Source organism: Podarcis muralis, chromosome 13 (assembly GCF_964188315.1).
Source record: "Podarcis muralis chromosome 13, rPodMur119.hap1.1, whole genome shotgun sequence".
NCBI classification, from domain to species: domain Eukaryota; kingdom Metazoa; phylum Chordata; class Lepidosauria; order Squamata; family Lacertidae; genus Podarcis; species Podarcis muralis.
Genome location: NC_135667.1, coordinates 5207122 through 5278513, shown reverse-complemented (window position 1 = coordinate 5278513; position 71392 = coordinate 5207122). Strand labels below are relative to the sequence as shown.

General features: G+C 47.5%; 2 protein-coding genes across 2 annotated transcripts in view; both read right to left on the bottom strand.

Moving 5' to 3' along the window:
- LOC144325049 (hydroperoxide isomerase ALOXE3-like) overlaps positions 1-5723 on the bottom strand; it is an 18939-nt gene extending 13216 nt beyond the window's left edge. Inside the window, exons 1-4 of the mRNA XM_077916854.1 lie at positions 5470-5723; positions 4586-4790; positions 2726-2807; positions 1159-1281 (exon numbers count right to left, since the gene is read on the bottom strand). Of these exons, the coding sequence (XP_077772980.1) occupies positions 1159-1281; positions 2726-2807; positions 4586-4790; positions 5470-5601 (542 nt within the window). The 5' untranslated portion in view covers positions 5602-5723. The remainder of the gene's footprint in view (positions 1-1158; positions 1282-2725; positions 2808-4585; positions 4791-5469) is intronic.
- Positions 5724-21298: 15575 nt separating this feature from the next.
- GUCY2D (guanylate cyclase 2D, retinal) lies at positions 21299-56711 on the bottom strand. The gene is made up of 21 exons (XM_077916856.1): positions 55846-56711; positions 51032-51333; positions 49101-49455; positions 47413-47497; positions 47174-47270; positions 46339-46431; positions 43450-43533; positions 37375-37455; positions 37009-37185; positions 34494-34650; positions 33656-33805; positions 32223-32371; positions 31971-32134; positions 31094-31286; positions 30022-30196; positions 29730-29828; positions 28107-28201; positions 26132-26217; positions 25889-26015; positions 22243-24180; positions 21299-21754 (listed from the first exon to the last, which is right to left on the bottom strand). The coding sequence occupies exons 1-19, from the start codon at positions 56561-56563 to the stop codon at positions 25931-25933; spliced, it is 3345 nt and encodes a 1114-aa protein (XP_077772982.1). The 5' UTR covers positions 56564-56711; the 3' UTR covers positions 21299-21754; positions 22243-24180; positions 25889-25930.
- Positions 56712-71392: the final 14681 nt, after the last annotated feature.

The following is a 71392-nucleotide window of genomic DNA, read 5'->3' as shown; positions in this document are numbered from 1 at the left end:
GGATGAATGTCAAGGGCCGAGGATGAAATGTGCTCTTTCTTGTCCTTTAAAGTTGCCTCATGAACAGGAAACAGCCCCCCTCCCCCCGCCCGGCCAATCTATTACAGTGGTACCTTGGTTCTCAAACTCAATCCATTCCAGAAGTCCGTTCCAAAACCAAAGCGTTCCAAAACCAAGGCATGCTTTCCCATACAAAGTAATGCAAAACAGATTACAGTGGACGCTCGTGTTGCGAACGTGATCCGTGCGGGAGGCCTGAGGTGGCCTGCCTGGCACCAACCTTGTCTTCCTTTTGGCGCCACACAAAGACAGTTTTTTGCTGGATAGCTCTGTCGGTTAGAGTATGGTGCTGATAATACCAAGGTCGCAGGTTCGATACCCATACGGGGCAACTGCCTATTCCTCCATTGCAGGGGGTTCGAGTAGATGATCTTTGGGGTCCCTTCCAACTCTACAATTCTATTTTCCTTGGTATTTGGACAACACAAAGATATGATACTGAAATGTTCCATCTGCTATCAATATGTGTGCATAATTTCATTATTATATTATTACTGCTTTACTTTGGTTGTCAGTCACTTTGGGACTTTTTTTGATATGTCCTGCGTGGCGGATTTCTGAGGGGATGTACTGAGACCTTTCCTAGGCATTGTAGGAGGTGCAAATGGCCAGAGCAACGCTGACTAGCGTCATTCCTCCTTCCAGAATTCTCCTTCCCCTTGTCTGCTTGTTATGTATTCAGTGGTCTGTGTTTGCCTGAGCTTGAGTCTGGACTAAGGATTCTGAGGCCCTGTGTTCTGATTCGATACATGTTGTCCAATCGCAGAACATTTCAGGATTTGGGCCTCTGCCATTGGCCCTGAAACTCTGATTCATGATTCGCAGCTTGGAAGTTTAGACAGCCAATCACGTTGGGAGTGGGAGTGGCCCAGGCCTTCAGAAATGTATATAAGCAGTTGCTTTGCCCCTGTTGTCCAGTTCTGTTAGTTCAGTAAAGGTTCTTGCTGTTATCACTGTGTCTTGCCTCGTGGGAACCCACCTAGACTTCACTGCTTACACAGACCCTGGGCTTGAACTGCCTGTGCGTAGCCCAGAAAATGGTCTGCATTAAGGAACGTGATCTGCCACCAACATTGCAGCTTCTTTCCCCAAACTTACTTGGCTAAATGGCGAAAGGTAAAATCAGCCTGTTTGCCGAAAGAAAACCTGATGTTTGTGTCCAGTTCCTCATTGGAAGCAACGTCCAGATGGAAAGGGATGCCCTCAGCAAACTTCTTCCACCTGTGCAGAAGGAAATCAGTATCACAATGTCATGGACTGGTTGGATGCAAAGGAATGGTGGAAGGAACCAGCTGGGGAACCACCAAGAGAGGAAGGCTCAGAGCCCAAAGACTGGTGTTGGGACGATGCTGAGTGGTCAGAGGGAGAATCCTGGGAAGAAGAGATATCAGAAGCTGAAGAGGCAACAGGGCTTAGTGAGCAGGGAGAGTCTGTGTCAGAGTCTGTGTCAGTCCAGAATCAGAGGTAGAAGCTGAAGAAGGAGAGGTGGGAGGTCGAGAGGCAGAGGTGAATCAGACTAGCGAAGAAGGCAGGGGGCCTCTCCCTCCTGCTGTGACCAGCTCCCCTCCCCACTGGTCCCCCAGGACCAGGAAAGGTATGAAGTGGGAGGCCAAAGACGGGCACGCCGGCATAGTCTGTGATTGCTTGGGAAGGACCTGGAGGAGGAGGAGACGTAGGCAGCTGTGGGAAGGTGGGGACCTTCACAACTGCCTCATTGGGGCAAGACCTACTGAAAAGAGTTGCTGTGCTCATTAGGCCTGGCACTCCTGAGCAGACCTAGCTTCTCCCAACAAAGAGTTGACTTCACTTACTCCTTGTGATTTATTGCTGGCTGGCTCCTGACACATAAGTGGAACCAGCAACAAAATGTTACAGTGCGGGGTCGGGGGGGAGTGCCTGCTCATCCACACCTTACTGCAGGAAACTCCATTCCATTCATAATCATCATCATTTATTATTTATACCCCACCCATCTGGCTGGGTTTCCCCACCAGCCATTCTGGGGAGCTCACAACAGAATATTAAAAACACGATAAAACATCAAACATTCAAAACTTCCCTAAACAGGACTGCCTTCAGATGTCTTCTAAAAGTCAGAGAGTTGTTTTTCTCTTTGACATCTGCTGTGAGGGCGTTCCACAAGGCGGGTGCCACCACCGAGAAGGCCTTCTGCCTGGTTCCCTGTAACCTCGTTTCTCGCAGGAAGGGAACCACCAGAAGGCCCTTGGAGTGTCCTTGGACACCTCAGTGTCCGGGCAGAACGATGGGGGTGGAGGTGCTCCTTCAGGTATACTGGGCCAAATGGGTTTCCCATCTATGGTTTCCCATCCTGCTCCCCAACAGTCAGCGGCCTTCTGTGTCCACTGAGCACAGGGGTTTCCTGCGCGCTTAAGCTTCCTCCTCTGAATGATTCGTTGCATCCCTACAAACCTTGTGGTTCCCCCAAAGTGTGCCCGTCAGTAACCTGCGCAGGTGGTGCCATTTGGCTGCCTAAGCAACGACACTTGCACTCTGAACATTGGACATGGAAGGAATGAGGACCAGAAGCACAAACAGACACACACACACACCCCTGAGAGCTGGAGGCAGAACCCAGGAATCCATTGCACAGACACACAAACACACACAGGTTGCATGACTAGAAGTTTACAGCAGCCACACTCACTTGTAGCAAGATTGTCTTTGCTGAAGCTGCTCCTTCCGGTGGTTCTTGAGTCTTTGAAGAGTATCCATAGCTGGTGTCTTTGCTGGAGGGACACACAGAGAGAGAGAGAGATAGTGTTTATTATGTCAGCCTGCTTCACTTGGTTCAGATCTGGTACAGTGGTCCCTTGGTTCTCAAACGCCTTGGTACTCAAACAACTTGGAAACCAAACACTGCAAACCCGGAAGTAAGTGTTCTGGTTTGCGAACTTTTTTCGGAAGCCGAACGTGCTCCGTTTTGAGTGCCACACTTCTGTTTGGAGTGTTACGCCGAGGTCTGTCTGGTTTTGCTATTTATTTTGCATTTCTGTGGCTCTTTTTTGTTTTGTTTGTGTGACTGTGTGGAACCCAGTTCAGCTACTGATTGGTTGGTTGGTTTGTTGGTTGGTTGATTGTGTGACTGCAGTACATTGTTTATTGCTTTCATTTTATGGATCAATGGTCTCGTCAGATAGTAAAATTCATGTTTAAATTGCTGTTTTAGGGGTTGTTTTTCAAAGTCTGGAACGGATCAATCTGTTTTGCATTACTTTCTATGGGAAAGCGTGCCTTGGTTTTGGAACACTTTGGTTTTGGAACCGACTTCTGTTTTTTTTTAATAAAATTTTTATTAGGGTTTTTACATTACAAAATAGAAAAAGAAAAAAGAAAAAATACAAAATAAAATTAGTTAAAAACAATCAATCTTTTCATCACATTATTTTTCATTTACTTGTTTCCCGGACCTCCTCATACCTCCCTTTTTTGTATTCCAGTTCAATTTATTAGCTCAGCAGTTTCTTTCCCTCTTTATTCTACCCTGATCTTTAATCTTACGTTATTATAATATTACATTTTTACTTATAAAAAACCATTTTTTCATATTCTTTTATACCATTACAGCTAGAAACCACTTAATTTCAATCCAACATCATTCTAACATTCATTAATTTTACAATATCTCTGTAAATAGTCTTTAAATTTCTTCCAGTCTTCTTCCACCGACTCTTCTCCCTGGTCTCGGATTCTGCCAGTCATTTCCGCCAATTCCATGTAGTCCATCACCTTCATCTGCCATCCTTCCAGAGTGGGTATATCTTGTGTCTTCCAATACTTTGCAATAAGTATTCTTGCTGCTGTTGTAGCATACATAAAGAAAGTTCTATCCTTCTTTAACACCGATTGGCCAACTATGCCCAGGAGAAAGGCCTCTGGTTTCTTCAAGAAGGTATATTTAAATACCTTTTTCAATTCATTATATATCGTCTCCCAGAAAGCCTTAATCCTTGGCCACGTCCACCAAAGGTGAAAGAATGTACCTTCAGTTTCTTTACATTTCCAACATTTATTATCGGGCAAGTGATAGATTTTTGCAAGCTTGACTGGGGTCATGTACCACCTGTATATCATTTTCATAATATTCTCTCTTAGGGCATTACATGCCGTAAACTTCATACCTGTGGTCCATAACTGTTCCCAGTCAGCAAACATAATATTGTGTCCAACATCTTGTGCCCATTTAATCATAACAGATTTCACCGTTTCATCCTGAGTATTCCATTTCAACAGCAAGTTATACATCCTTGACAAAGTCTTAGTTTTGGGTTCTAACAGTTCTGTTTCTAATTTTGATTTTTCCACCTGGTTTTGGAACCGACTTCTGGAACGGATTAAGTTTGAGAACCAAGGTACCACTGTAGTTTATATTTTCTTATGAACAGTAAATACCATTGATCACCATGTTGGGGGGCATGCTGTCCAAACAATCAGCAGGCTAAAAGATGATTTTGCAGAGTAGGGACATTCCCCCCCTCTCTCTCTTTCTTCAAGCAAGTCTACTTACCCGTCCCCTCCCTCAGCTCCAGGGTTTTAGAGCCCACAATCCACTGGTGGCATGGAAATCTGTAGACTTCTCCTTTGGGGGACGTCACGGTGATAAAACTACAGTACCACCTACTGGGCAGCAGATTAGATACAGCTTCTTTCTGGAGACGGAGAAGCACGATTTCCCCCAACTCCTGCTCACAGGTGACTTCGTAGTCCTGCACCTGCAATGGAAAAGTCGGGAGATCCAGAGGCAGCCTTAGAAAGCAGGAAGGGATTTCAACTCCAGGTGAAAAACCTCACCTTTAACTTAGCCTGTAGGCTCTATGGGAATTATCAAAGTCCTCAGTTATCCTTGGCGCTGCAGCCCTCAGAAGAACCCCATCCTCACTCAGGCAGCTAGCTGCTTGTTGGACTAACCTACTGTTATTGATGGATGCACCAAATAGAATTTACTTGCCTCAGCACCCCCTGCCCCAAATAGAAGCAGAGACGGTGTTTGTCTCCCCACCCCACCCCTGTGATGGGAGAGAAATGTGAAATAAATAAATAATAATAATAATAATAATAATAATAATAATAATAATAATAATAATAATAATAATTTATTATTTGTACCCCGCCCATCTGGCCACTCTGGGCGGCTTCCAACAAAGATTAAAAATACATTAAAATGTCACACATTAAAAACTTCCCTGACGGCTGCCTTCAGATGTCTTCTAAAAGTGTGGTAGTTGTTTTTCTCTTTGATATCTGATGGGAGGGCGTTCCACAGGGCGGGTGCCACCACCGAGAAGGCCCTCTGCCTTGTTCCCTGTAGATATGCCCTTTTTAAAAAAAGAAATTCTCTACAGCCCCAGCCTCCCCCGCCCCCCGCATCCCATCCCGTTCAGAACCACTCACCTTTGGGCCCCAGTTGCTCAGCAAAGTTTTGGGGCTGTCGCCATGGGTGCCCACCAAGGTGGCAAAAACAGAGTCAATGGTGGTAATGAAGATGTGCTTCCAAGTCACCACCTGGACGTTGTATGTGGCCATGCTGGAGGCTCAGGTAATGTGGGCTAGCTGGCGTGTACGACCTCTTGGGAGCGGGATGTTCAGGACGTCCCAGGCACCCACCTCTCTACCTCCTCTCTCAGTACTGGGTCGTGCGAAGAAGCCAACCTTTTCAGCAAAAAGGAACAGCCCCACCCCTCCCTTCCTACAGCAGAGCTCCACCCCTGGTGCCCAAGTGCCAGAAGAGGATAGTGAACTTCAACCCACCCATGCCTGGAGTGGCCAACTTCTTTGCCCTGATCCAGGATGCCTGTGCAAGAGAGATAGAGAGCTTGCCTAACCATTACATAATCATAGAACTGTAGAATTGGAAGGGACCTGAGGGTCATCCAGTCCAACCCTCTGCAATGCAGGATTCTCAACGAAAGCACCCATGACAGATGGCCATCCATGAATATATCTTGTGCCCCAAATATTTAGTTTTGGTGAGTTGTGGAAGTACTGTAACTCTTTGGGATGCACTTTGAATTACTTTTTTGAGGAGATGTATACAAATGCCCCCATTTTCCTAGCAATTGGGATGTCTTGGGTTACTCATGTTTCAAATGTTGTGGCTTTAGCTCAGGCTTTGCTCAATGGGTGGTGGCCCCCAGATGTTTCGGACTACAATTCCCATCAGCCCATGCAACATATGATCATGTCACGGATGCTTAAGTTGAGATTCCTGCATAGCCGGGGGTTAGACTAAATGACTCTTCCAACTCTACAATTCTATGATTCTATGGCTCTCTGTTGGCTGGGGCCAATGTGAGTTATGTTCCAGAACATCTGGACTCCACCCTGTGCTTGCAGTAGGGAGTAGGATTATTGTGACCAAGGAACAAAGCCGCAAGCAGGAGAGTCAGAGCAATGTTGAGTGTCTGCTTGAATCCAAGGTTGTGGCTATGGAGCAAAGTAGAGTCTCTTAGGATCAGCTCAGGTTGTATATATAGTATGTGTAAATAAACCATATATCATAAAGACAGTCTTTGCTGTGCCTCATTCCCAAAAGGGAACACAAACCCTGGCAAGTATCTGGAACCCCTAAAACCTCACACCACTCAGAGATTGGGGCGGCATGCATTAGAGAAAATGCCTCATTAGAGAAAAAGCGCGACTCTGTGTGAGGTGAGAGCCCTGCTAGAAGACGGTGCTAACTGTATGTCATAGGATACTAGGACTGATGGGAGTTGTAGTCCAAAACATCTGACAGGCGATTGGTTGATGAAGTGTAACCTGCAACACCCACTGCAAAGTGACTCACTGCGCTGAGGCTGATATTCACTGCATCTTTGCAAATCACACTTATCAGAATGTGCACCCAAATATCTGCAAATGTAATACGGTAACAAATATTGGAAGAGCGGCGTGAAATGGATTCACCACCCGCAGAGCTTATATAGCGACGCTGTTCTCTATCTCAGGCGGGTACAGGTACTCATAGCCAGAAGGGATCAGTTTGGAGACAGACTCGTTCCTTTCCTCGATTTCCTGGGAGATCCTGTGCAGGTCCTGCTGAAAGGCCTCAATGAGACCCTTTGGGGCATCCTCCGTGAAATGCTCCTCAGGATATTTTCCCAAGCGTATCTGTCAAAAAGAAGGAAAGTATCTGGCTAAGCAAGAATAGCAAAATCTGCCCCAAGAGGCAGATACGATGGCGTTCCAGGATGGGGCTGCCAAGTCAGGATCATCCCAGACCCTGAGATTTGAAGGCCCCTGGTGATGTCAAGGGCAGGCCCTGGAGATGGAGGTTAATTGGGAGAGGGGAGAAGAAGAGAGCAGAAACCGCTGCCCCCCTTTATGGTTGTAAACCAAGGTATCGCTGTACAGAATGCTCAGTGCAGACAACCTCTCTTGAGACATCGTGGCCTTTAATTCATTTTTAATTCTTTTGAGTCTTGAAAAACTCCTCTCTCCCGAGCAGTTAGTGACCATAAAGCTAAGAAACAGCCGCAAGATTGTTTCCACATTAGGAAAGGCCATCTGAATTTTCCCCTTGTATATCATTTGATAAAGGACTGTATGAGACCTGTATGAGTGCTCTGCTGTGAGCCTCTGGCTTTGTCTCACAGGTGAAAGTGCAGAAGTTCATCAATAAGTTTAAGCTCAATATCTTCTGAGTATGCTTCCGTCAATAGTTCAACACCTTGCTGAATTTCTTCCTTAGATGCTATCGGAATAGCAAGAATGGAAAAACAATTGTGCAACATCACTGTACACAGTACTTCTTTTTAAATTGGCTTCAAGCGCATCTAATATAGGAATAAAGGATTTATCCTAAACTTATCTCTTGAGGAAAGTGCATCTAAGGCATCAGGTACACTTCTGTCATTTCCTTGTTTTGTAGTTAACATTTGGCAAGGTGGCTTTTGCTTGTTTCTCAAGCTCATCAAAATCTTCTCTTTAAAAAAGATCCAGACGTGAACTGTACAAACTTGCACAAGAACTCAATAACAGGTCTGATTCCTTAAGGGCTTTGCTGACCTTGTGAAAATGACCTGATGCAGATTGTGGCTGTGAACTAGGGCCCCACCAAAAACGTGCACGTTAGTGTGGCGTTCGTACGGAGCCCCCGGTCGTCTCACGGACTATTGACCCATACATCACTAATCCGCTGCCACCAACCAGGTCCTCCCTGGTAAAATCACTTCAGTCTCAGTCAGCTTTTCAATTCATAAAGAAGTGTGTATTTTATTTCAGACTTAAAACAAAACTATTACAGCATTCCAAACAGTGTTCCTCTTTACTTTCTTAGTCTTATGTTCCACTCTCTATCTCTGCTACCACCCCACACTCACGGACCAACTGCCCTGTCTCTCTATTACCAACTGCCTTTCCCAACCAGCCAACCCACTCAAACCAACCAACTACCCACCAACAACTCCCAACGAACTAACTCCCAGAACTCCTTTATAGACCCACTGACTCCACCCCCCTGGGTCCTGTCTGTGCAACCTATTTAACTATTTCCCCTCCAGCACTCTCTCATAGATGGTAACGTCACATACCTCCCCCCTTAAGAAGTTTCGATTCAGGAGGGTTTACTTCTTAAAGTTACACTCCTGATCAAACAGTTTTGTATGTGGTTTTGTTATATATATATATATATATATATGCAGGTTTTGGTGTCCTCGGGTGTCTTCCCGTGTAAAAGTTGGGGTGTCTAGGCGACGTTTCGACGAGGTCTCACTCGTCATCTTCAGGCTGGTGCTTTCGGCTTCTTGTTACTGGAACAGAGCAGGATCTCAGTGTTTGAGTTCCTATAAATACTGTTGAGGAGGTGTGGTGTATAGCCTCCAATGTTCTGGGCAGAGAGGAAGTTCCCAGGCTAGTGTGCCTTTTCTTCTTTTGTTCCTTAATTGCTTGAGGGATATCTTGAGTGATTTCTTGAGTGGTATCCTGAGTACCACTTAGGTGGGTCATTAGGTGTGGATTAGTTGCTAAAGCCTTTGTGTCTTGACCTCTTGAACTTTGTGAAGAGTTTTTCTGAGAAGATGGCTGTACTGCATTTAGTTGTGCTCTGGCTTGGCTTCGTGTATAGGGGCGAGCTGTGGTTTTGTGGCCTGTGCCAGCCAGATCTGTTCTCTCTTCACACAAGTGCCCATTAATGAAGCCTTGACAGCCATTCAAAACAAATACAATCCCCCCGAATACATCTTGGACCTGACCAACCACTGCCTAACCAACACGTACTTCATCCACAATGGACAAAGATACAAACAGATAGAAGGAGCACCTATGGGATCACCCCTCTCACCGGTCATCGCAAACCTGTACATGGAACACTTTGAAACCAATGCTTTAGACAAGTCAGAACACAAACCTAAACTTTGGCTCAGATATGTTGACGACACCTTTGTAATTTGGCCACACGGGAAGGAAAAACTGGACAGCTTCCTCACACATCTCAACAGCCTACACCCCAAAATACAATTCACTATGGAAATAGAAGCCAACAACCAACTTCCCTTCCTTGACGTCCTAATCTACAAAAAACCTGATGGCTCCCTAGGACACACTATCTACCGGAAAAAAACACACACCAACCGCTACTTACATGCACAATCACACCACCACCCTGCACAAATAAACTCCGTAGCCAAGACTCTCATCTCCAGAACCAAACGCCTGGCTGACAAAGACCACTTGACAACTGAGTTACAGAATCTCTCAAATGTGTTAATTGCCAATGGATACCAGCAAAACAGGGTTACGAAGCTAATCCAAAAAGAAACACCCCCCAAAAACCAAGACACAGAAGAAAACAATGGCATGGCCCTCCTTCCTTATATCAAGGGCACTACAGATAAAATTAGCAAAATCCTCCATAAACACAATATCAAAACAGCCTTTTGCGCCAACCAAAAAATAGCCAATATCCTCAGAAACCCCAAGGATAAAATCCAGTTGGAAAACCAAGGGGTCTATGAAATACCCTGCAAAGTCTGCCCAGCCACGTACATTGGACAAACAAACAGACGAATAAATGCACGTATCGCAGAACACAAGAATGCCGTCAAAAAAGAAGAAAAAACTTCCTCTCTTTTCCAACACATGAAAGAAACAGGACACGAAATTAATTTTGCAGATTCCAAATTGCTCTCTAACATGGAACATCACCACAAGAGAATAATCATGGAAGCCATCGAGATAGAGAAACACCCTCACAACATGAACAAGCGTGACGACACATCCCGCTTGCCAGACATCTGGAAATTAGCCCTCCCCACAAAAACTGACACCAGATCCAGAGGCACACAGAACGCCATCACCAATCAACCACACCAGACCCAAACCCAGACCCTCTCCACAGATAAATTACAGACACCATCCAGTAGCCAAACCATGGTGGCACCTCCGGATGCTGCACCCCCCTGCAATCCCTACACAGATCTGGCTGGCACAGGCCACAAAACCACAGCTCGCCCCTATACACGAAGCCAAGCCAGAGCACAACTAAGTGCAGTACAGCCATCTTCTCAGAAAAACTCTTCACAAAGTTCAAGAGGTCAAGACACAAAGGCTTTAGCAACTAATCCACACCTAATGACCCACCTAAGTGGTACTCAGGATATCACTCAAGAAATCACTCAAGATATCCCTCAAGCAATTAAGGAACAAAAGAAGAAAAGGCACACTAGCCTGGGAACTTCCTCTCTGCCCAGAACATTGGAGGCTATACACCACACCTCCTCAACAGTATTTATAGGAACTCAAACACTGAGATCCTGCTCTGTTCCAGTAACAAGAAGCCGAAAGCACCAGCCTGAAGATGACGAGTGAGACCTCGTCGAAACGTCGCCTAGACACCCCAACTTTTACACGGGAAGACACCCGAGGACACCAAAACCTGCATATATATATATATATATATATATATATATATATATATATATGCTTTCGTAGATTTTCACGGGTACAGGAATGCAGGTTTTGGTGTCCTCGGGTGTCTTCCCGTGTAAAAGTTGGGGTGTCTAGGCGACGTTTCGACGAGGTCTCACTCGTCATCTTCAGGCTGGTGCTTTCGGCTTCTTGTTACTGGAACAGAGCAGGATCTCAGTGTTTGAGTTCCTATAAATACTGTTGAGGAGGTGTGTTGTATAGCCTCCAATGTTCTGGGCAGAGAGGAAGTTCCCAGGCTAGTGTGCCTTTTCTTCTTTTGTTCCTTAATTGCTTGAGGGATATCTTGAGTGATTTCTTGAGTGATATCCTGAGTACCACTTAGGTGGGTCATTAGGTGTGGATTAGTTGCTAAAGCCTTTGTGTCTTGACCTCTTGAACTTTGTGAAGAGTTTTTCTGAGAAGATGGCTGTACTGCATTTAGTTGTGCTCTGGCTTGGCTTCGTGTATAGGGGCGAGCTGTGGTTTTGTGGCCTGTGCCAGCCAGATCTGTGTAGGGATTGCAGGGGGGTGCAGCATCCGGAGGTGCCACCATGGTTTGGCTACTGGATGGTGTCTGTAATTTATCTGTGGAGAGGGTCTGGGTTTGGGTCTGGTGTGGTTGATTGGTGATGGCGTTCTGTGTGCCTCTGGATCTGGTGTCAGTTTTTGTGGGGAGGGCTAATTTCCAGATGTCTGGCAAGCGGGATGTGTCGTCACGCTTGTTCATGTTGTGAGGGTGTTTCTCTATCTCGATGGCTTCCATGATTATTCTCTTGTGGTGATGTTCCATGTTAGAGAGCAATTTGGAATCTGCAAAATTAATTTCGTGTCCTGTTTCTTTCATGTGTTGGAAAAGAGAGGAAGTTTTTTCTTCTTTTTTGACGGCATTCTTGTGTTCTGCGATACGTGCATTTATTCGTCTGTTTGTTTGTCCAATGTACGTGGCTGGGCAGACTTTGCAGGGTATTTCATAGACCCCTTGGTTTTCCAACTGGATTTTATCCTTGGGGTTTCTGAGGATATTGGCTATCTTTTGGTTGGCGCAAAAGGCTGTTTTGATATTGTGTTTATGGAGGATTTTGCTAATTTTATCTGTAGTGCCCTTGATATAAGGAAGGAGGGCCATGCCATTGTTTTCTTCTGTGTCTTGGTTTTTGGGGGGTGTTTCTTTTTGTTCCAAACTCCTTCCAGTTCATAGAAACAATAAAGAAGCAAAACCTACATCCCAATGACCTACTTGTGAGCTTCGATGTTGTATCTCTCTTCACACAAGTGCCCATTAATGAAGCCTTGACAGCCATTCAAAACAAATACAATCCCCCCGAATACATCTTGGACCTGACCAACCACTGCCTAACCAACACGTACTTCATCCACAATGGACAAAGATACAAACAGATAGAAGGAGCACCTATGGGATCACCCCTCTCACCGGTCATCGCAAACCTGTACATGGAACACTTTGAAACCAATGCTTTAGACAAGTCAGAACACAAACCCAAACTTTGGCTCAGATATGTTGACGACACCTTTGTAATTTGGCCACACGGGAAGGAAAAACTGGACAGCTTCCTCACACATCTCAACAGCCTACACCCCAAAATACAATTCACTATGGAAATAGAAGCCAACAACCAACTTCCCTTCCTTGACGTCCTAATCTACAAAAAACCTGATGGCTCCCTAGGACACACTATCTACCGGAAAAAAACACACACCAACCGCTACTTACATGCACAATCACACCACCACCCTGCACAAATAAACTCCGTAGCCAAGACTCTCATCTCCAGAACCAAACGCCTGGCTGACAAAGACCACTTGACAACTGAGTTACAGAATCTCTCAAATGTGTTAATTGCCAATGGATACCAGCAAAACAGGGTTACGAAGCTAATCCAAAAAGAAACACCCCCCAAAAACCAAGACACAGAAGAAAACAATGGCATGGCCCTCCTTCCTTATATCAAGGGCACTACAGATAAAATTAGCAAAATCCTCCATAAACACAATATCAAAACAGCCTTTTGCGCCAACCAAAAGATAGCCAATATCCTCAGAAACCCCAAGGATAAAATCCAGTTGGAAAACCAAGGGGTCTATGAAATACCCTGCAAAGTCTGCCCAGCCACGTACATTGGACAAACAAACAGACGAATAAATGCACGTATCGCAGAACACAAGAATGCCGTCAAAAAAGAAGAAAAAACTTCCTCTTTTCCAACACATGAAAGAAACAGGACACGAAATTAATTTTGCAGATTCCAAATTGCTCTCTAACATGGAACATCACCACAAGAGAATAATCATGGAAGCCATCGAGATAGAGAAACACCCTCACAACATGAACAAGCGTGACGACACATCCCGCTTGCCAGACATCTGGAAATTAGCCCTCCCCACAAAAACTGACACCAGATCCAGAGGCACACAGAACGCCATCACCAATCAACCACACCAGACCCAAACCCAGACCCTCTCCACAGATAAATTACAGATACCATCCAGTAGCCAAACCATGGTGGCACCTCCGGATGCTGCACCCCCCTGCAATCCCTACACAGATCTGGCTGGCACAGGCCACAAAACCACAGCTCGCCCCTATACACGAAGCCAAGCCAGAGCACAACTAAGTGCAGTACAGCCATCTTCTCAGAAAAACTCTTCACAAAGTTCAAGAGGTCAAGACACAAAGGCTTTAGCAACTAATCCACACCTAATGACCCACCTAAGTGGTACTCAGGATATCACTCAAGAAATCACTCAAGATATCCCTCAAGCAATTAAGGAACAAAAGAAGAAAAGGCACACTAGCCTGGGAACTTCCTCTCTGCCCAGAACATTGGAGGCTATACACCACACCTCCTCAACAGTATTTATAGGAACTCAAACACTGAGATCCTGCTCTGTTCCAGTAACAAGAAGCCGAAAGCACCAGCCTGAAGATGACGAGTGAGACCTCGTCGAAACGTCGCCTAGACACCCCAACTTTTACACGGGAAGACACCCGAGGACACCAAAACCTGCATTCCTGTACCCGTGAAAATCTACGAAAGCATATATATATATATATATATATATGCAGGTTTTGGTGTCCTCGGGTATCTTCCCGTGTAAAAGTTGGGGTGTCTAGGCGACGTTTCGACGAGGTCTCACTCGTCATCTTCAGGCTGGTGCTTTCGGCTTCTTGTTACTGGAACAGAGCAGGATCTCAGTGTTTGAGTTCCTATAAATACTGTTGAGGAGATATGGTGTGTAGCCTCCAATGTTCTGGGCAGAGAGGAAGTTCCCAGGCTAGTGTGCCTTTTCTTCTTTTGTTCCTTAATTGCTTGAGGGATATCTTGAGTGATTTCTTGAGTGATATCCTGAGTACCACTTAGGTGGGTCATTAGGTGTGGATTAGTTGCTAAAGCCTTTGTGTCTTGACCTCTTGAACTTTGTGAAGAGTTTTTCTGAGAAGATGGGTGTACTACATTTAGTTGTGCTCTGGCTTGGCTTCGTGTATAGGGGCGAGCTGTGGTTTTGTGGCCTGTGCCAGCCAGATCTGTGTAGGGATTGCAGGGGGGTGCAGCATCCGGAGGTGCCACCATGGTTTGGCTACTGGATGGTGTCTGTAATTTATCTGTGGAGAGGGTCTGGGTTTGGGTCTGGTGTGGTTGATTGGTGATGGCGTTCTGTGTGCCTTTGGATCTGGTGTCAGTTTTTGTGGGGAGGGCTAATTTCCAGATGTCTGGCAAGCGGGATGTGTCGTCACGCTTGTTCATGTTGTGAGGGTGTTTCTCTATCTCGATGGCTTCCATGATTATTCTCTTGTGGTGATGTTCCATGTTAGAGAGCAATTTGGAATCTGCAAAATTAATTTCGTGTCCTGTTTCTTTCATGTGTTGGAAGAGAGAGGAAGTTTTTTCTTCTTTTTTGACGGCATTCTTGTGTTCTGCGATACGTGCATTTATTCGTCTGTTTGTTTGTCCAATGTACGTGGCTGGGCAGACTTTGCAGGGTATTTCATAGACCCCTTGGTTTTCCAACTGGATTTTATCCTTGGGGTTTCTGAGGATATTGGCTATTTTTTGGTTGGCGCAAAAGGCTGTTTTGATATTGTGTTTATGGAGGATTTTGCTAATTTTATCTGTAGTGCCCTTGATATAAGGAAGGAGGGCCATGCCATTGTTTTCTTCTGTGTCTTGGTTTTTGGGGGGTGTTTCTTTTTGGATTAGCTTCGTAACCCTGTTTTGCTGGTATCCGTTGGCAATTAACACATTTGAGAGATTCTGTAACTCAGTTGTCAAGTGGTCTTTGTCAGCCAGGCGTTTGGTTCTGGAGATGAGAGTCTTGGCTACGGAGTTTATTTGTGCAGGGTGGTGGTGTGATTGTGCATGTAAGTAGCGGTTGGTGTGTGTTTTTTTCCGGTAGATAGTGTGTCCTAGGGAGCCATCAGGTTTTTTGTAGATTAGGACATCAAGAAAGGGAAGTTGGTTGTTGGCTTCTATTTCCATAGTGAATTGTATTTTGGGGTGTAGGCTGTTGAGATGTGTGAGGAAGCTGTCCAGTTTTTCCTTCCCGTGTGGCCAAATTACAAAGGTGTCGTCAACATATCTGAGCCAAAGTTTGGGTTTGTGTTCTGACTTGTCTAAAGCATTGGTTTCAAAGTGTTCCATGTACAGGTTTGCGATGACCGGTGAGAGGGGTGATCCCATAGGTGCTCCTTCTATCTGTTTGTATCTTTGTCCATTGTGGATGAAGTACGTGTTGGTTAGGCAGTGGTTGGTCAGGTCCAAGATGTATTCGGGGGGATTGTATTTGTTTTGAATGGCTGTCAAGGCTTCATTAATGGGCACTTGTGTGAAGAGAGATACAACATCGAAGCTCACAAGTAGGTCATTGGGATGTAGGTTTTGCTTCTTTATTGTTTCTATGAACTGGAAGGAGTTTGGAACGTGTGAAGAGATGGATTCTGCATAGGGCTGGAGTTGCTTGGCGAGAAATTTAGCGAGATTTTGTAGAGGTGAGCCTATGGAGCTGACTATTGGTCTGAGTGGTGTTCCTTCTTTGTGTATCTTGGGGAGGCCGTAGAGTTTGGGGCATCTGGATGATTTTTCTCTGGGGATGATTCTTAGCTGGATTTCTTCACTGATAGGAGAGGCTTTTATTTTGGATTTGGTGGTTTTTTCCAGGTAGGTGGTGGGATCTGTTTTTATAGGTTGGTAGGTAGGGTCTTGGAGTAGATTTGATAGTTTTGCTTGGTAGTCCGATGTGTTCATCACAACAGTGGCATTACCTTTGTCTGCTGGGAGAATGATTATGTTGTTGTCTTTCCTCAGGTTGGTGAGTGCTTTCTGTTCTTCTTTGTGTAAATTGCTTCTGGGTGGTTTGCTGGAGCAGAGGATGTTGGTGACTTCAAGTCTGATTTTATTGGCTTCATCTGGGTTGATTTTGGTTAGGCTAGCTTCGACTCCGCATATGATGTTTTCCGTGGGGATGCGTCTCGGGGCGACTGCAAAGTTGAAACCTTTGGAGAGTACTTTGGTTTCAGTTGAGGTGAGGATCCTGTCTGATATGTTATGTACTGTTTGTTTCATGGGTTGTTGTGGAGGGTGGCTGGGCTTCTGGCGTTTCTCTAGTTTGTGGAGTTTGTTGGTATGTGTGTCTGTCTTATGTGAGGTCTCCGTTTCAGCTCTCCAGACGGCTAGTTGTTTGCATTTGTCCCAGAGTGCAGGGTGGATTTTGTTACAGAGTTTGAGGTGAAGAGTGAGCAGATCTTTGTTGGTTTGGTTTAGTAGGTATCTTTTATACCTATGTGTGTGTGTGTGTGTGTGTGTGTGTATATATATATATATATATATGCAGGTTTTGGTGTCCTCGGGTGTCTTCCCGTGTAAAAGTTGGGGTGTCTAGGCGACGTTTCGACGAGGTCTCACTCGTCATCTTCAGGCTGGTGCTTTCGGCTTCTTGTTACTGGAACAGAGCAGGATCTCAGTGTTTGAGTTCCTATAAATACTGTTGAGGAGGTGTGGCCTCTAATGTTCTTGGGCAGAGAGGAAGTTCCCAGGCTAGTGTGCCTTTTCTTCTTTTGTTTCTTAATTACTTGAGGGATATCTTGAGTGATTTCTTGAGTTGTATCCTGAGTACCAAGAAATCACTCAAGATATCCCTCAAGTAATTAAGAAACAAAAGAAGAAAAGGCACACTAGCCTGGGAACTTCCTCTCTGCCCAAGAACATTAGAGGCCACACCTCCTCAACAGTATTTATAGGAACTCAAACACTGAGATCCTGCTCTGTTCCAGTAACAAGAAGCCGAAAGCACCAGCCTGAAGATGACGAGTGAGACCTCGTCGAAACGTCGCCTAGACACCCCAACTTTTACACGGGAAGACACCCGAGGACACCAAAACCTGCATTCCTGTACCCGTGAAAATCTACGAAAGCATATATATATATATATATATATATATATATATATATATATACACACACACACACACACACACACACACACACACAAACAAGCAAATGGTTGATTGTCTTTGTTCATCCTTCACTCTCTGGTTTTCATGATAAGGCATCTGCCACAATGTCCAAGGATTTTTTCTCAACCGTCGAGAGGTGCTTTTCTCTAGGCAGTAACTTCTTGCTGATGTAGGTGATTGGTTGTAGGTCTCCTTCTGGTCCTGGCTGGCTTAAGACGGCCCCGTTTCCGGTGTTTGATGCGTCCTCCTGTTACACGGTAGGGGTTCACAACAATGGGTTTGGCTTCCCCTGTGTCGATCCGATGTTCCACACCTTTGACCACTCCTGGAATATTACTGAACAAGGATTCATATTCCAGCAAGATCTGTTTTGCTTCCTCTGGCTGTTTCAGGGTTAAAGTCGGAGCCAATTTTATGTCTGTTAATCTACTCTGGGACTCTCTCTTGTTCTCCCAGCATGGTGTGTCTGGTTCACATGGATCCTCTCGTAAGGCATACAGTGTCCATTTTTCTGTTCTAAAATACGGTTTGATCATATTTACATGCACCACTTTTCGCCCTTCCTCTCCTTGCTGGATCACATAATTTACTTCATTCATTTTGGCTTTTGTTTTACCTTGCCCGGTGCCTCTTCTCTGACATATGTCACAGGCTTGACAGTATTGTTTTATTTGTTTCCCCATTCCTGGCCAATAAAAATTTTGAACCACTCTCCGTTTTGTTCGTGTAATGCCCATATGCGCTCCAAATACACTGTTGTGAGCGTGCTGCAGGATTTTGCCTCGGTTTTTATGTGGGATTACGAATTGTCTTCTCACTTCTTCACCACCCCACCCCCCACCACCCCACCCCCGCATGGTGGGTCAAGGACTTCTTGATATAAAATGTCCTTGCTCAAACAAAACCGTTCTGGGCACTCAGGAGTTAATGGCCTCTCCGACTTGGCTGCCTCAAAGCACATTTGTAACTCAGTAACTCTTCTTTTTGCTTTTTGGCAAAACTTGGGGTTTGACTTTTAGTCAAAGGAAATAAAAAAGTGTCTTTTCCTTCCTCACGCTGATCATCCCCTTGCTGTCCTTCAGCATTGTCTGCCTCTGCTACTGTATCCACCCCCTCAGGATTAGGTGACTGTAGGCTCCCTTTTGCTCTAGTAACTACGAAAGTACCCTGCACATGTTCTAAAATGTCCCAACCAATGAGCACAGGGGCGGGAATTTCTTCCGAAAGGGCTACCTGCCACTTCCCTGCCCAATTTTTGAATCTGACATCTATTTCTGCCACCTTTAGGATCTCTGCTTGTTTCGAAATTCCTTTTAATTTCATTACTTTTCCTGGGATTAGGGCCTCATCCCTGATTATTTCTGGGTGGACTATGGTGACTTGCGATCCTGTGTCCTTTAACCCGAGATATCTTTTTCCGTCTATCCAGATAAACTCTCCAGCTTTCTTTAACAAGAGATTATCTTGCTGAGTCGCATAACAGTGCAGGACTTTGGCATCTACTACCTCAGCAGGCTCGGGCCTAGTTGGCATTTCTGTTCCCTTGACAAGCTGACTAGTTGGGCCCTGCTCCACAGGCTGGATACAATATGTCTGTTTCTGTGTGGTGCTGTAACTAGATGTTTCTTTTCCTGGTTTACAATCAAAACTTTTATGCCCTAACTTTCCACATCTCCAACATGAAATGTCTTTAGGTCCTGCATAACTTGTTTTATTGACTTTTCCCTCAGAAAACTCTGTATGGGTGTGTGCCTTCTTATGTGGGCTTTTTGATGAGGGGCTGCTTCTCTCATCAGTTTCTGAGGTAATTTTCCCTTTGATTTGCTGAAATTTATTTTTGTTTGTTTCCCAATATCTCCCACCAAATTTTGGCCCATCAAATCCATGGTCTCTGATTTCATTTATTTTATCGGCTAAACCCGCTGCTTCCTCTATTGTCTTGGGGTTCCTTTCTTTTATCAGGTACTTCAATTGGCCATTTATTGTGTCGTAAAATTTCTCCAACGCTATCACTTCTCTAATCTTAGGTACCGCGTCTGCATTCTCTTGCTCTAACCATCTTGTGAGGTAAGTTTTTATCTTTGCACCCATCTGCGCATAGGTTTCCTCCCTCACCTTTGTCACACTTCTAAATTTTTTCCTCAACTGCTCTGAGGTAATCCCAAAGCGTGTATATACTAACTGCTTGTACAACTCAAATTTTCGGGATTGTTCCTCAGTCATTTGAGCGTATAATTTGGCTAGAGGACCGCTTATCCTAGCCCTCAAGATCATCATTTTATTTTCCTCTCTCACTTGAAAATCGTGACAGGCTGTCTCGAAGGATTCTAGAAATGCTTCTGGGCTATCCTTATCTCTAAACTCAGGAAAGCGTTTTAAATCTATCTTCATTTGATTCTGCCCATCAGTGTTATTACTATTATTACTATTTTCTAAAACCGTTAATTCCATCCGTCTCATCTCTAACTGAAGCCGCTGCTGTTCCCTTTTCTACTCAGCCCTCATTTTTTCTTTTTCCCATTCTTGCTCAGCCCTCAATTTTTCTTTTTCCAATTCTTTCTCAAGCCTCAATTGTTCAGTTTCTTGCTCAACTCTCAATTTTTCTTTTTCTAATTCTTGCTCCAGCCTAAATTGTTCAGTTGTATTTTTCTCAAGCTCTAATTTCAAGTTATATTCTTGTACTAATTTCCACTTTTCAAAATCCTCTGAAAACTGTGGAACTTCAAGTGGGGTTTTAGTCATCTCTTCTATTCTGGTTTCCTCCCCCTGGGGATTCCCATTCTCTTCTCCAGAGCTTTCATGTGGGTTTTCTCTCTCTGGGTGCTTGGTCTTCTTGGGTGGCATTATGGTTGAGTCAGTATTTTGCACTAATTAAATAAGAGACTTTTACTTTCAACACTGTTCCTCCCGGCTTGGCTTTCCAAGACCCTGGTCCCCAAAGTATAGCTTTAGGTTTTTCCCCCCTCTAACCTTTCAAGCTTACTTCCTCTGACCCTGAGCCTAAGCCTCCGCCAAAACAGTCTTTTGAGATCTCTTGCTCTTATTGTGATCTCGGCCAAACGGCAATCTGGGGTTTATCCTCAATCACACCCTCGGGCCAGGTAATCTCTTCACCGATTTACCCTTCCCCTCTCCAGGTGTATTGCTTTCCCTCACAGGCTCTTAGACTTATCGGATCCCGCCGCTGCCGCCAATTTTGTGGTGGCAGGTTCGGTTGTTATCCCACCGCTGCCACCAATTTTGTGGCGCTCGTACGGAGCCCCCGGTCGTCTCACAGACTATTGACCCGTACACCACTAATCCGCTGCCACCAACCAGGTCCTCCCTGGTAAAATCACTTCAGTCTCAGTCAGCTTTTCAATTCATAAAGAAGAGTAGGGAAAATAGTGCAGCTAATAATATTCTTTCTCCAAAGGAACCATTTAGCACATGGGTAGGCAAACTAAGGCCCGGGGGCCGGATCTGGCCCTATCGCCTTCTAAATCCGGCCCGCAGACGGTCGGGGAATCAACATGTTTTTACATGAGTAGAATGTGTCCTTTTATTTAAAATGCATCTCTGGGTTATTTGTGGGGCATAGGAATTTGTTCATTCCCCCCCCCCAAAAAAATAAAATACCGTTCTTCCCCCCACAAGGTCTGAGGGACAGTGGACCGGCCCCCTGCTGAAAAAGTTTGCTGACCCCTGATTTAGCGTCTGCCTGTGTGCAGTTGGGCCAGCTCAGGAACCCATCCTGACTCCTTGGGAGGACTGGGGGTGAGCCAGTGTTAACTTGGTTTAAGGGCAGAACCCCAACTCCAGTGTAAGCCCCGCTTGGGCAGGTCAAATAATCCAACACACCCCTCAGGATCACTAGTCTGGCCCTTTAATTGCAGAGTTCGCACATACAGTCATTTATGGACCAGCTGCAAAGCACCTACTGGACATCGCCATAGGATACAGAGTATGAGGATCGCCTCTGCCATGTCGCAAGGATGCATATATTGTACACATACATTCTTAGCCTCCCCCACCCCCACAGATGCTACTGCTTCCCTGTATCCTCCCCGCTCAGAGCTGCAAAATAACATTGCAAAAAACCACCATATACATATATAATTAAATAAAATACCCCAATGCTGATAATAAGAATGAAGAAAAAAAGTACAATTTGTACACAGTCTATGAAAATGATAGACAAATTCTGAGGCCAGCCAATCCATGCCCAGTGGGGAAATGGTGATCGATTGCCACTGCCTGCCCCTTTAAGGAAAATATTTTTTTGCCTGGTGACAAATAACAAAAATCCCTTTGAAGAAATATAACCTTATACAGGGACGCGGACTTATAAAAAATATTGGGGGGGCCCGGGAAAGCTCATGAATAATAAATAAGCTCATGAATATGCAAATAAAGTGGCTCCGGCCCTAAATAGGGCAAGACACGCCCCCCAGCCAGCCAATCGGCTGGCTGGGAGGTGTGGCCAGTCGGGATTCCCCTGTTCTCGCGGGGGCCAGGAGGAAGGAAATTCCCCCCGGCAGTGCCTTGGCAGTGGCGGTGGTGCTGCGAAGCAGCGAGGCAGGAGCCCCCGCCCCCGGGGATTCCCTAATCTCGCGGGGGACGGCCGGGGCTCTCCGACTAGGGCGCGCGGCTGGCTGGCTGGCTGGCGAGGGAGCAGGTGGGGAGGAGGCGGGGGACGGCGGCGGCGCTCTGCTGGAAGGGCGCCCGAGATTATTGGGGGGGCTGAGCCCCCCCAAAAATTTTTTTGAGGGGGCTCGAGCCCCCTCAGGCCCCATGGTGTCGGTGCCTATGACCTTATATACATACTGCTCAATTGCATGTGCCATCTCACCACAGGATGACATGTCTTCTGACGGTTTTGCCTGCAGATAGTTTTGCTCTGCGTATTGAGCAAACTTTTGAAATTCAGACAAAGACAGTCAACCACAGATGACCCCGGAGGATCAATTCCAACAACCCCTTTGAAACCAATTATTTGAATCCTAAGTTGAAAATGAGCCAGGTTTTCGAAGGATCCTCTGGGATTTCTGAGGAAAAATTGCTGCCGTGGGTAAATTTATAGCCAAAAACCCTTCTGAAAGCCGATTTCCAACGCTTTTCTGAAACGTAACTCGTAACACACAGGCTGTTTCAAGGGACATCCCATTAAGAAAACTCTTCCGGGGTGCAGAATGCTATTCGCAATAGGTTTGTAGATCAGAGCAAATGTTTGCAGCCCCATCCCATCCTCAAACTTGCCCCACCTCCTTCCTCATCTCCTTGACTGCTTGGCCAGGCTGCAGAATGTCCAGCTGGAGGCTTAATGTTGAATACTAAATGACATCCCAGAGAGATCCATATTCTCACCCGGGAGATTTGGGGCTACTGTCGAGATACTCCACACCCTCCTCCCTTCTCCACTCTAAACAGCCCAGTCCCAAAGTATCTGTTTGCTGTTCTGTTTTACTGGTTCTAAAGAAACGTTGGGGCTCAAGGGTTTGTAATACGCAGCCACCCCCTTAAGAAGAAAAGCCAATTTCTGAAAGTCCTGCAAGTATTCCCATCAGGAAATGCTGTCATCTAGTGGTTAGCTGGGACGCGGGTGGCGCTGTGGGTAAAAGCCTCAGCGCCTAGGGCTTGCCGATCGAAAGGTCGGCGGTTCGAATCCCCGCAGCGGGGTGCGCTCCCGTTGCTCGGTCCCAGCGCCTGCCAACCTAGCAGTTCAAAAGCACCCCCGGGTGCAAGTAGATAAATAGGGACCGCTTTCTAGCGGGAAGGTAAACGGCGTTTCCGTGTGCGGCTCTGGCTAGCCAGAGCAGCGATGTCACGCTGGCCACGTGACCCGGAAGTGTCTGTGGACAGCGCTGGCCCCTGGCCTCTAGAGTGAGTTGGGCGCACAACCCCAGAGTCTGTCAAGACTGGCCCGTACGGGCAGGGGTACCTTTACCTTTACCTAGTGGTTAGCTATATGAGCTGAATTCCCAAAGGATGGTTCGCTTGCTTAAACATGGGGCCATGATGAATCTCCAGGCACATCCTGTCTGATAAGGCTCCTCAACCTCCTCCCTCCCAGTTCAATCTCCACATGGAACCTGCCCCTGTTCTCCGAAAAGAGAAGGGGCAGTGAATCTACGCCGTGCCAAGGCCACGCTGCTACCTGCTGGGTCTACAGACACAAGTGCTTAGGGTGAGGCAGGAACAAAGCCTGCTCCCTCTAGCCCCAAACATGGCTCCATTTAACCAGATCACCAGGACTGTCCTCTATGGAATCATTCTGCATTGGCCACAAGAAACCATGACAGAGTCCCCCCCGTCGACCCTAATCCACTCTGAAGAAAGCCGCTCCAAAAACAGGCCTCCCTCCACATCCATCCTTCCTTTATAGTCTGTGGCAATGGAGACGAGAGAGAAGAATCCACAGCCGTTCTCGGATTTGGGCGGAAGTCCCGCCGTACGCTGGCCACTTTTCGTTTTCCTTTTTGGTTGGAGAGTGAATCCTAGGTTGGCCAAAGGTCCGTTGTGCACCAGAGCCAGCAAGAGTGGCAGAGGAAGAGAGAAGAGTGAAGAAAGGGTGAGTCCAAGATGGCCGCGGGCGAAGGAGGCTGTGAGTCCCTCGAGCACCAACTGCGGATTCATCCCCCTTCCAAAGGTCGCTCCTGACTACCTGCCTCGCAGGCTGCGTGAAAGGCCTCATCAGAGTTGGTTAGAAAGCGGCGGCAGGTGCAGGCCACAGGTCTCTGTTGCTGTTTGAGCTGCATAAACAGGAGAAACAAAGTTAGGCAAGACCACAGAAGCATAGAGGACCATCTAGTCTAATCCCTTGCAGTGCAGGAATATGCAGCGGTCCTTTACGGGGATCAAACCCACAACCTGGGCATTGTCAGCAACACGCTCTAACCAACCAAGCTACCGTATTTTTCGTTCTATAAGACGCATTTTTCCCTCCTAAAAAGTAAGGGGAAATGTGTGTGCGTCTTATGGAGCGAATGCAGGCTGCGCAGCTATCCCAGAAGCCAGAACAGCAAGAGGGATTGCTGCTTTCACTGCGCAACAATCCCTCTTGCTGTTCTGACTTCGCTTTGCTGGAGAGGCGCTGCGTAGAGAGGGAGAGAATTTTTTTTTCTTGTTCTCCTCTAAAACTAGGTGTATCTTATGGTCGGGTGTGTCTTATAGAGCGAAAAATATGGTATCCAGCTGATCAAAAGTGTGAAATGCCCCGGAGCAATCCACTCCACTATGGGATGCTCTAGGCCATATCTCTATGGCCAGAGAGAGAAATAAGTAGGCCGTAGGAAGTCCTACGATACACTATCCTGTGCTGCAGCATATGGAATCACAGGATCATAGGACTGTGATCCCAGGGCCATCTAGCCCAGGGGTCTGCAACCTTTAAGACAAAAAGAGCCACTTGGACCCGTTTCCAAAGGGGGAAAAAACTGGGAGCCACAAAACCATTGCGACATTTAAAGCATGCGCGCCGCTGCCCTCTGATCTGACAGCGGGCGGGAAGGTGACGTCGGGACGGTGCGTGACTAACGCACGCACCGCCCCCATGCGACGTCACAGCCAGTACAGCGCCCGCCACAGTGGGGAGTGTCGGGGCGCACAATGCGCCTCCTCCCCTCGCTAGTATCCGCCCTGGAGCCGCGGCAAAGGTGTAAAAGAGCCACATGCGGCTCCGGAGCCGCGGGTTGCAGACCCCTGATCTAGCCCAAGGCCGAGCAATGCAGGAATCACAGCTAAAGAATCCCTGGTAGAAGGCTGTCCAACCTCTGTTTAAAAACCTCCAACGAAAGACAGCCCACCACCTTCCGGGCATTAGAAGGGAAGAGAGAAGACACAAGAATCCGAGACCATATAACACCCATCTTGAAAGACCTACACTGGCTCCCAGTACGTTTCTGAGCACAATTCAAAGTGTTGGTGCTGACCTTGAAAGCCCTAAATGGCCTCAAAGGCCCAGTAGACCTGAAGGAGCGTCTCCACCCCCATTGTTCTGCCCGGACACTGAGGTCCAACGCCGAGGGCCTTCTGGCAGTTCCCTCCCTGTGAGAAGCCAAGTTACAGGGAACCAGGCAGAGGGCCTTCTCGGTAGTGGCACCCACCCTGTGGAACTCCCTCCCACCAGATGTCAAAGAGAAAAATAACTACCAAACTTTTAGAAGACATGTGAAGGCAGCCCTGTTTAGGGAAGCTTTTAATGTTTAATAGGTTCTTGTATTTTAGTGTTTTGTTGGAAGCCGCCCAGAGTGGCTGGGGAAACCCAGCCAGATGGGTGGGGTATAAATAATAAATTATTATTATTATTATCCTTTCTCTACACCCCTGAAGTAACTGGAGGAGCCAGGGAGGATCCCATTTTGCAAGGATGGGAGAGGAGCTCAAAGTCTCTTGGAGGCAGAGGCTGGGCGTGCAAGTCCAAGGGCACATGTTTCACTCCCCCTTCTGTCCCAGCCTCACCTCCATCACAAGTGGGCTCATGTTAACATGGCTGCTCTCTGGCTACGCATTCCCTCCGCGTGCTTTCTCTAGCTTCTTCCTTCGGTCTTCTGGGATCTCGTGCATGCTTATCCCGTGGTTGCTGGCCCTGGAAGAGGAGAGGAGAAACAGGGGGTTCGTGTGGAGAAGGGGGCCGTGTCCCCCAAGAGCCCACCCTATTCTGTCCCAAAGCCGGATGTTCTGTTCCTTGTCCTCTGAACTCACCCTGGCTGTAGGTCAGGGGGGGTGGGGATAGGTTTGTTGAAGCCCGCCCGGCCTGTGAGCCAAAATGTCTCTTCAGTGCCTTTTCCCTGCGGAGAAAAAGAAAGAGACTGATGCAGGTGCAAGGACATGTTTCGAGTGAAGCACCAAGAGCAGCAGCCCCCCCCCCCCAATATCCTTGCAACAGGTGACACCAGAAGCGCTTTGCCAACACAGCAGTACCCAAGGCAGGTGCTACCTCCCCTTTGGGGAGGGGGCAGTGGGATTACCTGGGGGTGGGCTAAGAGGCAAGTGGGCAGCAGTGGGCTAAGAATTTACTTCTAAACCACCTCTTAATGGTTCATGCCCAGCTGAGGGAATAACACCTTAAAGAGAAATGCAGCCAAGAGAGATATACAAGCTTAGCGTCCCAGTTTATTAAGAGATAAGCGGCAGCATTTCCAAACCAGGAGTTCAGAGGACCACCAGTCAGGAGAACTGTGTCCGAGGCACATTTTAACACAGCTTGCATGGGGTTTTCAGAAACATACTGGCTTCAGCTCATATAATGCATACGTGAAAGGTCAGGGAGCTAAAGCTGTCTTGCTTCTCTTCGTTATCCTCTTTCACCCATTACCTTGGGTGCCCCGGTCTCTCGGTGCCTTAGACTGTTCATTTCACACACTTACTGTCTGTCTTCTTGATAAGCAGACATTCAAAAAGTCCTTAACATACCTTCCCACCTGGGAAGACTGAAGGCAAGAACAGCCTATCACATAAACCTTTCTGTTGCTACACTATGCAAGCAGCACTCAGATATACAGGGTGGGTCAGGGCTGAGAAGTCCAGATAGCACAAAAGTCATTAGAGCATTGATACACAGGTTACATTACAGAGGGTAAATGCAGGGATTACCAAAGCACATACATTTTATTCAGTGCTAAATTCTATAAATTCTAGATGGGCTAACTAATTTCATAAAACAGAGGAGGCACTGCAGGTGTAAAGGACTATCCTCTTGAAAAGCTGATTGTCACTGGAACAAGTTAATCCATTTTGCCAAATTAAATACACTACTTAGTTGTAAATCAATTTTGAATAAATGTGCAATCAATGGTGACGGTTTTGAATTCCATTGTGTTACTATCTTCCTTAGTGGGTCGTGCAAACTGCTATTCTGGTCTCGGATCCGAGACCAGGGAGAAGAATCGGTAGAAGAAGGTTGGAAGAAGTTTAAAGACTACCTACAGAAACATTGCAAAATTAAGGAATGTTAGAAGGATGCTGGAATGAAGTTATGTGGTTTTAGCAGTAATGTTATAAAGGAGTATGTAAATATGGTTGTTAACAGGTGAGAATGTAAAGTCACAACATATTAAGATAAATGATTAAGATAAAAACAAAGATGGAAAGGATTTGCTGAATTAACTAATTGAACTAGAATACAAAAAAGGGAGGTATGAGGAAGTCAAGGAAGCAAGTAAATGAAAGATAAGTTATGGAAAAATTGATTTGTTTTTAATTTTTGATTTTTCAGTTTTTTGTAATTTTTTGTTTTATTATTTTCTTTCTTATGTTTGTAATTTCTTGAAATGTTAATTATTATTATTATATATAAAAAAAGCAAACTGCTATTCTGAACAATGCTTTTTACAGGGTAGGGTAGGCGGCACTGGAGATGGGTTTATGCAACGGGGTGGGGGAGGCAGTGGCCCCAAACAGTTTGGGAACTGCTGATCTAGCAGTTCCAAAGCACACACAGGTGTGCTGCCCACACTGGGGCTGCTCTGTTTGCTACCCTGCCAGAGAAACCATCACCCATGGACACACATGCAAACGAAGGGGGCGTATCTTTTGCTTGCCAGAGGGCTCTCCCCCTTCCCCCATCCTAGTGATTTGGGTCTGTTCTGCATCCTCTGGGTGGAGCTTTGACCGGAGATAGGAGGGAGAATTGGAGGGTCCTTGCAGCCGGAAGAAGCCCCTCCCTTGCCCCAGGTACCTTGAGCTCTGTCTTGCCTCGGAGGTCCAGCTTGTAGCCCTCCTTGAGGTCATGTAGGATCTGAACGGTGCGGATGTTGACGTGGATTCGATAAGCTGCGGAGACAACAGGTGGGGGGTGAGATGGGGGTGCCTCTGAGAGACGTAACAGCATAAGAAGGGTCTTCTGGATCAGGCCCATCTCCTCCAGCAACTGGTTTCCAGAAGCATTGCTGCCTCCATAGCCCTCTCCTCCTCCATGAATTTGTCTATCCCACTTTTCATTTTGGACTCACAGCTGTCCATGGAGGCGCAGGTCAATTCTGTATCCAGTGCAGCTGTTTGCCAGCTCCATCTGGTACGCAGGCTGAGACCCTACCTGCCCGCAGACTGTCTCACCAGAGTGGTGCATGCTCTAGTTATCTCCCGCTTGGACTGCTGCAATGCGCTCTACGTGGGGCTACCTTTGAAGGTGACCCGGAAACTGCAACTAATCCAGAATGTGGCAGCTAGACTGGTGACTGGGGGCGGCCGCCGAGACCACATAACACCGGTCCTGAAAGACCTACATTGGCTCCCAGTACGTTTCCGAGCACAATTCAAAGTATTGGTGCTGACCTTGAAAGCGCTAAACGGCCTCAAAGACCCAGTAAACCTGAAGGAGCGTCTCTACCCCCATTGTTCTGCCCGGACGCTGAGGTCCAGCGCTGAGGGCCTTCTGGCGGTTCCCTCCCTGCGAGAAGCCGAGGTCACAGGGAACCAGGCAGAGGGCCTTCTCGGTAGTGGCGCCCGCACTGTGGAACACCCTCCCACCAGATGTCAAAGAGATAAACAACTACCTGACATTCAGAAGACATCTGAAGGCAGCCCTGTTCAGGGAAGTTTTTAATGTATGACATATTAGTGTATTTTTGGTCTTTGTGGAAGCCACCCAGAGTGGCTGGGGAAACCCAGCCAGATGGGCGGGGTACAAATAATAAATTTATTATTATTATTATTAAGTCATCTGGGTTGGTGGCCATCACTGCCACCTGTGGGAGCAAGTTCCATGGTTTAACTTCACGCTGTGTGAAGGAGGACTCTCTTTTATCCATCCTGAATCTTCCAACACTTCATTGGCTATCTAGTGTTATGAGAAAGGGAGAAAACCCTTTTCCACCTTTTCCCTCCAGACCAATGGCTGGGATTCCAAAACCAGGGGAAGGGGCGCGCCGTAGAAGGAGGCCGCATGCTTAGTGTGTGAAAGGTACCAGGTTTAATCCCCAGCATCTCCATGTGAGGCTGAGAAAGGCGCTGGCCTGAATCCCTGGAGAGCCATTAATGCCACCATGGATCGAAGCTTCATACACAGCAGAGGCCCTGCCACTGAGCTATGGCCCTTCCTCCAATTTCCATTTCTTCCCTAATCTATCGCCATAAAGTTTGATGGCTTTTTTTTATGATTGCCTTTTATTCGTATGTTTGTTGGAAGCCACCCAGAGTGGCTGGGACAACCCAGTCAGATGGGAAGCGTGTAAGAAATATAATATTATTATTAGTGGCATCCCAAGATGGTCGGCCAAGCCCATCCAAATTGGGCAGACTCCATCCCCAGCAGAAACCCCCTCCCCCTGCAGCCCCCCAATCTGGGCCATGGGCTACTCACGCAGTCCTGTGGACTCCATCCGTGAGGCGGTGTTGACTGTGTCTCCAAAAAGACAGTACCGTGGCATCGTCAGCCCCACCACACCAGCCACGCAAGGCCCTGCCGTGGGAAACAGATCAGCCTTGAGCTCAGAGGTTTCTTCCACCTTAACAGCTCTCCCCCTCACCTCTCCCCTCCTGCCCAGTTGAGCTCTCTTCAGAAGAGCCAAGTAAGGGTGGATAGGGCCACGAAGTACAGGTGGGTCCCTGTGGCTGGAGGCCATTGCAGCAGCCCTGCCTTCGTGACAGCCTACCTGAGTGCAGGCCGATGCGGATCCGTACTGGCACTTCTGGCATGTGACGCATCTTGAAGGTGCCGACAGCGCTGAGGATATCCAGCGACATGTTGGCGATCTCACCTGCGTGCCGGTTGCCGTTGCGCTTGGGCAGCCCGGAAGCAACCATGTAGGCGTCGCCAATGGTCTCCACCTGTTGGGAGAAGCCAGGTGGAGATGGAGCCCGTTCTCAGGGGAAGAGGCCATGAATTCAGGGGACTCTGAGAACCAGGCTTTGCCATTCTCCCCTCCTCAGTAGAGATCCTGGTGCCAGCACCTCTCCAGCCTGAAGAGGTCACGTTGCCTTCCCACACTGGGTTCCAGCTCAGAGGCCGCAGAACTCCACCGCGCTGCTTCAAAAACAGGCTGGGCTCCTTTAAGAGGAGAGGCTCCACCCACCTAGCTGCCCAGAGGAAGTTGCAGTCCTAGTTAAGGCTCAGTTGGGATTCCCGGGAATGAATGTCCACAAGCCTGCCTTGTCTGACAGCCAGCATGTGTGTCACCTGGAGCTCTCCAGGGTGCTAACCACCTTGCTACTTAGCCTTTAAGGATGTTGACCTCTGTTTTATCAGACCTGCATCTATCATCTGAGTTGACTGACCTTTGCTTGACCTGACTTCACCTCCTGGATCCTAAATTTTTACTAGCAATATGTGACCTGTTTATCCCTGGACATATCTATAGCACATTCTCCACTCAGGCTAAGATCCTGTCCCATGCCCAGGACAGAAACCTAGTAGGGGTTGAGTCCACGAGGAAAGAGGCTCCCCCAGTTGCCAGAGGGCCAGGGAGACCTAGGAAATGGACCTTGAAGAACACCCCCCTCCTGATTATCAGTAGGAAGCCGTTCAGGAGCCCTAGAATCATCCTCCCCTCCAAACTAACTCAAGGCCCAGCCACTTCCCAGCCAATATGAGTTTCGCTTGGCAACACTAAGCACCCGTGTCGTCCTATCTTCTTTTCCTTCACATCCCTTGGATCCTCCAAGCCCCACCCTTTCTCTGCCTCCTGCCCACAGTAAAGGTGGCTGACAGAGCTGACAGGTCTGTACCTTGTAGACATCATGGGAGCCGATGATGGCATCGAAGAGGGTGTAAAGGTCATTCAGAAGGTCGACCACCTCAATGGGCTCACTCATGGCTGAGATGGTGGTGAAGCCCACAATGTCACTGAAGTACAAGGTCACCTCTTCAAAATACTCTGGTTCCACTGGAGCGCCAGTCTTCAGGGCCTCCGCTACTGAACTGAAGGGGTGACAAGCAGAAATGTCAGCCAGTCTCTCCTTGGGAGAATCAGAAAGCGCTTAAGGGTGCCTGTTAGTGCAATTAACAATATTTTTTTAAAAAAACCAGCTTCCCCCAATTTCTCTCCAAATTCTATCCCAAGCTTAGCAATGCTCGCTGCTGACAGAACATATTAATCCCAGAAAAGCAAGGAAGGGGCAGCAAGAAAAATCCTTGCTTCACGGCTCAGAAGGGAGCTCAGAAAGGGGGAGCAATAAAAAAAAGGTGGGAAACTTTGAGAAAAGCTGAGTGTTTTTTGTTTTACGTGTTAAAAGAAAAACCGAGAAAGAGCGGTTGGAGAAAATAAATGAGGACCAAAAAAAAAATCCCTGAAATAAAGGAGGAGATGAAATAATAGCTAGGGTGTAAAAGAACAGATTGAAGGAGAGAGACTCCAAACAGGTTGTTGCACTGAGCTGAGACAGGAAACGGACTGAGCCTCAACAGGAAGAGAGCAGAAATGTCTTCTGTAGAAGTTTCGGGCATTTCCTGTACCCGACCTGCAAAGCAGGCAACACAACCCACTTGGAGACCTCTTATATGGACAGGTGAACAGGCAATTCCCTCATTTCTAGGAATGTCAGGCCGCCAGGACACGCTCTGGTTGCCCCACTTAAGCTACGCACATAATTTCCACAGACTCACGGGGGCAACATCTGCGTTAGCAACTTGTCTGTCTTTTGCTTCTCAACCTCCAGCTCTTCCGTTCGCTCCCGGATCAAGTCCTCCAAGTTGCTGGAGTACTGCTCCAACATCCGTAGCATGGAGTCGATGATGTTTGTCTTCCGACCTTTGTTGATGCTCTTGAACTGCAGGAGAGGGACGGAAGGGGCATTAGGAAGCGACCTCCCTACCCTCTGGGATCCTGGCAAATAACTACTCCGGAGGCCCACTCACCTGGTCAAAAATCTGGTTGATGTTTGGCCTTTTCTCAGGCTGCTCGCTCCAGCACTGCTTCATCAGCTGAATGCACTCCATCGGGGCTTGGTCTACCGAAACAGAGGGCCGGCAGAGTGGGGGCGGCTTCTCTACTTTCTTGATGATCTCTGTCGGACAAGGAAAACAATTCGCTTCTGTCCTGGGCAGGCCACCTCCTCTCCACTCTGCAATTACTCCATAAACTCCATTACTACCCTGCTTCACACAGCACTCTGTGTTTCAGCAACCAAACCCTACAACAGGGGCTGTCCTCTGCATGTAATCAAGACCAGCCACCCTGCACCCTTCCTTAACTCCCGCCATGTTTCTGGGGCCAGCGCGTTAACTCATCTACCCACCACAGCAACCCTGCTCAACTCTCCAAACCAAAATAATGTCACAGCCATCTTCAAATATCTTAAGAGCTGCCCCATGGAATATGGAGCAAGCTATGGCTTCAAGTTACAAGAAAGGAGATTCCGACTAAACATTAGGAAGAACTTTCTGACAGTAAGAGCGGTTCGACAGTGGAACAGACTCCCTTGGAGGTGGTGAGCTCTTCTTCCTTGGAGGTTTTTACGCAGAGGTTGGATGGCATCTGTCATGGATGCTTTAGTTGCGATTCCTGCATTGCAGGGAGTTTAGCTAGATGACCCTTGGGGTCCCTTCCAATTCTACGGTTCTAACTTTTCCATATTGGTTATTCCAGCATGACCAACTCCAGAGTGACCCTCCAATCCACACCAGGCAAAGTTTGCCATGGAAAAGAATTGCGGTAATGCCATGTTAAATGCCATAGTTAAAGCCATAGTTAAAGCTATGGTTTTCCCAGTAGTGATGTAAGGAAGTGAGAGCTGGACCATAAAGAAGGCTGATGGCCGAAGAATGGATGCTTTTGAATTATGGTGCTGGAAGAGACTCTTGAGAGTCCCAGGGACTGCAAGAAGATCAAACCTCTCCATTCTGAAGGAAATCAGCCCTCAGTGCTCACTGGAAGGACAGATCCTGAAGCTGAGGCTCCAATACTTTGGCCATCTCATGAGAAGAGAAAACTCCCTGGAAAAGATCCTGATGTTGGGAAAGATGGAGGGCACAAGGAGAAGCGGACGACGGAGGACGAGATGTGGGACAGTGTTCTCGAAACTACCAGCATGAGTTTGACCAAACTGCAGGAGGCAGTGGAAGACAGGAGGGCCTGGCGTGCTCTGGTCCAGGGGGTCACGAAGAGGCGGACACGACTAAACGACTCAACAACAACAACAATGCCATGTTACATGGGATGGGTCCGTTGTTCAGGAGCAGAGCCTCTGCTTGGCATGTAGAAGGCCCCAGGCTCAAAAATAGTCATGCAGACAAGGAAAGGTTGGGGATGGGAGCTGGTCTGTCACCACCAATCCCTGCCCTTTATATACCTTCAGGGGTCATGTCCAGCATGCAATAGGGGGCAGCACGGCATATGACTTCCTGCATAATTATGGAGATACTGAAGACATCTCCCCGGAAAGAGCCTTTCCGCTCCTGGGATGGGTCTCGCAGTAGCTCAGGCGCCGTCCATAACCGGTCTAAAAGGGGGCATAGGAAACAAAAATCAAGCACTTTGAGGCGTCCCCTCCTCCATCATACCCAGCCTTCTCTGCCTTTCATTCCTTGTAACTGCAGGCATTCTCTATAGCTCCATTGGTCTGCCCCCTTTATTATGGGTTCCCTCTCCAAATCTAACAAGGGGAGCAAAACCTGCAGCCTCCTCCAAGGCCAGCGATGGAGACTTCCTCGCTCCTCTCTTATTCAGCCACTGGCTGCTTGAAACACAGCGGGTGTGTGTACTTGAGTTCTGCAGCCCCTTGCTAAAAGCCTGCTTCCAAAGTCCCTGTTAAAATTGCTGTGAATAAAGAGTGCAACTTGAAATATTTGGGCACTGTTTCTCTACAGACACCTAAGATTCAGCCTCCTTTCATAACTTAGAAAATGCAGAGGTGGACGCAATCTTTGCTGCTATCTATATTTCTGGTTGACAGGCCGGCAAAATCCCAGAGGGCTCTTTGCCGCTGATCTCTAATCTATATTGAACGATTCCGTGGAAAAACTGTGCCAGCCAGTAGAGCAATGCATGTCACTGCTTTTAAAAAGCATTTCATAGCAAGGAGCAGCAATGACACCTTCCCTGCTTAGCAAAGCTCTCTGCAGCATACCCCAGACTTTGCATTAGCCCGTCTCCCTTCCCCTTCCCAGGTCCCAACTTCCCCTGCTAACCCTCTGGGCTCGGTGTCTCTCGTGGGATCTTCTGGGCCTCCAACAGCTCGTTGTAGCCATGGTCGGTGACCTTGAGGACAAAGCGGCCATCCACCACGCAGTTCCGAGACTTCAGCCGCCCATGTGGGAAGTCATGATGGTGGAGGTATTTCATCCCCTGGAGAGCAGAGGGAAGAAAGGGGTGAAGAGTCTGCTCACAGCTCTGCTCTATTGCTTGGATCTCCTCCCAAGAACAGCAGCACCCATATCTCTCCTTCCTCCCTCCTGCTGCCGGGACATCTTCGAAGCCAGCCTTTGCCAACCTGTTGCCTTCCAGATGTATTGGACTGAAATCCCTACAGCTCGTCCACATTTCTGCTTGCCATGCCTAAAAAACATGGGTCCAGTATACCTGAAGGAGCATCTCCACCCCCTTCGTTCTGCCCAGACACTGAGGTCCAGCTCCGAGGGCCTTCTGGCGGTTCCCTCCCTGCGAGAAGCCAAGTCACAGGGAACCAGGCAGAGGGCCTTCTCGGTGGTGGCGCCCGCCCTGTGGAACGCCCTCCCAACAGATGTCAAAGAGAAAAATAACTACCAGACTTTTAGAAGACATCTGAAGGCAGCCCTGTTTAGAGAAGCTTTTAATGTTTAATAGACTATTGTATTTTAATATTCTGTTGAAAGCCGCCCAGAGTGGCTGGGGAAACCCAGTCAGATGGGTGGGGTATAAATAATATATTATTATTATTATTATCCAAGCAATTTCCCGCTTGCCCCATGCTTTCTAGGCACAGGTCTGAGCGGATTTGCCTTTGTCCTGCTATCCCCTACAAAACCTGTGCTATCCCCATGGAAAACCCTATTGCCATTTGTTCCAATTCAGCGATAAATGGTATGTTTTCCCAGGGGAAAGTGGTAGGGAAAAGGGAAATGTAGATGAGCTGCTAGGCTTTCTGGAGCTGATGGGAGCTGTAAAACAACTGGAGTGCACCTGGTTGTGAAGACTGGTTCTAAGCCAATCCAGATGTTTTTGACAAACAAGACCTACATTGGCTCCCAGTACGTTTCCGAGCACAATTCAAAGTGTTGGTGCTGACCTTTAAAGCCCTAAACGGCCTTGACCCAGTATACCTGAAGGAGCGTCTCCACCCCCATCGTTCTACCCGGACACTGAGGTCCAGCACCGAGGGCCTTCTGGCGGTTCCCTCCCTGCGAGAAGCCAAGTTACAGGGAACCAGGCAGAGGGCCTTCTCGGTAGTGGCGCCCGCCCTGTGGAACGCCCTCCCATCAGATGTCAAAGCGATAAACTACCTGACATTCAGAAGACATCTGAAGGCAGCCCTGTTCAGGGAAGTTTTTAATATGTGATATTTCAGTGTATTTTTTATCTTTGTTGGAAGCCGCCCAGAGTGGCTAGGGAAACCCAGCCAGATGGGCGGGGTACAAATAATAAATTATTATTATTATTATAAATAGACCAGGAGGTTTGGGCAGCAGTGTCCAGCCTGCTGGACTGCGTAAGTTGGAAAACCCACAAAATTATTCCTATTACACTAAGGTGGTGGATTCTCCAGTATGATTCTGCCAACAAGTTTCCCTTGTGTTTATACCACCTTGTTCTATAGAACACCTCTGACTTCTCTGTTAGGCAGGCAAGACCCCTGGATACTGCAAAATCCAGATGGATTGGGGAAGAGACACAGGTCAGCAGGAGAGTATCTGTTTGGCTTGTATAAGGTCCCAGGTTCAGTTACTGGATGGGAATGTCACCGCCTGCTAACCCTGCTTATGGACTTTCCCAGAGGCAACTGACTTGCCACAGCAAGAAGGAAAATGCTGGACAAAAAGGAACTGTGGTCTGATCCAGCAGGACTCTGTGGTTCAGTGGCGGAGCTTCATGCTCCGGCACTGGGGGGCGGAGAGCAGGCGTGGGCAGGGCTGGCACGCATCCTGGGGGCGAGGCGCGCCGCCTGCAGGGGCAGGGCACCCAGCGGGGGCGGGGGGACAGCCGTGATGGTACCCTGCCAGGATCGCGCTGCCGGGGGCAGTGCGCTCCCCCCGCACTCCGCCAGTGCTGTGGTTTCTGTTATGCATTCAGTGGTCTGTGTTTGCCTGAGCTTCAGTCTGGACTAAGGATTCTGAGCTCCTGTGTTCTGATTCAATACATGACGTCCAATCACAGAACATTTCAGGATTTGGGCCTCTGCCATTGGCCCGTGGACTCTGAGTCGTGATTTGCAGCGTGGAAGTTTAGACAGCCAATCACGTTGGGAGGGGGAGTGGCCCAGGTTTTCAGGAATGTATATAAGCAGTTGCTTTGCCCCTGTTTCCCAGTTATGTGGTTCTTGCTGTTATTACCGTGTCTTGCCTTGTGGGAACCCGCCTACACTTCAGTTTCCTTTCCTGTTCCCATCAGAGATGTCCTGCTCCTCTTCCTAGGATGGGTAAATCCCCTTCATGCCACGTTCCCAGCCTGGCATTACCTACCCACCCAGATCCCAAAAACCAGATCGCTAGATCCCTCTCCCTCAAGCACCTTAATAAGGTCAAGCAGCAAGGACGACTTGAACATCCAGTCCAGTTTCATGTCCTCGTTATTGATTAGATCCTCAAGGCTGCCACGCGTGCAGTGCTCTGAGACCATGGCAAAGATCCCACAGTCGTGGAAGAAGCCCAGGAAAAGGTTCACATTTTCGTGTCGCAGGTCCCGGAGCTGAAGGTGAGGGGAAGTAACAAGAACGGAGGGATGAGAGGAGGGAGCCCCCGGAGGATAGGGGCTGTTGGAGGACCGTCCAGTAGAGGGCGCTGTGCATAGTCCTAGTGGTCAGGTTGGGAATTGCACTCACCCACTGAAGCAGCAGGGACCCCCAATGGCCACAGAGGGGAGCGCAAGAGCACTAACCTTTAAGAATGCTGTTTTGGTGGCAGGTTTGATTTCAGTGTGCTTTTCGCCTGGGAATTTCTTCAGCCACACCCAGTCACCCTGGGAAGGAAAACAAGGGAGGGCATGAATGTTCACCCTCTTAAGATAATGCATCTGAAGGAAGGAAGACACAAACCCTCCCCACAGCCTGAAAGGCTCACAGAAAGAAGGGGAAAGAGGTAAATATATATGCATTTAAGCAAGAGGAGTGGAGAGTGAAGCAAGGAATGAACAGAACACAACCCCAGAGAGACCAGGAAAGGCAAATTGGCCCAGCCAAGCTAACAGGGACCTCTTAACCCCCGAGAGAAAGAAAACACCGGGGCAAAGGGGTCTTGCAAAGTAACAGCAAAGCAGTTATCTTATACTCTCAAATTCTTCACAGACTGAGACTACCAGGGTACAACCTCCCTTCCACAAGATCATCTTCGGGCACCTTTCTCAAAGTGCCCCACATCAGGTGAGGTGCAGTAGGTGGGTATGGTAGACAGGACATTTTGGGTGGTATGGAATGCCCTCCCTGGAGAGGTTCACCTGGCACCTATCCCTTTATTTCTCCAGGCCTTTTAAGGTGCAATCCTGTACTGGGGTGATGCTGATGGAGGGGCTTTAGGGTTTATTTTGGCGGAATGCCAGTTCCAGTAGCGGAATGCCAGACAGGCCACTGTTGTGACAGATACACCAATATGCTGGCGGTGGAATGGCCAAAATGGGATGGAGTCCTAGGTGGGGTGTGGGCACCATGGGGGTAAGAAGACGTAGACTATATCCAGTACACCTTCAATTCCCTATGGCTGTAGCCTGGCCAATGGTGGAACTTTGCTGTGTTCCACCCAGGATCTGATGCAAATAATTCCCTCCCCTTTTACTGCAACCAGGGGGGGGGAGGGTAATAAAAACTAGCCCTGTGTCATTGACTACAAGGACTACATTGCCACGGCAGAGCGTATGGTGTAACTCCAACACCCAATGTCAGCACAACACTGCCAGGATATAATCCCCACACAGGGAGACCATAACTCAGATGGCAGGGAGTGTAGCATGGGGCTTCATCTTTCTGGCTCACGTTGTGCATGCTTAGTGCTCACAGGAGGGAACTCTGGGGCAGGGGGCTATAAGGAAACGGGCACTTTGTGCAAAAAGTGGGGAGGACTTGCATCCCAAGAACACGTGTGATCTGAAGGATGTTGCTAAAACTTCTCCTACAACCTTCGGGAAGACCAGGACAGGGCATCCTGCACAGGTGAGCCAGGGAAAGTTTGGGAAGTGGAAGACGCTTGCTGCTATTCAGCCTTTGCCAACCTGGTGCCCTTCAGATGTTTTGGACTACAACTCAATTCAAAAAAAGGTTGTTGAGGCAAGACTTAACCTCTGGCACAAGCCGTGCCTGGTTATTCTTCAGCAAGACTTGTCCTTCTGCATCAGACTTCCCTAAACTGGTGCCTGGTAGGGCTTGTAATCCAAAACAAATGGATGGCGCCAGCTTGTGGGTGGCCGGTACCATGTGCAACTGCTGAAACTGTCTCCTCCCATCCCCTCATCCCTTTGCCACTGTGTCTTACCTGAACTACATTGTTCGACAGTCTTCCTTCCCTGCCCACCTGCGGAAATAGCAGGTGGGCAGGATGCCCCTGCATGCTCTCTTTTGGCATGAGCCAGGGACGCCAACCATTGTCACTGCTGGCCAACCACTTATGCTTCCTGCCTCACAGGAACCACTCCCCAGATGCATGGAGCAGGACACACACAGGGGGAAGGAGTACGGCCCCGATCACTGCAGTCTCCCCCCTTATGGCACAGTGGAGAGGAAGGCAGAAGCATGAGCGGAGGCAGGGCTGCAGTCCCATGTGGCCCCACTCCCTCTTCTCGCTTTGACTGTGTATACAGTAAAATGCAGCTCCATCGTTCTTTTCCTCAATTCAGACTGAAGCTAGTTTGCAGGGAAATCTATCAAAACACAGTATTTCATAAGAAACGACAGAATATACCATATTTTTTGCTCTATAAGACTCACTTTTTCCCTCCTAAAAAGTAAGGGGAAATGTGTGTGCGTCTTATGGAGCGAATGCAGGCTGGGCAGCTATCCCAGAAGCCAGAACAGCAAGAGGGATTGCTGCTTTCACTGTGCAGCGATCCCTCTTGCTGTTCTGGCTTCTGAAATTCAGAATATTTTTTTTCTTGTTTTCCTCCTCCAAAAACTAGGTGCGTCTTGTGGTCTGGTGCGTCTTATAGAGCGAAAAATACATTATTTGGATCGCGGCTAACGTTTTGTGTCCACCACTTCCCAAATCAGTGCTCAGAGCCCACAGGATGCAGTCTTACACTCCCTTCACAAGGCAAAGATACAGGATCCATCCTACTCCCTGTTCTGGGAGGCCAGGAGGGAGTCCCACAGTGAATAAGTCTGTCCACATGATCCCATTTACTCTGCATCCACAGCTATTCCACTGCTGGTTTGGGAAGCCGTGTAAACAGGAAATCCACACCTATCCTCAAAATTTGGTGGGTCATGATCTGCTAAACCTGTCTTTTATTTGCATAAATGTATTTGGCTTGATTTTCTTTATGTTTTTATTGATTGTGTTTACTGCAATTGGTTTAAGTCCTTCTACTGTGTTTGTAAATATCGTTAAGTCATTTGTATGAGCAAATCAACTAAATAATAATAATGGTAATATCCTGCCATTTCTTATGAAATACTGCATTTTTATACATTTTACCTTAAACCAGCTTTGCTCTGAAATATATATATATATATATATATATATATATATATATATAGCCTAGCCACATTTTAAGCAGGTAATACGCACACAGTCCAAATTGTCTAATCTGTGAACTATAACACGTGAGATACTTGACCTCCCAACCTGTGAATTTAGCACAAGGCAATCACCGCACCACCCTTTCCCATCTCCCAGGTTTACCCCACGGAACAAAAAAGGGAGGATTTAAAAAGAAATTTTGTTTATCAGCAGTGCTTCTAAGGTCGCTATGGCATATGTTTTAGTACTAATCAAAATACCTTGCTACTACCTTGCCCTGCCCCTCTTCAGCATAGAAGTTTGCCAAGCCAGCATGCATTGTGTGATCTTGCTAAGATATTTGGTTTTCCACAGCCAGATTCTCAGGTCACAGAGGCAGAAATGGGAGCTGGAAGCCATTCGGATTCGCCACACTCAAGGGTAATCCCCCTCTAAAGTCTTCCAGTATTCAGTTCAACAATATTACTTTCCCCACCTTCTAAAAATCTTACAACAAAATAATTCAGGAATGGGATTAATAATTATTCCCCATAACCAACTTCTTTTTATAAAAAAAAATTGTAGCATTCCTTGTGATTTTCAGTAGTAAAGTCTTTCCTTCCTTCTATTTCTAAGCAAACCTCCACAATTACCATTCCGAGGACAACAGAAAGGTCTTCTAGCTAAACCAGCAAAATAACACTGAGTTGGTGCACTAACAGTTGTGCACCTCTCTAGGAACCAATTTTGCTACAAGGTAATTTGGAAAACGAGGCGGGGAAATTTGCAGAAAAAGGAGGGGGCAGGGGAAGGCTTTTGAAGCACTCTTGGGATTAGGATGTAGCCAGCCATCCTGCAAAGCCGGAAACAAACAAAAAGCTTGTTTAGGGCCCCTGTGTGCTACAGAACAGAAGGTGCCTGCTTATTCACACGCCTTACCCGTTCTTGTATGAAGCAAAGACTGGGCAATGGGGGAGGGGGCAGTCTGGTTTTTACATCAAAACCTCCCTATGGAATTTACCTGCCCAGATTACTGGCAGTGAACTGGGCTAGGAGGAAAGACAGGGCGGGGGCAAGTCTGTCTCCTATCATCTGCACACTCCCGTTCGATTACAAATTTCACGTCTCTTTTGCGCACACACACACACACACACACGCAGAGAGAGAGAGAGAGAGAGAGAGAGAGAAGTGTCCTCTGCACACTAGGGGAAAATATCTTAGGTACTGTATGATTTCTATGTTCAGAAGCAGTCGCCAGTAATTTAAATTAAGCAATATATTCCATCCCTGAAAATATTCGTAAGAATTGGGGCGGCAACATTTAAGTTGCATTTACTAATCTTAGATGAAACTGTTTAATCAAGTGAAAAGGCAGCTATGATTAAGGCAACACTTCCTTTTTATAGGTTGAACGTTTCAATATAAAAATATACATTTAAGAAGTGCAGATGGTGGAGGAGGTATCTTCCCTACCACACACAACTTTCAATTTGCACCTGGAGGGAATTCCTCTTCTAATAGCATGCCTGTTGAGACCAGTATATGTAAGATGAAGGATAGCAGACTAATCAAGTAAGTTGTAGCGTACTGATTAAATCTGCACACATTTGCAAGTGTGTGCAGATTTAATCAGTCGGTTACAACTTATTTGATTAGTTAGCTAAGATTGCTTTAAAGGGTGTGACAGCGCCGTTAAGAATGGAATCATCTATGCTGGTCGTAGGTTGTAGGCTTGGGCGTGTATTCCACAGCCAAGGCCGGCCCACCCATGAGGGGGTGAAGTGACCCCCTCAGGCGGCAGAATCCACAGGGGCAGCAGATACCGATGTGGATCTCATACCCTCCAACATTTCTCCAGTGGAAATAAGGGCATCCTATTTCATAATAATGTGAATAATTTTATTACTTGTACCCCACCCATCTGCTTGGGTTTCTCCAGCTACTCTGGACGGCTTCCAACATATATAAAAAATCACACGTTAAAACAACTTCCCTATAGAGGGCTGCCTTGAGATGTTTTCTAAAGGTTGTATAATTACTTAACTCCTTGGCTCGATGGTTGCATAACTCTACACCCTCCAACATTTCTCTGATGATAACAGGGACATCCTAAGGAAAAGCGGGTCTTTCCAGGATCAAATCAGAAACTGGGACGACTTCTGTAAATCCAGGACTGCCCCTGGAAAACAGGGGCACTTGGAGGGTCTAGCCCCTTGTTACTGACGTGAATCTTCACCAACCACTTCTTCCTTGAGAGAGAGGGGGCACCATTTTGTGGTTCACATCAGGCGCCAAGATGTCTTGGCCCCGTCCACAGCAGAGAAAGATGCTACATGGAGTTGGACTGAAGAGGTTACCTGATCAGAGGAAGCATGTGAGAGATCTGTATTGGCTCCCAGGACGTTTCCGAGCACAATTCAAAGTGTTGGTGCTGACCTTTAAAGCCCTAAATGGCCTCGGTCCTGTATACCTGAAGGAGCATCTCCACCCCCATCTTTCTGCCCGGACACTGAGATCCAGCGCCAAGGGACTTCTGGCGGTTCCCTCATTGCGAGAAGTGAGGTTACAGGGAACCAGACAGAGGGCCTTCTTGGTAGTGGCGCCCACCCTGTGGAACCTTCAGATGTGAAGGAAATAAGCAGCTATCCTATCTTTAAAAGACATCTGAAGGCAGCCCTGTTCAGGGACGTTTTTAATATTTAACGCTGTACTGTTTTTAACACTTGATTGGGAGCCGCCCAGAGTGGCTGGGGAAACTCAGCCAGATGGGCAGGGTATAAATAATAAATTATTATTATTACTATTACTATTACTATTATTATTATTATTATTATTATTACTATTATTATTATGTGTAGTTGTGCTTAAGCCCCATACAACAACTCATTTGTAAATTAAGCACTTCACCTATAATCTCTCTCTCTCTCTCTCTCTCTCTCTTTCTCACACACACACACACACACACACAAATATTTTTTCCAGCAAACCACCAATCTGAACCTGTTTTCTACCTCCCATTTCAATCCTTGCCAATACCTTCTCCCCAGAGGAGGAAGGATGGCCTGCGAGTTGGGAGTGAGGAGGGGAATGAAGTAACAAGTGCCATAGCCAACTTTTTTCCTCCTCTCGTTTTTGAGAGGAGGGAAAAAAACCCCTAACACAGCAAAATGCACGAGAGCTAAAAAGGTCAAGTGAAAGAGGAGCATCGAACTTTTTGGGGTGAGGGGAGGGTGTAAAAACCAAACTGAAAGGCAGAGCAGACTGGCAAAAAGGCACAACTTAAAAGGGCCTTTTGCCAAACGGGACTTACCTGGACCGCGGCTATTACGCCTTGGCTGTTAAACAAAAGGAGGAGCAAGGGGACTTGGCTGGTGAATTTTGGCTTGTCCTCGCCCTAAGGATAGCAGGAAGCAGGCGGTCAAAAATAAATGATGCTGGTGGTGGGTGGAAGGGGGTGAGGGGGGGGGCAAAACCCAGAAGGACAGGTGTATGGACTGGGGTAGGGTGCTCCCTCAACTCTCTCTCTGGGCCTGATCAATGGGAGTTCATAATTATGAGGGTGCCTCTGAGCATGTGCTAAGTACATTTCCGGGACAACCTGCCCCACCCTCCAACAAGCAATGCTGGAGATGGGAGCAATGGGCTTCTCAGACAGACATGCTGCGGATTCAAACCCCTCTTTAGGGATTAAACACTGAACTCTCTCGGCAAACTGTAGGATGGGAACCAGGTGAGTAGAGCTGTGGGGCTGGGGAAGGCAGAAGTGAGCTGGAGAAGATGGGGGCACTTACAGTGGCGAGCACACAGTGATGGTGCCCTGGCTAGGCTCACAAGGATCATTAAAGATGCCTTGGGATTTTGCACAAAAATACACTGGTGTCAGAGCAGACTTAAGGATCCTTGTGTGGGGCAGTGCTACCACCCCAGAGAGATTGTGGGGAGAGGGGAGGCCTAGCCTCTCAGCTGTGTTCACTTAAGCCACATTCACACCAGGTATTTAAAGCACCGTGGTACCACGTGAAACAGTCGTGGCTTCCCCCAGAGAATTCTGGGAGTTGTAGTTTGTTAACCATTCCCAGAATGGTTTAGCGATCAGCCCCTCTTCCTGGGGAACTCTGGGAATGGGAACTCTGTGCAGAGCTGTCAACATTTCCCTTTTCTTGCAAGGAATCCTATTCAGAATAAGGGACTTTCCCTTTAAAAAAAGGGAAACATTGACAGCTATCACTCTGTGGGAGGAAAAGCATTCCCCGGACAACTCTCAGCACCTCCCAGAATTCTTTGCGGTGGGGGAACCATGACTGCTTAAAGTGGTATCCTAGTGCTTTGATTCATATGCTGTGAATATGACCTTTACAGGAATTAGCATGGACTTGGGGCAGAGCACCACAGACCCCAGGGCTGGATTATGGCCAACAGGGAAACAACTGCTTCTAGAGAAGGGCCTGTCGCCACGGCTTCCTGGTTTCCTAGCAACAGCTAGGCTGCAGCCTCCCTGGTTTCCTAGCAACAGCCTCCCTGCCATGACCAGAGGAGTCGCAACCCTAGCCTCTGTAACATCCCAATCATGAGCCCACTAAGTGTGGTTGAGTACTGAGGCGGGAAGGAGAGGGTGCCCAGCCACACATCACTTCCTGACCAATACGGTGCAGGAAAAGGTGATGAATTGGGGGACGGGGGAGCAAGCAAGGTCTCCAGGGAGCAGGGAGCAGTGCTGGCAAGCAGAGCCACGCTGAGATGAGTGGCGGGAGCTGCAGGAATCAGCGAGGTCACCCTTCACAGAGGGATGGACCTTGGCACGCTCCCTGAACATGTAAGCCCCTCCAGCCCCCTACTGCTGAGCCAGTGGCAGCCAACTGCCCCTCACCAGCCACTGAATGTGGGGTTGCTGTGCTTCGCTCACTTTCTTTTTACAGGGCGTCCACACTATGCCGCAGCTGAGGGGTGGAGCATCTGTTTTGCATGGGCAAAGGCCCAGATTCTATCTGCAATGGCGTCTTTCTCACTATAGCCAGCTTCCTATGGCGTCCTGGGTTTTGCCTGTGGTTCTCCTGTCTCTTCTGTGACCACAGGAAGGCCTGCTCCCCCCCCCCAAAAAAAGAGGCATTCATGCTTTTTCACACTACTTTTCTGACTTAAAAAAGAAAGGTGGGGTTTTGTCATGGGCTTTAATCAGGCAAGTGAACCTACCATACCTCAGCCTTTTGCAATGGGCAACATTATTAAATCCTTGTTTGTTTTTGAACCCTTATCTTTTAATTAGTGCCAAAATGCTTTTCTAGCTATGTTCTTCTTAAAATAAAAAGACCGGTACCGTGCTACAACCCCCCCATGACGCTATATTAAAAATAAGTATTTCATTTTGACAAATATCAGCACAGTGTAAAACTTCGCGTAAGAAGTAATGCAGTTGAGAGCAACTGTCATGTTACATTTTCCAAGCACATCACATTTCATGTCAGCTGTAATTATTTAATAATTTAATTTAAAAAATATAGCCAGAAAAGCCCTTCAGAACTAATTAAAAGAGCAGTTGGGGGGGGGGACAGATGGTGGTTATAAAATGTCTCCCACCACAAGGGTCATACTGAGTGTGTTCTGAGCTTCAAATGACACGCCTACCGTGTGAACAGGGCATAATGGGATGTACAAAAAGAAAAGGCACAATATTCCAGGTGTTGGAGGAAAGTCAGTTGCAATTCCGCTTGTAGCTTACAACGGAAGAGCAATGATTGGATTGTCGCAGGAGTCACCAATCAGGAAGCAGCCTCAGCCTCTCAAAATGGCACCCGTCATGACAGGAAGTGGGCGATGGCTGGAAAATGTAAAATGGCAAGGACCCTGGGAGGATATATTTCAAAACAAAACACCATTATATAAAGGTGAAGGGAGATTCAGCGGTGCCAATGAAAAAGGATGTGTGTGGAATAGAACTGTTTAGAATGAGTGGAAAGAGATGGCTTGGCATCGCCATCAAAACCCGCCACCCGAATTTAGTGCATTCTTTCCAGCCTCCACCCATCCGCAATGATGATATCAGTGCTGGCACTGCCCCAGGAAAGGCTGCTGGCAAGAACGCCATCTGCGCCTCCTGAGGAAATGGCTTTGCACCAGAGGCTTCTACTGGCCCACCCACTAGTAACTGGGGAAGAGGGAGGGTGCAGGACTAGGAACTGTGAAGGAGGGGACATGCTTTTACCTCAACCACAGCCATGTTGCTGTTTTCTGCATTTGCCGCCACACTCTTGAGGCTTTTCATGTCCGACATACTCTTTCGACTGTCGTCCATTTTCTGGGGGGGATGAAGAGGGGAGGAGAACCATGAACTAAGGAACAGCTTTCTTATTCTTAACTTGGACCTTTATCATAAGGGACGCGGGTGGCGCTGTGGGTAAAACCTCAGCACCTAGGACTTGCCAATCGTATGGTCGGCGGTTCGAATCCCCACGGCGGGGTGAGCTCCCGTCATTCGGTCCCAGCTCCTGCCCACCTAGCAGTTCGAAAGCACTCTTAAGTGCAAGTAGATAAATAGGTACCGCTTTATAGCGGGAAGGTAAACGGCGTTTCCGTGTGCTGCGCTGGTGCAGGCTCGCCAGAGCAGCTTCGTCATGCTAGCCACGTGACCCGGAAGTGTCTCCGGACAGTGCTGGCCCCCGGCCTGTTAAGCGAGATGGGCGCGCAACCCAAGAGTCGGTCACGACTGGCCCGTACGGGCAGGGGTACCTTTACCTTTAATGACCCCTTGCCAATACTGCAGCCCTCTAACATGGCATCTGCGTTCTCAAACAGTTCTGGCCCGACCATCATACCCATCCAACTGAAGGCGAGAATCTGCTCCTACATAAACAAAGACAGCAGCCCTTTCTGTCCACTGTCCTTTATTTCAGTTGCATGAAGCAACCGTCATAGAAACCTTGAGTATTACTATTACTCGCATTGCCCCTTTTGATCCCTCTCTGACTTAGCAGCGCTCCATCTTGCCAGCCTCTCCTTAGTCTCCTCAATGGTCCCTCCCACAGAGACAAACCCCTCACCTTCTTGCTGTTCTGGGTATGGATGAAGGTCAAGTCATCCATGGTGAGGACAATCTTGTCGGGCCCCTTCATTAGCTGGGCATGCTGAAACTGCCGCCTGTGGGAATCAACAACACGAGCAGAGCAGAAATAAAAAATGGTCGTTTGTAAAGATAAAGCAGGCATCACGGGGAGGTCCCGAAATCCGAAATGTCAGCTGTCCAGCAGACCTAGTTGCCAGGGGTGTTTGCGTAACTCACCTGAGATGGAAAGCAAGGGCAGCTCCACCCACCATCAAGCAGATAGCCAGGAGGAATATGAGGAGGATAAAACCAGCATTCACCCCTGAAGGAGAAGGAGAAGAGTGTTACCGCTGGGGACCACTTCCAGGAATAATAATAATAATAATAATAATAATAATAACAACAACAACAACAAGAACAACAATAATAAATTTTATTTATATCCCACCCTACCCAGCCGAAGCCGGGCTCAGGGCAGCTAACAACAATAAAACAGTACAACAGTACGACATAACACTCTAAAATCATTCATTATAAAATTAATTTAAATCAAACCAATGGTAACCATTGGGCCAGAGCTCCGCAAAGATTGCCGAAGGAGGGAGTCAGGCTGTGCCCTGGCCAAAGGCCTGGTGGAACAGCTCTGTCTTGCAGGCCCTGCGGAGAGATGTCAAGTCCCGCAGGGCCCTAGTCTCTTGCGACAGAGTGTTCCACCAGATCGGAGCCACAGCCGAAAAAGCCCTGGCTCTAGTTGAGGCCAGCCTAACCTCTCTGTGGCCTGGGACCTTCAAGATGTCTTTATCTGAAGACAGTAAGTTTCTCTGTGGGACATACCAGGAGAGGCAGTCCTGTAGGTACGAGGGTCCTAGGCCGTATAGGGCTTTAAAGGCTTGAGAGGCTATTTCCAGCTCCAGCTCCAGCTCCAGCTCCTCCTACTCATATATGGGGAGTTCCATGCAAAATATCTCCACCCACCCACTGTAGTATTACAAATCCTGACAGAAATGCCTTTTGCCTTCTCCCCAGACTTTCCTTGTCTTCTCTTCCCTGCATGACTTGACCATAAGACACCCAAGCCTATGAAATCAACAGCTCCTTTCTCACCTTCCTAAAGCGCCATTGTGGGCGCCGTGATCTCACCCCCCAAAAAGCACATCTTTTGGGGCTGCAAACTCACATGGGTCATGTGATTCACGCAGGAGTGTGGCGCTGAAAGACGTGCGTCCCAGTTGGAGGGTCTGCGAGTAGAGTATATGAGGTGGGCTGGCTACTGGCAGGACACATAGCTAGCGTATATGGGATTGGTTGATCGATCAACTGGATGGTATATTTGAAGTTGGTGGGATGGAGGGATGGATGGATGGCAAGGATAGAAAAGGGCCTTCAGGATGAAGCTGACTTCCTCTCAAAATAATGCAGGCACCTACAATCTTAGGCTTTCAATTCTTTTCACTTGGGCCTTCACAGCTTAGTATTAGTATCGCTAATTTCCCTTCATGACCAGAACTGGAGTCATGTGAAATTTGTTTCGCACTGTTTTTAATGGTACAATAATAGGTGGTATTCAACAAAATTTAATTTAGAATAGACCCACAGAAATTAACTTTGTGTGCAATTTTCCCTGATATACACAATTTTGCAAAGCGATTTCCCATAATATAATGACATTTCGTATGTTATTTTCAGTAACATATGCACACTTTACCCTAGTATATGCATTTTTCTACACATTACTGGAATGGAGAACTGCACTGTGAAATTCAGGGAAGAGCAAATTTCAAAAAGGGTGGCAGAGTCTCAGTTCTCGTATTGTTTTGGAAAGTTCGAATTAGGGAGGTAGGCCTTTAAATGTGAACCAAATTCCTCTCCATCCTTCCTCTCCCTCTCCATCCTTGCACACCCAGGCAGCTCGCTTCAGCACTCACCCCCACTGCAGATAGTGACCGAGTCAAACCAGCAGATGGAGTCCGTGTCTGGACTGGAACTGTGAGGCCAATGGATTGTGTGCCCAACGTAGCGCAGAGTTCGAGCACCGACGTTCACACTGTAGGTGGGCCAGAGGCGGTTGCCCTTCCCATTTGTGTCCAGTATGATATAGGGGAGCACGGCATCTCCGTATTCGTCGGCTGACACTGGCTGGCTGAAGCCTTCCAGCTCAAAGTCTTTGGCATGCTCTGCAATGGTGGAGCCCATCACCCACTTGCCGGACTTCCGAGTATTCTCCACTGCCTTGGCCAGGAAGTAGATGGAGTTAAAGATAGTACCAAACAGGGGGTGTGCCTTTAAAGAGAAGCAAGGAAGAGTTAGGGCCAGGTTCTCAAATTCTGCAACCTGAATAAATGATGCTAATGGATAACATTTGCTTCTGTTTTCTTGATTCCCCTCATTTGTTCTGCTCGCCTTACAAGAGTGAAGGCACTACTCTGCCCTGTGCTGTCCTACTTTGTTCATTGCTCTGCAGTGCTGCCACATTATTGCTGTCCAGAAGGGCTAAAGCACAACAAAAGAAGAAGAAAAAACCAGAATATTGGGGAGACAAAAAGTTGTGGGATTTCAGCAGGAAGTTACAGGATATGCACTGATAAGAAAAGTAGTTGTATGAATGACCACCCCAAAACATTTGCAGGTGCAAACAGTTCTGAAAGTGGGATCGTGTAGGACTGCTCCAATAGCTTCATGACCACAAATCAGCATGAACATGCAACAGAATGATGTCTGGAGGGACCCTAAATAGTTTTGTGGGTGCTGAATTCTGTGCTGCATTATTACTTACTTACTTACTTACTTACTTACTTACTTACTTACTTACTTACTTAAAATTACAGACTGCCCTCTCATGCCAACTATCAGGGCAGCGTGCAACCAGATTTACAAAGGGGGTAAAATACTTCTAAAAACAATGCAGAAGCATCATAAAAATGACTGGCTCATCTTAAAAGTTTAAACTGGGTGGTTCATAAAAAACTTTTTTAAAAAAATGTCTGCTCCATAGGTCTTATCTTACTACACTAGGTATTATATAGCTATATCTGAATTTTCATGCATATCAGTTAATATCTTGAGCCTTCTCCACGAAAGTAGCTGTTCACTTGGCCATTTTCCTATGTTGTGAAGGCTGAAATTTCCATTTAGTGTAGCAGGGTCAAGATATTAACTGATATGCATGAAATTTCAGATATAACTATATAATACCTAGTGTAGTAAGATAAGACCTTTGGAGCAGGCATTTTCCCAAAAAAAAGTTTTTTATGAACCGCCCTGCTGCAGAATAGGCACACAAAAAGGTATCCAAGAGCCATCGGAAGGTCAGAAGTGAGGAGGCTTGCCAAACCTCTGCTGGAAGACTATTCCACAGCAGTGTTAAAACGCCCTTCACTCAGGCAGATCTAAAAATGAATGCAGTTGTGAGCACACAGCGCTCTGGACGGCATGGGGAACCTCCTAAATCTGAGCCTCTCCTGCACTATTTATACCCCGCCCATCTGGCTGGGTTTCCCCAGCCACTCTGGGCGGCTTTCAACAGAATATTAAAATACAACAATCTATTAAACATTAAAAGCTTCCCAAAACAGGGCTGCCTTCAGATGTCTTCTAAAAGTCTGGTAGTTGTTTTTCTCTTTGACATCTGGTGGGAGGGCATTCCACAGGGCGGGTGCCACCACCGAGAAGGCCCTCTGCCTGTAACCTCACTTCTCGCAATGAGGGAACCGCCAGAAGGCCCTCGGAGCTGGATCTCCGTGTCCGGGCAGAATGATGGGGGTGGAGACGCTCCTTCAGGTATACTGGACCGAGGCCCTGCTGGGGCCATCCCTTGTACCTGCCCACTACCACCCACTGCCTCTTTCCTCAGATGCACCTTGTCAGCATCCAGGTGGCCAGGGATTTCCCTCTTCTCCTGAGCCTCCCTGAAAGTCTGCCGGAAGGACTGCTCCGGGGAGTCGATGGTGATGGTGAGCACCGCGTCGTAGGCCATGCGGAGTTTGAGGCTGTCATCCAGCACAGGGTAGGACTCCTTCTGGTAGGGCATGCTGTAAGTCAGGGCGTCGTAGGGGATGAAAACATAGGTCCCGTCTGTCATACGCAGGTCCTCGGCCTTCTCCAGCAGGAGGCGCTGTTCCTCCCCACCCAGCAGGGCAGAGTGCATACACATGACGATCACTGGATAGGAAAGGAACGAGGAGGAGGAAATGGGAAGGGTAGACAGTGGGGAGGGTTAGGCCAGGCAAGGGTCAGCAAACTTTTTCAGCAGGGGGCCGGTCCACTGTCCCTCAGACCTTGTGGGGGGCCAGACTATATTTGGGGGGTGGGGAATGAATGAATTCCTATGCGCCACAAATAACCCAGAGATGCATTTTAAATAAAAGCACACATTCTACTCATGTAAAAACACACTAATTCTCGGACCGTTCACAGCCGGATTTAGAAGGTGATTGGGCCGGATCTGGCCCCTGGGCCTTAGTTTGCCTACCCATGGGTTAGGGATTAGGTGGAAAATCAGTGTAAAGTCCAGAGCTCACCAAGGGACCGCAGTGAGATGAAGAGGGCCTCTGTGTATGTGCAAAGTGACCTTTTGCAAAATGGACTGCCTCTCCTAATAGGAGCCAGCCCAGACCCTGCATTTATCCCCTCTCCATGTGCCCTCTCCGAAGGAGATGCAAGGGCGGCAACACGAGAACAGGTCCTTTCTGTGGTGGGTCCCCACTTATGGAATGCCCTCCCCAGGAAGGGAAGCCTGGCACCATCAGTGGCTATTTTTAGGCAAAAGGCAAGAATGTTTCCATTCTGTCAGTTTGGTGGCCCTTTACGCGGGAAAGTTTTAGATATTGCGACCTCCTTTAGGATGTCAGTAGGATGTGTTAGACTGCCTTTGATGTACATGAATGCGTTTAGCTTTTATTTTGCTATAACTTTGGAGCAGTTTTTATTTTTGCATTTATGTTTTAAGTTGCTTTGGGTTCCTTTTTGTAAAAAAAAAAAGTGACCATTATAAGTACCATTATAATAATATTGATATGCTAAAGCCACGTCCATAACATACATTTAATGCACGTTGCTTTCCCAAAGATCCTGGGAGATTTAATGTTTTAGTATTTTAACTTTTTGTATGTTTGAAACTATGGTAAGCTATTCTGGGTTTTATCTTTTTGCAAAGCGCTTTGAGGTGTGTGTGTTTCTAAACAATCAAGTAGTGTATAAATTTTATGAAATAAGTATCTTACACCTCACATACCTACTAGTTCCAGGACTCTGCATAGCTGTGATGTCTGACCACCATCCCTGCACAGCAACAGCAACAGCAGCCTTCGACTTCCAGATGTTTTGGGCTACAAACCATCACCCACCCTAGCCAGTACAGCCATGGGATGTTGTCCAAAACATCGGGATGACACCAGGTTGTGGAAGGTTGCTTTAGAACAATGTTTCCCAAACTTGGGTCTCTAACTGCTTTGGGACTACAATTCCCATCCTTGCTGGCTAGCAGGACCAGTGGTCAGGGATGATGGGAATTGTAGTCCCAAAAACAGCCGGAGACCCAAGTTTGGGAAAGGTTGCTTTAGAACCACAAGCAGTCTTACCATCAGGAAAGTGAGGCATTCCTTCTCAAGCAGCTGATTTTTTTAAAGGGGGTGGGTACCATTAGAGGGTTGGCATATTGGATCAGTTTGGATAAAGGGAGGTTTAGAGGTTTTTTTAAAATAGTAACGTAGTTTATGTTTACTAGGTGTGCAATTTGGTTTCGACTATAATGCATTGGAGAGGAGGTTGACACTTTCCCTCCCCAGCCATGATACTGATGTAAATAGTGTGCCAACCACCATGCTACTTAATTGGTGCTACTTAACTGTAGCACTAATGGCAGAGGTGCCATATTGTAATTTTAGACTCCGGACTTAATGGTCTTATGGAGCGCCCTTCTTTAGGTAGTTTGCATATAGCCCCTCCTGTCCATTCCTCCAAAGTGGGGCTCTGGACATCTGCCCTAAAATCCTGTCCTGATGGCACCACTGGCTAAGAGAAGCTTTCTTTTTCTTCGGCTAATAGCAGCATATGGGGGTTTCAATGGGGTTGCTGCTGGGGGATAGGGATGGGGAGAAATTTGATTCAGTTCACATAGGGCTGCCATATTTCAAACAGTGAAAATCTGGTCAGAAAAGTTGTTGAGGTTTTTTTTGATAAAGTTGTTGAGTGGGGTTTTTTTGGAGGGAGGGGCAAAGCATTATTCCATATCTATATCTGGAGATTCCAGATGTATGGCAACCCTAAAGGTAACGGGACCCCTGACCGTTAGGTCCAGTCGTGACCGATTCTGGGGTTGCGGTGCTCATCTCGCTTTACTGGCCGAGGGAGCCGGCGTACAGCTTCCGGGTCATGTGGCCAGCATGACTAAGCCGCTTCTGGCGAACCAGAGCAGAGCACGGAAACGCCATTTACCTTCCCGCCGGAGCGGTGCCTATTTATCTACTTGCACTTTGACATGCTTTCGAACTGATAGGCTGGCAGGAGCTGGGACCGAGCAACGGGAGCTCACCCCGTAGTGAGGAATCAAACCGCCTACCTTCTGATCGGCAAGCCCTAGGCTTTGTGGTTTAGGCCACAGCACCACCCACGTCCCATGGCAACCCTAGTTCACATTTAAATGCAAATTTACACAATTCCCGCTTTGCGAAACAATACACAACAAAGAGATATCCTTCAAAATTTGCATTTCTCCAAATTCTATTCTCCAGTCAATAAATGTGTACAACAGTGCATTGCATTAGGGCCAACTGTTCATATATCAGTGAAGATAGCGTACAAAAGCATTGTATTAGGGGAAAGGTCTTGCAAAATGTGTATATTGTTACAGGTGCGCCAGTTTCTGCCCAACATGGGGGGGGGGATGTGTGTGATGTCACGCGTTGGGAGGGGGCCTGATGGGACTCATCACACCCTCTGAAAGGCCCGGCAAAGCTAGCCACAGCTGCAGCTAGGCCCGGTGTAGCCTAGTTGCAGCTACAGGAGGGCCTGATGGAGCCCGCTATGGCTGCAGCTCCTCTTGCACGCTCACACACACCTCTGAATCCTCCTACTGCGCCTCTTCCCCAGATACACCTTCTTCCAAAGTAAGCTTCCAGTGAGTGGAGAAATAAATTAGCAGCAGCTCCTCAGCTCCAGCCAGCTCACCTTTCTCCAAAATGTTGTCTTCCCCCTTGCCTTCAGCTGCCCACCTACATTCTGGATCTCTTCAGCTGCCCCTTCCATCTGGGTGCCTTGCAGCTGGGCTCCTGGGTCACTTTCAACCCCCTGTGGCATCTCATTTGGCAAGGCCCTCACCTCGCATGGAGTCACACTTTCCTGTCCATGGAAGCTTCTCACCCAAGCTACTCTTATTCTATCAAACTGCTCACTTTGTCACTGCTCTATTCTCTCAAGCCACTCGAGGGCTGTTGCTATTCCTCCCTCCATCTCTACTCAGGCACACCTCGCTCACAGGCCCTCCTCCAGGAAACAGGAATCCCACATCTGACACCACTGTTGCACGCCACCCCAATCTCTCAGTGGTGTGAGGTTCCAGTCGCTTACCCATGGTTCATGTTTCCTTGTGGAGCGAGGCACAGCGGAAACTGTGGTGTCTTTATGATATATGGTTTATTTATACACATATATACCCTGAGCCCACTGTGGAGGGGTTTGTAGCATTGACACCCCAAAAGGGCCTTGCTTCTCCCACAGCCGCTGCCTTGGATTCAAACAGAAATCAAGCATTGCTCAGACTCTCTCTCTCCAGCTTGCTGCTTTGCTTCTGAGCTCACACCACTCCCAGCTCCCTGCCTTTGTCCTTCTAACTAGCCGTGAGTTAGGGGAAGGGGCTCAACACTTGCACATATCGCCTTCCTTTGCTTACTTAATGGACCATCACCCAGGCTATCATTTCCACAGGATGCTAGCCTGGCTTATATTTTAACACATGCGGGATTCAGGGGTTAAGAGGGTCTCGGCATACAGCCTACACACCCACACACCCAGCAAACTCAGATGTTGGGTATGTCACCATTATCCAACGTGGACCAATTCATGGAGGGCAATCGTAGGGTGTTGCAAACTATATCTGGAAAGTTCCCGGGGGTCATTAGAAGTCTAGACAGAGATAAGGAAGTACTGTAGGTGTTGTGCCATCTTCCCCTTCAAAAATGTTCTGTATGTATTTTCAACCCAAATGCCCTGGTTCACCTTCCTTCTTTCTTTATACCCTCTTCTGTCTCCAGTTTCTGGTCTGCTTTTGGTCAGACAGAAAGCACTAAAGCCACATTCTTACTTCATCTTGATAAGCAATACTTTCTTAACCTCCATTGTGCACTGAAGCTGGGTTAAACCACAATTTATCATGAGACAACAGCTTGGAAGCTTTTCTTGGCAAGTGCTGTTGGGTCGTGATCCTGCATATCTCTTGTCCCATCAGTCTACTTCTTAAAAGTACTGGTCAGGCCGGAGGGTGGAGAAGCCTGACATACCTACGTGATTGCACCTCAGAGAACAGTTGCTGCTCATTTAAAGTGACTACGTGAACTGACCTTATCCACACTAAGAACCTCAGCAGAACCCAGAAGTTTTCTAATGATTATCCCCCAAATATTAGACCCTCTTCCTTTGAGAGTCGTGCAAGCACATGTGGCCCCAACCCAGCCATACCTCGTACATCATAGGCCCTCTGTACCCGGCGGAGGGCATCCCGTGCCCCATTCGGTTCGTCCTCCATGGTGGTCACGACAGTGACAGGGAGGCCAAAGTTGCGCAATGACTCCGCCAGGCCTTGCCCTACTTCCACCCAGAGGTCCTGGCCAGAGCTGATCACAGCAACGTGGGCCCAGCGGAAGTACTTGAGCACGGTGTAGAGGACGGCGGAGGCCTGGGGCAGCGGCCGGGAAAAGGTGCCAAAACGTTCCACCTCGGCATCGTCAGTCAAGCAAGACCAGGAGAAGACGGGCTTGTTCCAAGCTCTGCCCAACAGCCCAGCTGCCTCGCAGGTGGCTGGGTTGACCGGGCCCACGAAGCCAGAGGCATAGCGCTCCGAGTTGACAAAGCTAACCATGGCCTGAGACGACTTGCAGTCTTCGTTGAGGAGGACATAGTCAAACCAGTAGCCCTGGTTCAGAGTAGGGTCCTTGTTGATGCGGGCAACGGCCAGCTTGGCCGCTGCGTCAGGGTAGGCCCTGGCGTAGATGGAGTCGCAGGTCCAAGGGCCCATCACGCCCACCTTGAAGGTTGATGGCAGGACACGGCAGGGCAAAGAGAGGAACAAGAGCCAGAAGAGGAGGGCGTGCCGGCGGGGGCCCTTGTAGCAGGCCCACCTGGGGTGGTTGGAAAGGCGGAGCAGGAATCTGTGGAAGCCAAGCCAGGCTAGGATCATGGTGTCGCAGAGCCCAGGAATGGCGCAGTGGTGGGGGGAGGGGGAAGGGAGGGGAAGAAGAGGGAGAAGGCACGGCTCACAAATCCTTTAGTCCCTCAGGGGCCAGGGCCAGAAGTCTTTTGTCGGAGTGGGTCCATTTGCCGCCATCAACTTGCAGTCAAGAGAAATCACCCTGGAATAGGAAAAAAAAGAGCAACATCACACTATGCTGGGGAAAGGATGCTTGAGGCATTCCCACAAACAACCCGGTTTACATGTCCTGTGTTTGTTTTTAATCTCATTTCTTAAAAAAAACACCTTTTTTTTAAGACTGGGTAGTGTTACGCAGCCCACAGAAAGTTGGGTAAACAGCATGCGGACAAACACCTCTCCACTTTGGGCAGCCATCTTGTTACCGAAGGCCAGCTTGTTGCCTGTAGCAACTACCTCCCCATCTTCACAGGTGTAAAATGAACAAAAAGCACCACTCCAGGTTAGCTACTACGGAGCCATATTTGATGCCCAGCTTTCAGGGCTTGTGGTGCTTACAAATATAATTTGCTTCGCATTTCTTTTGGGCAAGGCAAACAATCCCATAGCGTAACTGGGGAGGGGGCAGATATCACTGCACCTCCCAGAGAGAGAGAGAGAGAGAGGTCATGACAGGAGAGGCAGCCAGCTGCTTTGGCCAAAGTCCACCCTATTCTACCAGCCTTGGGCGGTATTATCCAAATTACTGTTCTGCTCATGCTCCAGCACCTCAGCGAAGCTGCCCCATCCCTCAAATCCTAATCTTGCAGCTGAACTAAAACAGGATTAGCCTTTTGGCCCCAGCTGCCTCTTCGTATTAGGTGTGAATCGGTGCGATGGCGCGCACGTGCCCACAAGTGCTCAGCAGGTCACCTCTACCAACTCCTCTTACCCTTTACTATGAATAATGTTGCAAGGTGTGTTTGTGTGTGTGGAGTTATAGAGGGGGAAAGAGCTATCAGGTCTTAATTTTACACCCTTTGAGAAAAACTGGAAATGTGAGGGAAAGCTGGAAAACCACAAGCATGGATTGTGTTTTCTTTTCACACAATGATGGCATGTAAGGTCTGTTTCAATGTGTTATTTGAAACCAACAGGCACAATGATATTTGTTACTGATGGTCAAGAACACAGAGCTGTTTTACTGGAAAAAATATTGTCTTTGCCACACCTTTAACACTTATTGGAATTTTTACACTGGCTCATTCTTGCATTTTTCCAAACATAATAATTTTCTGGGTGAATGGCATTCCCGCACCCCAATCTATGTACTAGATTTACTCTCACTGTGGCCCATGCTATTTTTAAATTTATTTATGGTATGCAATGGCTTCTGTGTTAGAAACCACCTTTCTCCAGCTGATAACCCTGTGTAGCAACATTAGCAAGTTCCAAAATCCCAAATACCAGAATCTGAGGTGGGGCAAGGACTTAATTATAAGACATGCTGGACATTTTACAGAGCTCCAATGCCTAAATATATATTTTTTAAAAAAATTAAAGATTGCATAGATGAAAACGGAATTAATCTTTCCAAATGTGAGCTTGCAAAAATATTTGGTGGGAGGGGCACATATTTAAGACATCCGCAAAAATATGCTTCTATGCTATTCTCATTATCCCACTGGGAAGAGCTTTTGCATTATGCAACACGAGACAAGTCTACCTATTTTCATCTGACAAAGGTCAAGCGACTTGCCTTTCCACACCTGTGGATCTATTAAAAACTGAGTGCAAAGCTGGTGACCTACATTTACGATTCGGTGGAACGTTGTGAAATTTAGCAAGGCACAGCTGCTAATGAAGAAACCACGTGGGTGTTTCTCTGGCTTGAATCCCGCTGATGAAGATGCCCGTATTTGCTTTTGACACAGATGAGTTTTCCGCGCAAGACTAGAGTGGGTCCCAATCAGGCCTATTCTGGTCTCAAATCCAGGTCCTGAAATAGGCTGTGAAAATTACACCTTATTGTCTAGACGCTGCCTGCTTCTTCTACCCCCTATCTTCCTCTACTCCATAGGTTGGACGGACAGCAACGACCATAATCCCTGACCACTAGTCATGCTAGCTGAGACAGAGGGCTGTCATCTGGAGGGTCATAACCTAGCCATGCTCGCTTTTCTGTCTCTTTCACACACACCATTTCAGAGGGCAAATCTTTCCCACCCGCTGCAACACAACGACAAACATCACCTGTACATCTGCATCTTTGATAGATACAGGGGTTAACTACACTGTTTCATGGAGGGTAAGGCTATCGGTGGCTACTAGCAATGACCACTGTGATGTATCCTACCTCCCCGCAGACTGTCTCACCAGAGTGGTGCATGCTCTAGTTATCTCTCGCTCGGACTACTGCCATGCGCTCTAAGTGGGGCTACCTTTGAAGGTGACCCGGAAACTACAACTAATCCAGAATGCGGCAGCTAGACTGGTGACTGGGAGCGGCCACCGAGACCATATAACACCGTTCTTGAAAGACCTACATTGGCTCCCAGTACGTTTCCGGGCACAATTAAAAGTGTTGGTGCTGACCTTGAAAGCCCTAAATGGCCTCAAAGGCCCAGTATACCTGAAGGAGCGTCTCCACCTCCTTGTTCAGCCGGACACTGAGATCCAGCTCCAGGGGCCTTCTGGCGGTTCCCTCGCTGCGAGAAACCAAGTTACAGGGAACCAGGCAGAGGGCCTTCTCGGTGGTGGCACCTGCCTTGTGGAACACCCGATGTCAAGGAAATAAACAACTACCTGACTTTTAGAAGACATCTGAAGGCAGCCCGGTTCAGGGAAGCTTTTAATGTTTAATAGGTTATTGTATTTTAATACAGTGTTACCTCGGGTTACATACGCTTCAGGTTACATACGCTTCAGATTACAGACTCTGCTAACCCAGAAATAGTGCTTCAGGTGAAGAACTTTGCTTCAGGATAAGAACAGAAATCGTGCTCCGGCGGCGCGGCGACAGCAGGAGGCCCATTAGCTAAAGTGGTGCTTCAGGTTAAGAACAGTTTCAAGTTAAGAATGGACCTCCAGAACGAATTAAGTACTTAACCCAAGGTACCACTGTATTCTGTTGGAAGTGGCCCAGAGTGGCCGGGGAAACCCAGCCAGATGGGCGGGGTATAAATTATTATTATTATTATTATTATTATTATTATTATTATTATTATTATCATCATCATCATCTCCGCTGCTGGAGTCAGTATGCCTCTGAATGCCTCCATCCCTGACAGAAAATAGCAGCCCCTACCCATAAAGAGAAAGAGAGAGAGAGCTTCTAGATAGTCTTGAGCTCTGGCAACTCTTGCTTTAGAAAACAAATACGGACAACACGAATGCTCATCATCCCTAGATGGATGCGAAGGGGACCACGCAACTCCACAGGGTCAAGATGTCCACAACTTCATAGGACAAAACTAACCAACCACCTTTTTTTATCCTGCACAGGAAATGCACCTCATTCATTTCCCCTTGGGATCTACTCATCCGATGAGAAAGGGGTGCAGGCCTGACTGATCCTATTTGGCTCAGGGGAAGAATGCGACACCGCCAGCACCACACAAACACAAACTTGGGTCACGCTGGCCGATGAACCCGCAATCATAGATATGAATCTATGTATTAGTTATGTACCAGTTATTTTTATTGTTTCTGTAGCATGTGCTTTGGGCTAGCTTAGTTTTGGCATCACACATGCAATATGCTGTGCAGTGCACAACATAATTATTTTATTTTATCTATTACTCATTCACATATTCTCCTTTTCGTGTAGCCTTGTCCCCACCCCAGGATGACAACCCAGAATTATGCGTGGCTTTCTGAGACAGGCATGCCCAAGGACCAATCAGGAAGCAGGTGCTTTAAGGCCCGGCCTCCGTGTTCTGAGGAGATTCCCCCCCCCCAAAAAAAATATATATTATTAATTTTCCACAAATTTTGCACATATAATTCCAACGCATAATAAACATTCATTTTGTTTTTTTAATTAAACAAAAACAAAAACTGAGGAGATAATTTTGACAAGGAGACCTGTTTTAATTCCTTCGCGCTCTCAAAGGAACGTCGCCCACAAGCTCACTGACTAAAGCTGCTAACAAGGGCTTTGCTGGACCTTCGACGGCAAGGAGAAAACCAATTTTTACACAGCTTTGAAGCAGGGATAGTGTAAAAAAAAAAAAAAACTGGCATGCCACACTCTCTCCTGTTTCATAAAAGTCCCCCTCTCATTTTCCTGGCACATTACACCTGCTGTTCTGTACAAAGCGGTGTCCTGAAAAGATGAGGAGAAATAAGGCTTCTTATAGTAGAAACCTGAAACTATTTAAATCACCTCTTACATGCCAGGCCCATTGTCTGTGGAGAAGAGGATTCTTCCTCTCTTTTACAAGGGAGAATTGCATTTGTGTTGACAGGAAAATGGTGGCCAGGGGAACAGGGACAACGTCAAGTACAGTTTCGAAACACAAACCGCAATGGATAAATTAGTCAAATTTAAAACAACTGGGGCTGGGGAGATTTTGACTGGCTAGAAAAGTTCTAGTCAGGGCCGGCCGGCTCATGAGGCAGCCTGAAGCGGCTGCCTCAGGCGGCAGAATCACATGGGGCGGCACTCCTGCTCCCGCTCCAAGGGTCATGGCGGCAGCTTCTCCTGGCAAGATCTCTTAAGATTCCTGAGAGATCTTGCCAGAAGCCGCTGCACAAACCCGGTAAGCACAGCAGGAGAAGTAGGGGCACAGCACCACAGAAGGAGGTCCTGCTTCCTGGGGGCAGTCCTGTCCCCTTCGCGGGCCATGATGCATAGCTGTCAAGTGGGACAGTCCCTTATTCCAGCGCCATGTCATAGAATCATAGAATCATAGAGTTGGAAGAGACCCCAAGGGCCATGGAGTCCAACCCCCTGCCAAGCAGGAAACACCATCAGAGCACTCCTGACATATGGTTGTCAAGCCTCTGCTTGAAGACCTCCAAAGAAGGAGACTCCACCACACTCCTTGGCAGCAAATTCCACGTCGAACAGCTCTTACTGTCAGGAAGTTCTTCCTAATGTTTAGGTGGAATCTTCTTTCTTGTCGTTTGGATCCATTGCTCCGTGTCCGCTTCTCTGGAGCAGCAGAAAACAACCTTTCTCCCTCCTCTATATGACATCCTTTTATACAGTATATTTGAACATGGCTATCATATCACCCCTTAACCTCCTCTTCTCCAGGCTAAACATGCCCAGCTCCCTTAGCCGTTCCTCATAAGGCATCGTTTCCAGGCCTTTGACCATTTTGGTTGCCCTCCTCTGGACACGTTCCAGTTTGTCAGTGTCCTTCTTGAACTGTGGTGCCCAGAACTGGACACAGTACTCCAGGTGAGGTCTGACCAGAGCAGAATACAGTGGCACTATTACTTCCCTTGATCTAGATGCTATACTCCTATTGATGCAGCCCAGAATTGCATTGGCTTTTTTAGCTGCTGCATCACACTGTTGGCTCATGTCAAGTTTGTGGTCAACCAAGACTCCTAGATCCTTTTCACATGTACTGCTCTCAAGCCAGGTGTCCCCCATCTTGTATTTGTGCCTTTCATTTTTTTTGCCCAAGTGCAATACTTTACATTTCTCCCTGTTAAAGTTCATCTGCTTTATGTCCTGCTGCTGTCCCTTATTGATGGATGTCCCTTAAATGTCCCTTAAATGATGTCCCTTAAATTTCAAAGGAAGCAGCTCCTCTCCCTCCCTCCCTGCTGGCCAGGGAGGAGGGAGGCTCCAACTGTGTTGCTTGGCTGTGTTGCTCACCCAATAAGAAGTCTAAGAACGACTGGGGGGTGGAGCTTCCATGCCTCGTGTGTGGCTAGTTAATGCAAGCTGAGGGGGTTTTTGAATGCTGGACACCATTTTGTTGCACGTGCTGCTGCAAACTTTGCAGTGCAAAGCCAAGCCGGGGAGCCATCTTAAGTTGAGGCTGCATAGGCCTTGTGGTGCATGTGATTCAGATTCTATTCAGTTGAACCTCTGGTTACAAAGTTGGTTGGACAGTGTTCTCGAAGCTACCAGCGTGAGTTTGACCAGGCTGCAGGAGGACAGGAAGACTGGAGTGCCTGGAACAGGGGAGGCTGCAGGTCCCTTATTTTGGCTGCTGGTCCCTTATTTTCAAGGCTGCTGGTCCCTTATTTTCAAATCTGTAAGTTGACAGCTATGCCATGATGGCTTTGCTGCCAGCAGCCGTTGGTCAGGGAGCAAAGGCTCCCTCTGATAAGCCCGAGTGCCCCAGTTAACTGGCCAGCAAGTTTTAAAATATATAGCGGGGTGTTGCTATTTTTAACATAAGCACTTGTAAAAGCTGCAACTGCCATCTTAGAGGAGGATGGAGGCCTTCCGCCTTCTCTCGCACACATGAGGAAATAGGTCCTCTAAGATGCAACACCTTAAAAAACAAAGGAAGCATGGGTCTTGTTTCAAAACGGTTGTTTCCTCAAATGCAAATTAATTAATTGAGCCAATTAAAGTATCTTTTGATCAGCTGGCAGCCCTAAAGACAAACCAATAGAAAAAAAACCTGAATTCAAACTGCATAGTGCCACATCAGCTTGAAAATTGAAGTTAGTTTCAACATCTTTCAATGTTGAAATATACATTTTTTTAAAAACCAGAAGGATTTTTACTTGGTATTATATATATGTCAGGACATTAATAGGCAAGATGTTAAATTGTTTTTATATGCATCAACTGTGGCAAGAGTATTGTTAGCCCAGAAATGGAAACAAGAAGAAATTCCGACAAAAAAATAATGGCAGACGAAATTAATGGACTATGCAGAATTGGACAAAATGACAGGAAGGATTCGAAACCTGCGGGACCAGAGATTTACAGAAGATTGGAAGAAGTATATGAATTATTTGAAGAGCAACTGTAATCAACAAATTACGCTAGTAGGACTACAAGAAGTTTTGTAAGGAGAAATATACGAAGTGTTACAAAGTAGAAAAAGATAGAGATATTGGTTATGAGTTTGAAATGTAATAGGGAGGATAAGAAATGCATACTGAGAGATTAGATTGGGAAATTTTCAGACAGGATTGATGGAAGTCAAAAATTTGAATAAGATGTAAAAGTATGTTTAATTACTGTTGAAAATGATATGTTAAAAAAACTAATAAAAAAGTATATTAAAAAAAAGAAAATTGAAGTTGGTGTATATGTAGATTATTAGGGCTACGTTTTCTAATGCCATCTGTAGCGCATAGGAAAATGAGAACAGACCAGATTAGACATTATTATCCTGTGCTTACAATAAACCCCTTGGGGGTCCGCCAATTATGCTCTACTGATGTGGCAAATTACTGGAAGTCCCTTAACTTGGCAGGTTAAAGGTGGCGGCTCTGACATGACCTATGGGGGAAAGGCATGTTTCATGCACAAGCCAGTCCACACATGCATCTCTTGGAAAGCAGTGCCAAATGACGCTTTGCCTGTATGACTCAGCCACCGCACCTGAAATCACCACAGATATATCACCCGGTGTCAACCCAGACCATAATACTTGCCCCGGGAGACAGATCACACATTTGACTGAGAGGCGTCGAGTGGATGAACAAATGAAGGGGGAAATTTCATTACTAGATTATTCAATTGCAGTCTGTGGATTTATTAGGATCTATTTTTCAGGCCTTGAATCGCAGTCGGCTTGCTTAAGCAACGGGGTGTTTTGTAACTGGTTGGCAGAAATGAAGTTGGTAACTAAGGGTCTGCCTTTGGTATACAGTGGTACCTCAGGTTACATACGCTTCAGGTTACATACGCTTCAGGTTACAGACTCTGCTAACCTAGAAATAGTGCTTCAGGATAAGAACTTTGCTTCAGGATGAGAACAGAAATCGTGTGGTGGCAGCAGGAGGCCCCATTAGCTAAAGTGGTGCTTCAGGTTAAGAACAGTTTCAGGTTAAGTACGGACCTCCGGAACGAATTAAGTACTTAACCTGAGGTACCACTGTGCTTAAGATATATACATTGCTTAAGGTCTTGTGCCTGGAAACAGACAACAGGAAACACCTTAAACCACAAAGAAACGGACTAAGAATATTGTGAGTGGACAGGAACAAGAACGAAAAATTTCCCACACGTGCACTATCCCTAAATTTATGAAGTAATGCAGCTGGCCTCTGGGTTGCTATATATCTGCAATCCATATGTAAGCTCAAGTTTGCCGAAAGCTTTTGACTGGCTAAAAGTAGAGTTGCCAAAAAGTTGTTGAGCTTTTTCTAGGAAAAACAAACAGACATTTTGCTGATTTCCGCCGGTTAAATCCCGGACACTTGACGACCCTACTAAAAGCCATCACATGTGTCCTGATGGATGATTATAAGTATTTTACTAACCCCCGAGCGCATGATGCAATCTTTCCTTGGCCCTCCAAGGGCACGCATGTTCTCTATTGCTTCACTAAAGACTTCTCTGATTGGCATTTCCTGCTTGGGACCTCCATCAGTGGACCCCGGGGCTAAATTTCACTCTCCCAAAATGGTGTCTTCAGGAGGGAAAGGAGAATACTGTGACATGGGGGGTGGACATGGGGCAGTTCCTAATACCATTTGTTTACCAAGGAATGGCAAGAGACAACAGATTAAAAGTTTAGGGAAGCTTTTCATGTTTGATGCATTACGGTATTTTAATATTTTGTTGGAAGCCGCCCAGAGTGGCTGGGGAAGCCCAGCCAGATGGACGGGGTATAAATAATAAATTATTATTATATTATTATTATACAGCAAAGGGGAGCTAAGGAGGCAAGTACACTGGTCTTGAACTGGTGGGTGGCGGTCTAAACTGAGGTGGGTGGCAACAGAAGTACTACCACATACAAATATATGGTGAAAAGTGAAGAAATAGGTCCCCAAAGGCAAGTGTCCAGGGGAGGGCAACCAAAATGGTCAAAGGCCTGGAAACGATGCCTTATGAGGAACGGCTAAGGGAGCTGGGCATGTTTAGCCTGGAGAAGAGGAGGTTAAGGGGTGATATGATAGCCATGTTCAAATATATAAAAGGATGTCATATAGAGGAGGGAGAAAGGTTGTTTTCTGCTGCTCCAGAGAAGCGGACACGGAGCAATGGACCCAAACTACAAGAAAGAAGATTCCACCTAAAGATGAGGAAGAACTTCCTGACAGTAAGAGCTGTTCGACAGTGGAATTTGCTGCCAAGGAGTGTGGTGGAGTCTCCTTCTTTGGAGGTCTTTAAGCAGAGGCTTGACAACCATATGTCAGGAGTGCTCTGATGGTGTTTCCTGCTTGGCAGGGGGTTGGACTCGATGGCCCTTGTGGTCTATTCCAACTCTAGGATTCTATGATTCTAAGTGTGGGTCCAAGGACTGAAAATGCTGAAGACTGCTGGGCTAGAGGGAAGCAAACTTGGGCAACTGAATGAGAATCACTCCATGCATGCAAGCCCCACACGCCTTCTCCATGGGGAAATGACCAAAGCTCTGGAGAAAAGCTTGCGTGAAGCTGCACCAAACAGGTGGCAGCAGAGAGGAAAATGGCTGGCAGCTCTTTCCACCACCGGCTGCCCTGTAACTCCTCCAAGAGGTTGTGTACTCAGGTACACAACACATGTGGAGAAAATTAAGTAGGGTGGACATACAGTAGGCGGCTTGGCCATAAATTGTCCCAAGACATTGTGAAGTGTCTTGGCCTAGAAAGGGAGATCTTCTGAGCCACCACTGTAGATGGGACTGTTTTCACATTATCTTTTTGTTATGGGCCTTAATATTCAAAATGGGATGCAGGTGGCGCTGTGGGTTAAACCACAGAGCCTAGGACTTGCCAATCAGAAGGTCGGCGGTTCGAATCCCCGCGACAGGGTGAGCTCCTGTTGCTCGGTCCCAGCTCCTGCCAACCTAGCAGTTCAAAAGCACGTCAAAGTGCAAGTAGATAAATAGGTACCACTCTGGCGGGAAGGTCAACGGTGTTTCCGTGCGCTGCTCTGGTTCGCCAGAAGCAGCTTGGTTATGCTGGCCACATGACCTGGAAGCTGTACGCCGGCTCCCTCAGCCAATAAAGCGAAATGAGCGCCGCAACCCCAGAGTCGGTCACGACTGGACCTAATGGTCAGGGGCCCCTTTACTTTACCTTAATATTCAAAATGCATTAGTAGCATAGTGTTTAAAGTCAAAAGCTATATCAAAAAATGAGAAATCAACTTTCCTACTTACTCCAAGACCCTTTGTAGATGAGAAATCTTTCTCTTTCTCTTTCTCTTTCTCTGTCACACACACACACACACACACACACAGAGAGAGAGAGAGAGAGAGAGAGAGAGAGAGAGAGAGAGAGAGAGCAGCTATTGTGATAACACATGTTAGGTGGATGTTCGTTGCACCAATGTTGTGGGTAGCTATGGGATGGTACCTATGACATCATTGCAACAAGAACAAGAAGTTCTACATCTCCTAAGCACACTATCCAGAAGAGCCTAAGACAGGGGTCTGCAACCTTTAAGACAAAAAGAGCCACTTGGACCCATTTCCGAAGGGAAAAAAAACTGGGAGCCGCAAAACCATTGCGACATTTAAAACAAATATAACACTGCATATATTGTTTCTTACCTTAATGTCCAATCTGACAGCGGGCGGGAAGGTGACGTCGGGACGGTGCGTGACTAACGCACGCACCGCCCCCATGCGACGTCACAGCCAGTACAGCGTCCGCCACAGTGGGGAGTTTCGGGGCGCACAATGCGCCTCCTCCCCTCGCTAGTATCCGCCCCAGAGCCACGGCAAAGGTGTAAAAGAGCCACATGCGGCTCCGGAGCTGCGGGTTGCAGACCCCTGGTCTAAGAGATCATGCCCTTTTACCTAATCTTCTAAAGGCAGGATGGAGGGGTGCCCTACAGCACTACACAGCACTCCCCCCCCCCAATTTCTAAGAAGAATGAACAACTAGCTACACACATATGCAATTTGGGGGGGGGGGTGATGTTTATCATGTGTAGTGTACAGATATTTATCAGATGGTATAGTGCTACTTGGCTTTCCCAATTACAGTGGTACCTCGCAAGACGAACGCCTCGCAAGACGGAAAACCCGCTAGACGAAAGGGTTTTCCGTTTTGGAGGCGCTTCGCAAAACAAATTTCCCTATGGGCTTGCTTCGCAAGACGACAGCCCATAGGGAAATCTCCAGGACAGCGGGGAAGCGCAGCGGGGACCTCCTCCGAAGCCTGGCGGCGGGGCGGGGACACCTCCTCTCGCTGCCGCCGGGCTTCGGAACGATGCCCCGATGCCGGGCGGCGGGGCGGGAACGCCTCCCCCCGCCGCCCGGCATCGGAACGCTGCCCCGAAGCCGGGCGGCGGGGCGGGAACGCCTCCCCCCGCCGCCCGGCATCGGAACGATGCCCCGATGCCGGGCGGCGGGGCGGGAACCTCTCCCCCCGCCGCCCGGCATCGGAACGATGCCCCGATGCCGGGCGACGGGGCGGGAACCTCTCACCCCACCGCCCGGCATCGGAACGATGCCCCGATGATGGGCGGTGGAGCGGGAACCTCTCACCCCGCCGCCCGGCATCGGAATGATGCCCCGATGCCGGGCGGCGGGGCGGGAACGCCTCCCCCCGCCGCCCGGCATCGGAATGAGGTCCTGGACCTCTTCTGAAGGCAGGCGGGGGCAAAAGTCTTTGTCCCCCCTGCCTGCCTTCCCAGGGGCTTTTAAATCGCCCCGGACAGTGGAGAAGTCCTCCGCTGTCCCGGGCGATTTTAAAATGCCGCCCGCCAGCATTTTAAGATCGCCCCGGACAGCGGAGACGTCCTCCGCTGTCCCAGGGTTTTTTAAAATGCTGGGGGTGGGAAGAAAGGCCCTTGTCCCCCCCCCCCCAGCCTTCAGAAGAGGTCGGGGGACAGACTGTCCCCGGACCTGGTCTGAAGGCGGTTTCCCTAGGAACGCATTAATTGATTTTCAATGCATTCCTATGGGAAACCGTGCATCGCAAGACGAAAAAACCGCAAGACGAAGAGACTTGCGGAACGAATTAATTTCGTCTTGCGAGGCACCACTGTATGTTGTTCTTGTTGTTGTTGTTCTTGTTGTTCTTGTTGTTGCTGCTGCTGTTGTTGTTAACCCACCCTTCCCCTAAGGTCCCAGGGTAGGTTATATTTAAAGCACAGCATTAAAAACATGTTTAGAAAGTACTTTTTAAATAGAAGTTACCTGAAAGGGCCAAAGAGGGGTCAAATCCAAATCTAGCCATGAATGTTTTCTAATGCAATTCTCTGGCACATGCCAGGATATTAACAATCCTGGACCCTGTGATCAGGAGATGATGCCTTGTTTGTGGTGCTACCACTGGGGGTTGCCCTGACTGCATTGGCAAATGACAGAGCCTTCTTGGTGGGGGTTCCCTGCTTGCAGAATGCCCTCCCTGGTGAGGTGTGCCCATCTCCCTCATTATTGACTTTCAGGAGAAATCTAAAAAAACCCGTTTCCTCAGGCATTTGACGCCTGAAATATTCTGTTCCTGGCAATGCTGAAATCAGTGAAGATTTGATTGTTGTCAGAATGTTTTTAATGATTTTGTTTTCCTGATGATGTGTTTGCCTCCATGGGCTGCTTTGGGTAGAAGGGTGGGATATTAATTGAAGAAAGAAAGAAAGAAAGAAAGAAAGAAAGAAAGAAAGAAAGAAAGAAAGAGTCCCATTTGCACTCCACACATGTATTCACCAATTTGAGAGACAGGCATTGATAGCCATCAACGCTCTTCCAGCATATTATCAGCTACACCAACTGGACACGAGTAGGACCAGAAATAACTCCTCCCAACACACACACTGAAATGTATTAAGAGAGCAGGACCTCATGAATTTGCTTCTGCTTCCATGAGAGAGAGACCCTCACAACTCAGGCCATTTACGTATATACAGAAGAGAATCAAATGCCAATAATCCCACACCTTTTTTTAAAAAAACCAACCACCACTCTCACTTGCAGAGCTGTTATGACTATGCAAGGATTTTAGCCTTGCCTGCAATGGAGCATGCTGTTTTCCTGTATTCAGAGGGGTGAGAATTTGTAGGAGAGTCCTGACATCATCATCATCATCATCATCATCATAAATTTTAGTTATACCCCAGCCTCCCAGGCCGGAGCCGGGCTCAGGGTGGCTAATACCAGTAAAATCGCAATAAAAACATAATGGGGGGGGGGGGACAATTTAAAATACGGGTTAAAATTTTAAAATACAATTTAAAATGCAGCCTCATTTTAATAGTAGCCCATAGTTCAAAACCATAAGGGGAGGGAAACATAAGGGTCAGACTTGAGTCCAAACCAAAGGCCAGGTGGAACAGCTCTGTCTTGCAGGCTCTGTGGAAAGATGTCAAGTCCCGCAGGGCCCTGGTCTCTTGTGACAGAGCATTCCACCAAGTTGGAGCCAGTACTAAAAAGGCCCTGGCCCTAGTTGAGACCAATCTAACCACCTTGCGACTTGGGACCTCCAAAGTGTTGTCATTTGTGGACCTTAAGGTCCTCTGTGGGGAATACCACACAGAGAACTCCCCACCAGCTGCCTGAAGTGGTGGAGTCTGGGAATGGCTTTGCCACTCGATTCTGCTGACTGTTTTAAGCGAAGAGAATGTCCTGTGCAAAATAATTGCCGTTATTATATACAATTTTTTTTTCTGGCCTCCCTTGCAAGGAATGCACACCTACGTAAGGGAGTATGGGAGGAACAGGATAAGAAAGGACTGCAATCCTGAATAAATTGGCTGCAGTCACATGAACAAAAGGTAAAGAGTCACAGTGCCTGTCTGCACACTGCAGGGAACAGCACCCTCCCCACAGAAGTGCATTTAGCATCTTAGCTGCATAGCTTTCATAGAATCATAGAATCATAGAGTTGGAAGAGACCACAAGGGCCATCAAGTCCAACCCCCTGCCAAGCAGGAAACACCATCAGAGCACTCCTGACATATGGTTGTCAAGCCTCTGCTTAAAGACCTCCAAAGAAGGAGACTCCACCACACTCCTCGGCAGCAAATTCCACTGTCGAACAGCTCTTACTGTCAGGAAGTTCTTCCTAATGTTTAGGGGGAATCTTCTTTCTTGTAGTTTGGATCCATTGCTCCGTGTCCGCTTCTCTGGAGCAGCAGAAAATAACCTTTCTCCCTCCTCTATGTGCTGAAAATGCACACCTCTTTATCTTGGTCTTTGGCAGTTTAGGTATTTTGCATTGCGGGGACCACCTCTTTCATTGCATTTATACTGCCCTATTGCATTTGGAATAGGGACGCGGGTGGCGCTGTGGGTTAAACCACAGAGCCTAGGACTTGCCGATCAGAAGGTTGGCGGTTTGAATCCCCGCGACGGGGTGAGCTCCCGTTGCTCGGTCCCTGCTCCTGCCAACCTAGCAGTTCAAAAGCACGTCAAAGTGCAAGTAGATAAATAGGTACCACTCCAGCGGGAAGGTAAACGCCGTTTCCGTGTGCTGCTCTGGTTCACCAGAAGCGGCTTAGTCATGCTGGCCACATGACCCGGAAGGTGTACGCCAGCTCCCTCGGCCAATAAAGCGAGATGAGCGCCGCAACCCCAGAGTCGGTTACGACTGGACCTAATGGTCAGGGGTCCCTTTACCTTTACCTATTGCATTTGGAACTGTTTACATGTTTGCTTGTTTGTTTGTTTGTTTGTTTGTTTGTTTGTTTGTTTGTAACATAGAATCATCTAATTTTAAAGTTGGAATGGATCCCAAGGGTCATCTAGTCAAACTTCCTACAATGCAGGGATCTCAACATGCAGTCCCCCATCCAAAAATAGTGTTATAATTGTATATTAGATTCTTCTGATCTGTCTTGGTGCCTTA

Bases quoted from the DNA above. Each gene is read 5' to 3' on its own strand.
- GUCY2D (XM_077916856.1), bottom strand. From the start codon at position 56,563: ATGATCCTAGCCTGGCTTGGCTTCCACAGATTCCTGCTCCGCCTTTCC. The intron at 46,432-47,173 runs GTGAGGGGTTTG...CATCCCCCCCAG, and splicing joins ATACCCAGAACAGCAAGAAG to AAAATGGACGACAGTCGAAA. The intron at 37,456-43,449 runs GTAAGTCCCGTT...TTTCCTTCCCAG, and splicing joins GCGTAATAGCCGCGGTCCAG to GGTGACTGGGTGTGGCTGAA.